The sequence below is a fragment of the Dicentrarchus labrax genome, unplaced genomic scaffold, assembly GCF_905237075.1.
Source record: "Dicentrarchus labrax unplaced genomic scaffold, dlabrax2021, whole genome shotgun sequence".
In the NCBI taxonomy this organism is placed as follows: domain Eukaryota; kingdom Metazoa; phylum Chordata; class Actinopteri; family Moronidae; genus Dicentrarchus; species Dicentrarchus labrax.
In genome coordinates, this window is record NW_026136875.1 from 1,325,001 (window position 1) to 1,376,547 (window position 51,547).

A 51,547-nucleotide genomic window follows, 5' to 3' on the forward strand; every position below is an offset into this window, starting at 1 on the left:
GGAAACCTGCTGCTGTCTGTGAGGCATGAAGAGGAGAAGGACCAGGAGTCCCTCCATGTTATCATCAGGTACTTCTGATATTATTATTATTATTATTATTATTATTAGTTTATGAGCATCAGATCATCGTATTCTTAGCTCCAGGAGTTTGTTTGTTTCCTTAGAATGAGACGTTTTTATCTACAGAGTCCGCCATGTTCAAATGGTTGCAATCTACAACTTCCCCACCAGTTCCTACACACTGCTCCTTTTTGTGGTCCCCCGTCGGGTTCTGGACCAGGTTCAGGACTCTGGTTTTTCTCTTCTGTCCCTTCAGGTCTCGGATGAAAAGCGTCTACCACAGATTGTCTCTGACGGAGCTGCCTGAAATCCCCAGTGTACCAGAGCTCGCCAAGGTGCACACACACACACACACACACACACACACACACACACACACACAAACATAAAAAAACTGGATTGTTTCCAGCTTAAAGAACTGAGGACCTGAGCTTTATGGTGTTTAAGTCTCCGCCCTTAAACCTGCTTAAAACGGAGAAATGGACCCAAAATAAACGTGTCAATAAACGGATCAACAGGATGCTGAAATAACTCATCATGATGTTGATGTGTAAAAAGTCTGAATTCAAACTTTGTCGGTTTGTCTGCAAGAACTCAAAGTCGATATTTAATCTATCAAATCTATTGTTTCTTTATGAGTGCAAAGATTATAACTGTGTGTTTATTGTTTATAATGTGTGTTTATTGTTTATAACTGAGTGTTTCTGTTTATAACTGTGTGTTTATTGTTTATAACTGAGTGTTTATTGTTTATAACTGAGTGTTTATTGTTTATAACTTTGTGTTTATTGTTTATAATGTGTGTTTATTGTTTATAACTGAGTGTTTCTGTTTATAACTGTGTGTTTATTGTTTATTCCTCCTGAAGCTGCTGTGTGAGGAAGCCACAGGTCTACGTTTCAGTCCCGTCCTCTACCCGAAGGTGAGCTCAGAGAACTTCAACAACAGCTCGACAGGTTTCTGCTGAGAGAAGTGGCGTATCCAGGACATTTTTACTGGGGTGGCCAAGATGGGACACAAAGCTAGTGTGGGGTGGCCATGGCATAGCGAAGTTTAATGTGTATACGTACGCAGCCGACCGCGGTTCGAATCCCGGTCCTTTGCTGCATGTCACATCCCCTCTCTCTCTTATGATTTCCTGTCTCGTAACTGTCAAATAAAGGTGTCTATGCTGGTAAAAAAATATATATTTTTTAAAAAGTCATATTTTTATTCCATTTCCACCTATCACAGTCCTCAAGTATCTCTGGTTATTTTAACATGTCTATTTTTAATCAGTAATTATGTTCAGGATAGGGTACACATTTTCAAAGAGCCATTTCCTTGTAGTGGATTAAAGTCCTCGTCTCTTCACAAGTTAGATTAGAGTAGCAAAATTCAACTGCTCTTAACTCATCCTATAGAATAACATTCATCAGTCATCAGCTCATCATCTGTGTCACCTGTATTGTTACCTGTGTTTGCTTTACTAATTGAGGCGCCATCTTGTGGTTACATAAAAACACAGGAAACCAGGCAACAGAACAAACCCAAATGCTTAAAGATAGGACCTTATTAAAAAGTGTATCTGTAAGCAAAAGATAAACTAAAGCATGACTTACCATCCTGTGCAGGAGGAGCTGACTCCTCTTCATCACTACTGCTGCACCTAGGCTGCTGACTTGACTGAACCTTTTCTGACTCTTTTCTTTTTTTTTTTGAAGAAGCTCTGAATATCTCTGCTTCTCTTCGTAACTATTCTCTTAATATCCCTGGGGGAAATGTAATTCAATCATTCAATCAATCAATCAGTCAGTCAATTCACTTTGAAGCAATAGCTATAACTACAAACGTCAAGCAGGATCATTGTCAAATTGGGTTAGAATCAGTGTGCAAAATACAGGTGTATGTGGGGCTGTGGACCCCCTTAAATAACAGCTTTGACTCCATTAAAATGTCAAAAAGAAAGGAGGTGTCAACAATGTGCCTAATTATGTCTATTTATAGGATCTACAAAGGTTTATTTTTACATAACTACCACTCTTACCACTCACTTTTAATAACACAATTAACACATATTGCATCTCAAGCATTTGTGGCATTTGAATGCAATTTGCTCACAGTATGTGACCTGTGAAGATGAGCTCATTGATACAAACAAAAAGTCCTTTATCTCCAAGAGAAAAAAGTCTTTAAACAGCCCTTAAATCACAGAGCAAATAAATAAGTCACAGCTTGTTCTTGTGTTATAGCTACTTAAATCTAGACTGTCACTCTATATTTCACATACTGGTTGGCCAAAAATAAAACATTAGCTCTATTGAACACACACATCTGCAAAAAACACCCTCAGTCTTCAGTCCAGAAAATAGCGTTTAATATTTCATGGTGGTATCCAAATAACAATTAAAAAAACTAAATGCTAACGTTCAATGCTTAACTGGCCCTAAATCAGTTGATCAGCTGTCATCATTGATTGACAGCATTTCTCTTGTTTCTTGTGTTGACGAACTTTACCAACTACCTATCAGATCTGGGGTGGCCACAGGGGTCAGAATCGCCATTGGCAGAGAGACATCCTGTTGACCCAACCCATCTGTCTCTCTCTCTGTCTATCTGTCTGTCTGTCTGTCCTCAGGCGTCTCAGCTGATAGTAAACTACGACGAGCACGAGGTCAACAACACCTTCAAGTTTGGAGTCATTTACCAGAGATTTGGACAGGTACGTTCTGAACATAAATCAGCTCTGAGACAGACGGACTGTGTGTTACTTCATGTAGTTCAGGTTGTCGTCCCGCGTAGATCGTGTTGTATCGTGTGTCTGACGGTGCTGTCACCTGTCCATCAGGTGTCTGAGGAGGAGCTGTTCAGGAACAACGAGGAGACGCCGGCCTTCACCGAGTTCCTGCAGCTGCTGGGAGACACCGTGGAGCTACAGGACTTCAAGGGGTGAGCCGCAAATAATCCGCCGCAGTAAACACAGAGCACAGAAAGACACACAGACCGACCGAGACTAAAAGGTAGGTGTCCCCCTCCCTCTGTGCAGGTTCCGGGGCGGTCTGGACGTGTCCCACGGTCAGACGGGTTCTCAGTCCGTCTACACCGTCCACAGACAGCAGGAGATCATGTTCCACGTCTCCACCAAGCTGCCCTTCACCGAGGGAGACACACAGCAGGTAGACGGGTTCAAGCACGACGCAACATGACTCAGCAGCATGACACAGCATGAATGACACGGCCTGACATGACATGATGTGACGGCAGGAGATGTTGGCTGCGTTTCATTAGTCGTTCAACACGCCCTCGTTCACTTGCCCTCGGCACTTGCCCTCGGGGGAATCCCCGCCGCCACCATAAGTGTCGTTCCAATTGTCTGTAAACTGAAGTGAACTTGGTGAGATGGACCCTCGGAGGGCTGAGGGAGCGAGTGAACAACGATGGTCACTCTGAGGATGATATCACCCACAATGCATTGCAGTTTACGTCATTGCCGCTATAACGCCGACCGCTGCCAATGAGTAGACTCCAAGGGCAAGTACGTTTCATTTAAATCCCCCGCTCCTCCCCCGCCCACTTTCCCTCCGCGCTCCAAGTGGCCTCCGTGCGACGTATGCTGTTACGTCATACCAAGGGCTGAGGGGAAGTGAACGAGGGGAAGTGGAACTACTAATGAAACGCAGCCAGTGTGAGAGGATGGGACTTTACGGCCACTAGGTGTCGCACTAGAGCGGCAGCATCTCAGACCAAAACAATGGGCGCTACGGCCCACCAGACTCCATTCATAAAACTAGTCATTTTCCTTATAGATAATCATCAGCAGATAGACATAAAAAACAACTCCAGAGTGAACAGAAATAATATAAAGACAATCTTTTTTAATTTATTTATTATTAAAATAAATCCTCACTCAGTTAATTAAATTAAAATTAAATTAAATACATTTTAATGAAACAGGCTGCAACTGTAATGTAACAACAGCATTATGGAAAGGATCCCTACAGAGATAGACCTTTAGTTTAACCACAAACAGCCGTAATATCACTATCACTCTCCACCAGACTCCAGAGACAAAAACACTCATTTTACCTTCAGATCATCGTAACTTTATTAAAGTGAACAGAAACAGAATCAAACTGATTAAAAGCGTCTCTGTTAGTGTTTCCAACGATCACCAACTCTGGTTTTAATAAAATATAAAAAATAGATTCTCAATAAATAAAGTTCTCCTTCAGCTGCAGAGGAAACGTCACATAGGGAATGACATCGTGGCGGTGGTGTTCCAGGAGGAGGCCACGCCTTTTGTCCCCGACATGATCGCCTCCAACTTCCTGCACGCCTTCATCCTGGTGCAGGTGGAGGCCCCCGGCTCGGGCGGCCCCTCCTACAAGGTACAGCTGAGGACAGACAGTTCCAGATGTTGTCACTGTGCAGTTGTGTGTCTGCCTGTTGTTTATGTCTGATTGTGACTGACAGGTGTCCGTGACGGCGAGAGAGGACGTGCCCCAGTTTGGCCCGCCCCTCCCGAACCCAGCCGTGTTCAGGAAGGTGAGAGGAAGAGGAGGCGTGGCTCAGTCTGTGCGACGTGTTCTCAGCGTACCTTTCAACCTGATGTCCTTTCTGTGTTCAGGGTCCAGAGTTCAGAGAGTTCCTTCTCACCAAGCTCATCAATGGCGAGCTGGCCTGCTACAAGAGCGACCGCTTCGCCCGCCTGGAGGTAAAAACTCCGGAAACACTGCAGCTGATTGGCTGATCGGGACAATACAGGAGGTTTGGGGGTTAATGAAGATGCTGAATCCATTTTTAAAATATTAAATGGACATTTAAAGCAGAAGTGGACACGTTCAGCTCCCAGTGGGCTGATTTAAATTCATTCTGACTCCATTTTTCCATAAGAGACTGATAAAGAAACACTGATCTATAGTAATATATCATAATTTATTATTTGATTTATATTTTTTTTTATCTAAATTTACAATCAAACTAAAGCTCTACTTACAATATAATAAAGTACATTTATAATATATAATATAAACTTACACTGTAAAAAACACTGGAGAAGATTTTATAATAATATATTTACAGGTTTTTTATTGTTTAATTTGCAGTTTTTTCTGTATTTTCTAAATACAAAGAAATATTAATAAAATTATAAAATTAATTTACATGTCTAATGTAAACATTTCATTTTTTCGCTTAAAAATATTAAAACACATTCGCGAGTCTATCATTTTTACTGTTTATTTAATAAATTCAACTGTTAATTTCAAGTTTAATAATGTTAATACATTTATAAAATTATGTAAAATTAGTGATATTAACAGTAAAAAAGTATTTGTTGTGTAATTTTAATGGATTAGTTTGTTAATTGACAGATATCTTGTATAATTATGGAAGTTTTCACAACACAAACTAATAAATGTCGTTTATGTGTGTGTGTGTGTGTGTGTGTGTGTGTGTGTGTGTGTGTGTGTGTGTGTGTGTGTGTGTGTGTGAGAGAGAGTGTGTGTGTGTGTGTGTGTGTGTGTGTGTGTGTGTGTGTGTGTGTGTGTGTGTAGGAGCGGACCCGGGCCGCCCTGTTGGACAGCCTCCATGATGAGCTGCAGAGACGCTCCCAGAGCATGCTGGGATTGACCTCAGGTCTGGAGGAAGAGGGGCGGGCAGAGAACGGACACGCCCACGGAGGTCTGCTGGAGTCCATCAAGGTCTGTGTTCTGTTAGTAATCAGATTACTTTGCTAAATACTCACATTACTCTAACACTTCCTCTCTCTTTGGGTCAGAGGGCGATGCGAGGGCGGAGCGTCTCCATGGAGACCATGTCGCGGGGCGGGGCAGGGCTGCCCACCAGTCTGAGCGGGGGGGGTCTGGCACACATCAGCCCTGAGGTGAGCAGAGGTCAGAGGTCACTGGGTTGTGATGTAAGCATGTTTGTGTGCTGACTGTCTGCTGTGTGTCCGCCGTCAGTACAACGTGAAATCTCCAGTGAAGAGGAGGTCGGGACTGTTTCCTCGTCTGCTGAGCGTCGACAGCCAAACAGAGAAACACAACCAGAGGAGGTGACCTTTTATTTCTCTGTTTCTGCACCTCCAATAAACTACAGTCTCACTCCCAACCCGTCAAAGTCTGCAGGTGTGATCTCAGAGAGACTCTCGGAGACTCTGTTTCCTGACGGTGACTTTTAAAGAATGAAAAAACTAAATAATAATAAATGAATCCTAAACGAGCATTCATTCATACATTCATTCATTCATTCATTTTCAACCCCTCAGAGAGTCAGCGTACCTCACTGCCCTCTGAGCAGGACGAGGTGTCAGGAAACCACATTTGGTGCAGCTGTGTTGTTGTCCAGGTGGAAACAGTAAACCTTTAGAGTCGGGTCCCATGTATGTGGCTGCAGTTCCTCTAAGGGCCACTAGAGGCTCCAGCAGTGAGTCGGTCTCCATAGGTCTTAAACCTGCATTCTATGTAATGACCAGCAGGGGGCAGATTAAAAAAGCAGGACTTTGAGTCCCGTGTGAAACCAAAATTAAACAATTTCTAGTAACATATGTAAGTTAAACTACGTACGACATTTTTCTTTACCCAAACTGTCACTCTGTTCAATGCGTAACCTTTATTTTGAAAGTCTAACAGGACGTAGAATATGTATTCTTGCTAATGTTGCGATATGAGTCGTACGTTGAGACAGAGGACCACTGACCGAGCTGCAGTATTTAACGAGTTGGCAGTGAGACCGTGTTTCATCCTCCTCTGATGGCGCTAGGCTAACAGTTTCCCTCCACTGCCAGTGTTTGTGCTAAGCTAGGCTTCACTGCATCTTTCTTCCTCCTCAGTCTCCTCAGCGAGCAGAGGAGCTTCGACAGCTGCCACCCGACACTGGAGGTGAGGCCAGAGCTGCCGTCCAATCCCAGCTCTCCAGAGGCGGGACAACGGGTGGACAGGTGTGTGTGTGTGACTGCACCAGTGGCCACTGGTGGCGCTGTGGAGCCTTGTTTTTATCACTGGGTCCTCACATTGACTGTGTCCACATTCCTGCCGCTGTCTGTTCTGTAGGTGGTTTCCGAGTAAATACAAAAATCTGACCTTGTTCACAGCAGCCATTTTCACATGAAATAGGGTAAACACAGGCGTTACCAATAGGGATGCTCGATATTGGCTTTTCTGCCAATATCCGATATTCTGATATTGTCCAACTCTCAATTTCCGATACCGATATCACCCGATACCGATATATGCAGACTTTTTACACCAAAACTGTAACAACATAACATATCTCCTGTTGTGGAATTAACACATGATGCCCCACTGGTAGGGTGGCCATTTCCTTCACATCAAACAGGAGGACACTTTACATACACGGGGACACGCAAGCAGATATTTGTTTGGTATGATCCGGTTTTAAATGTTCATGTTTTTCCAGCAGATTACATAAAGGTGCATACACATTCCACATAGCTAATAATAAATATACAAGATACAGCTCATGACAACGTGCCCTTCAGATTACATAGGTCTAATAAACATCATACAGAAACTGTTCTTAATGTTTTTATCTGGATAGATAAAGGGTAAACAAATGCAGCACCTTCTGTTTCAGATGTATAGACTTTACCTATCTACATATGAGTGTGAGCATTTTCAGAGTTTCAGTCCAACAACCGACGTTAGCTCACGTTACGTTCTCTGTGGCTGAGAGTTTGATTGACAGCCTGGTGTCTAATGTAAACTCTGAGCCAATTGTTAGTTTGGTTAAGGAACAGCTCATAGCAGGGTCAAATATTTAAGGTGCATTGAACTTATTTTGTGTTAATATTAAAATCATTCAGCTTTAAATTGTTTGTTTGTTAGCCACGTTAGCAACCAACCAGTCTAGTTGTTGTTGTTGTTGTTGTTATACATCATCTAGCGCGCGCCGGTAAACGTCCCATGCTGCGTTCATGTCGGCTCGGAAATGCTGAAGCCTACAGAACAAACATCGGTTATAAAAACCCGATACCGATAATTCCCGATATTACATTTTTGAGTGAATATCAGCCGATAATATCGGAGGGCCGATGTTATCGGACATCCCTAGTTACCAACGATACTAATCGAGGCTTTGTTCCATTTAGTGTAGCAGAGCCTCTCCAGTGAGCCAACATGTCCGGAATGGAACTGAACAACAACCCAACTATTTCATGTCAAAACGGCTGCTGTGAAAATCGTCTATTGACCACCGAACTGTAACATTTGGCCACAGCGCAAGATAAAATATAATTACATTTCCAGGACAACAGAAATTATTTCTAGTTTCTACTCTCTTATAGTTGGACACTCTTAGTTATTACTAGTCTCTAAATCTCCAGGTTTTCCAGGTTTCCAGGTAAACGCGGGAACCCAATGTTTTCTGAGGAAGGAAAAAGGCCGGATGTGTAAATATAAATGTGTCAGTGAAAACAGACTGAAGTAAACACAACTCCTTGTTTGTGATGTGCAGGACTCACGTGAAGAAGGAGAGCAGTAAGATCTCCAGATCCACGTCCAGCACCTGCAGCTTCAGCATCCCTGCAGACGACACTCACCTGGTGACACACACACACACACACACACATCGACACACACACACGCACACACACACACACACACACACACACACACACACACACACACACACACACACACACACACACACACACACACACACACACACACACATCGACACACACACTACACACACACACACACACATCGACACACATACACACACACACACACACACACACACACACACACACACACACACACACACACACTCGACACACATACACACACACACACACACACACACACACACACACACACACTCACACACGCACGCACACACACACACACACACACAAACACACACACACACATCGACACACGCACACACACACACTCACACACACACACACACACACCTCACACACACACACACACACACACACACACTCGACACACACACACACACACACACACACACACACACACATCGACACACACACACACACACACACACACACACACACACACACACACACACACACACACACACACGCACACGCACACCCACACACACACACACATCGACACACACACACACACACACACACACACACACACACACACACACACTAATACAGTTAATATTAGTAACCTGTCTCTCTCTCTGTGTCTGTAGCTCGCCCAGGCTGCACCGGTAGAAGGTCAAAGTTCAAGCCCGATCATCGTCTGTCGCAGCCCCACAGGTTCATACACACACACACGTCATTATAAAGTACCACCGACAGCTTTAGAATCTGACCTCTGCAGGTTTCACTCCACGGACCTTTACGCTGTTTGTTGCTTCCTGTTGTCAGAGTTAGCAGTTTATTTGTTTGTTTGTTTGTTTGTTTGTGTTTTCTCTCTCAGAGACGAAGAATAAAAACTCTCCCAGATCCAACCTCAAGTTTCGCTTTGACAAGTTGAGTCACTCCGCTGCAGTAAGTCCGTCTTTAGGTGCGTCTGTCTGTTGATGGCGAAAGCCAATCAGCAGGCAGGACGTCACCTCATCTGTGTATCTGTGTCTTTGTACTGGATATATAAATATATACTGTGTCTATGTATGTGTATATGTATATTTTAAAGGTCCAGTGTGTAACATTGAGGAGGATTTATTGTCAGAACGGAACCAAACACTGGCTTTAGATGTGGACTTTCACTGTAGTTTCTCCTATGTGCTTGAAAGGCTGAGCTGTATTCAGTTAGCTGCAATCAGCTAATTCACCACTAGATGCCACCAAATCCTGCACACTGGACTTTATACTGTTGATGTTTGTGTCCAGTTGAGACTCATTAATCTTCAGGACTGATGTTTCTTCCTCTGTCTGCAGCAGGGTCACTGAACTGAGGACAGCAGTGGGAGGTGTGTACGTCCACATTTACTTACTGTACTTCATCATGTTTGTATGTAAAAATATAAAAACCAACGCTGTTGCAGTTAGTTTGGAGCGAGAACAACACCGGACCCGGTTTGGTCTCCTTTTAGAGCCTGAAAATGTAAACCTCTGAAACCGGGTTCCAGAGTGCAATGTTTACGATGGCGGACTGTGGAACTGTGATCAGCAGAGACGCATTAATTACATCAAACACTCTCTCCACCTCTGTGTCGACGGAGGACAAAACAATAATCAATAATAAAGTTTCACCACCACCTACTGGCCTGACATGCATACTACAACATTTTCAATCGTTTTTAAAAAGCAAAGGACAGTACTCAGGGCTGTAGTAATACCTGCAGACAGTACTCAGGGCTGTAGGAATACCTGCAGACGGTACTCAGGGCTGTAATAATACCTGCAGACAGTACTCAGGGCTGTAGGAATACCTGCAGACAGTACTCAGGGCTGTAGTAATACCTTCAGACGGTACTCAGGGCTGTAGGAATACCTGCAGACGGTACTCAGGGCTGTAGGAATACCTGCAGACGGTACTCAGGGCTGTAGGAATACCTGCAGACGGTACTCAGGGCTGTAGGAATACCTGCAGACGGTACTCAGGGCTGTAATAATACCTGCAGACAGTACTCAGGGCTGTAGGAATACCTGCAGACAGTACTCAGGGCTGTAGTAATACCTTCAGACAGTACTCAGGGCTGTAGTAATACCTGCAGACAGTACTCAGGGCTGTAGGAATACCTGCAGACAGTACTCAGGGCTGTAGGAATACCTGCAGACAGTACTCAGGGCTGTAGTAATACCTGCAGACAGTACTCAGGGCTGTAGGAATACCTGCAGACAGTACTCAGGGCTGTAGGAATACCTGCAGACAGTACTCAGGGCTGTAGTGAAACCTGCAGACAGTACTCAGGGCTGTAGTAATACCTTGAGACAGTACTCAGGGCTGTAGGAATACCTGCAGACAGTACTCAGGGCTGTAGGAATACCTGCAGACAGTACTCAGGGCTGTAGTAATACCTGCAGACAGTACTCAGGGCTGACAGTTAACCTTAGTAAGGTGTAAGTATAATAATTGAAGTGCATTAACAATAGAAAGATTACCAGAGCACAAAGTATTTGTGTTTCTTTTATTAATATTACAGAAAACAGTTTGAACCCATGAATGAATATCAGACATAAACACAAACATAAACACAAACATAAACATAAACACAAACACAAACACAAACATAAACATAAACACAAACACAAACACAAACATAAACATAAACACAAACACAAACATAAACACAAACACAAACACAAACATAAACAAACACTGAACCGAATGCAGGTCTTCAGCAGATTTACATTCAGAGTTCAGACGGCCTCCTTCAGACCTGTTTCATCTTTCTCTTTTCCATTTTGTAGAATAACAACGAGGAGGCTCCCACACACATCAGGAGGAGGAAGAGGAGGAGGAGGAGGAGGAGGAGGAAGAGGAGGAGGAGGAGGAAGAGGAGGAGGAGGAGGACTTTAATGTTAAGACACTGCTGAGGATAAAAAAGGGAAAAACACTTCAACATTCGTCCTTCACTGCTGCAGAAACCTCAGAGAGAATGAGACCTGCAGGACTGTGTGCATGTTAACACACACTCACACACACACACACACACACACACACACACACACACACACACACACACACACACACACACACACACACAGACACACACACAGACACAGACACACACAGACACAAACAGACACAAACAGACACAAACTCACACACACACACACACACACACACACACACACACACACACACACACACACACACACACACACACACACACACACACACACACACACACACACACAGACACACACACACAGACACACACACACACAGACACACACACACACACACACACACACACACACACACACACACACACATTTATGTTTTGCCTCCGCTTGTGAAAACAGTACTTCCTGTTTTCTGATGATGTCATTGTGATGTCACCATTTCATCATCACTTCCAGCTGTTAAACACTGATGATGTCACATTAATCAGGGACACTGAAGACCGGTTGGACGTCCTCCACCAGTAAACTTTTATCATTTATTTATTTCATTATAAAGATTCAGAATGTCACCGTATCATTTCCTGTTTCGATGCAGCTCAGAGTCACATGACTGCTGACGGTTTGTTACACGGAACCATGTGGGGAAGGTCAGCTGACCGTCCGTTTCATACTGACAGTGTGTGGCTAGAAATTAAACTACAGTCTGTTCCTGTATATCAGAGGTTTAATACACAGTACTGGAGACTGGAGTGATCCCACACATAGCAATAACAGGACACAACAACTGAACTGAGAACTGCAAGAGACCACCATTATCTGTATTACAGATTTTATTTAGGATTTATTGATCTTGTTGTTCTGTTAGCTCTTCTGTTGTTTGAGGGTTCTGTGAATAGAGTTCAGGTCTTCACAGTTTATATCTTAAATAATAATCTAAACTTTAAAAATGACAATTTCATTTTCTTTTCCTCACAGAAATACTGAGATAAAGTTTTCTTACACCCTTTAAAATGACTCTCATGACGACCGCTAGTTAACTTAAAGATTGAAAGAGAAACAAAGAATGAAACTAAATAAATACAGTTAAAGTTTTCTTCTTCATTATTATTATTATTATTATTATATTATTTCATTATTATTAGTTAAATACAGGATAAACTGTAAAACAGTTTACATACTGTAAATATTCAGACTAAACTGACCAGTACTGTGTTGTAAACTTAGAAGAATACAGACATGAACTGTAATTTTATTTCTACTAATTAAAGGCACACTATGCAAGATTTTTACTTTAATATAACAGCTTCAAAGTCATTTTGATGGTAAACAAACTCGTAGTATAGCGAATCATCCCGATAGCAAAGCAGGAGAGGGACGCCGTTGGCAGAACCAGCAATGCAAGTCTGAAGGTGGCGTCCCGCCAAATCTCGCGAGAGTCACAAATTGCTTTACGGCACGACGTCACATACATCAGCGACATAAGAAGCAGCCTCAATGGAAGACACTAGAGGCATTCACTCAGACGTTACCTGGTCAGTAGACATCTTGAGTGGTATTTACGACAGTTAACGTTAAATACAAGTACTCCGCAGCGACTCTAGGGAGAGCTGTTTGACAAAACCGGAAAACTGCATAGTATGCCTTTAATAGTAAATTTCAGTAAGAAACTTAATTAATGTTAATTACTGTGAATTTACAGTGTGTCAGCGTCTCTCACAGATGAACTTAAATCAATAGAATAAATCCTAAAAGCTGCTGCTTAGCTCTACCTTTTACTACCACAGAAGAAGAAAACAGGAGGGTTTATCTCCACTTCCTGTTACTTTCTGCTGTTTCCAAGGTTCATTATTAGAAGGTCGGTCAACTCAGTTTATGGGAATTATTAAGGTTCAAATCCCCTCTGCTCCACACTGTCACACCAAACTCCATTCAAAAAACGGCTGTTTTAAGGAAGTAAAACCTTTATTTCCACCATCAGTGAGACTCTGATTCTCTTCAGTCTACAGACACAATCTGCTCACATTGACTCAGTAACATCATTAACTAACCTGTGAGGAAGAGTTGGACACAGACACACTCACTGACTGTCTGTCATTAACTAACCTGTGAGGAAGAGTTGGACACAGACACACTCACTGACTGTCTGTCATTAACTAACCTGTGAGGTTGCACCTGACTGTCTGTCATTAACTAACCTGTGAGGAAGAGTTGGACACAGACACACTCACTGACTGTCTGTCATTAACTAACCTGTGAGGAAGAGTTGGACACAGACACACTCACTGACTGTCTGTCATTAACTAACCTGTGAGGAAGAGTTGGACACAGACACACTGAACTGGGTTTTTATTGTTTGCTGTGTAAAATGTGACGCAGCAGCTTTTCTACACTCTCTCGTTCTGCTGTAACTGATGCTAGCAGCGGTGTGCTAACCTCTTTAACAGCCGCCATTGTTGTTTCTGTGCAGTCACTTCTGACAGACGTCTGTGACGGCGCCAAACCAGTTTGATCGGAAACATAATCTGACTTTAATTAAAAACACTGAATTCAAAATGATCATTTAATAAAATGCTGCTGCGGGAGACGTTACACACCCTGAGCTAACAGTGGATCCTTCTGCATCAATGAATGAGCTCATTATTATACCAGGAATTATTAGTATGATTATTTACTGCTGGGAAGTTCTGAAAAATGTGATATAACAATCAATAATTCTGGGCTGTACCGTCCCCACTGGTTTTCCATCATCCTTTTGTTCTTTGTGGAATGAAAAGTCTCAGATTTAATTTGGTGAACTTGCAGAAACACTTGCAATAATCATTTTTACTCAGACAGACAAATAAAGAACTTTATACACTGAAGATGTTTGCAGGGTGAGTATTGATCAGTCCCTCCAGGACGTCACAGGCTTTATTAGGATTGTTGCGACCTCAAATATCAGATTTCACTGCAGCTTTTCTAAAAAAATCTTGTTGCTGCAGTGAGAATACAAGCTGTCGTAGTTTGGTGACGTGTGGCTCAATATTTTGTGCAGGAAACCAACGATGGTCAAATTTACATAGAAGTTGCAGCGATTGGACCAAAAGGTTGCACAGAATGCACATGATTGGTTGGATTTAACCGTCGAGACTTCCTGGAGGAACTGCTTGTACAATTATTTTATTTTCTATCTGCTCCTGATTAAATGATGTCTGTACGTTTACATCAGTCACATCTTAATTCATCACAACTGAGTTTGTCCTTTTCATCACAGCTCTGCATCAAACCTGCAAACACTTTAATGTTAGAAGATATTTACATTATTATTATTATTAATAACAGGTTGGACCCAGAGCTGTGGTGAAAGCGACCGACTGTAAACCTGCAAAAAGTAGAAGCTTCACTGCCGTTTGATGCCAAAACCGATAAGAAACAGAAGTTTATTTTGAACTGACAGGAAGTGGATCTTCCTCTGTGGATGTTATGAATATGAAATATGTCTGAGACAGATTAATAACTCGGTAATGATCTGCTGTCATTGTCTCGATTGCACTGAAAGCACAAAATCTGTTCCTCCTCTTCTCGCTCTGATTTCAGGTGTAAATCTTTTTCTGTGTTCAGATTTTTTTTGCAAATTAAGAGTAATAATTTATTTTGAAAGGGGACGTTAAAGAGGAGGAGGAGGAAGTAGCATAAATACAAAGATGTCTGTGTTTTCAATGTTCTGCATCCTTTCTGTGATTCTGACACGAAAATCTGATGAAATAAAGTTTCTGCAGGACGAAACATTTGTTTCTTATTCCTGATCAAATCTTCCAGTTTATTTCTCCACTCATGAATTCAAAATATACAATTTTACTTTTTAAACATTTTAAATAAGATTAATGAAGTGAATTTCTTAAAGCTTCATTGAATGTTTTTTATCAGCGCCACCTGTGAATCAACACCGTTTGTCAGAATACATAAGTTAGTTTATTGGATCAAGTTAGCTGGGGAAGTTAACTTAGCCAACTGACAGTATTTCTCTTTGGAACTCATTTTTATTTTCTTTATTTCATTTTTTAAAGTTCTGATGGCGGGGGAACCGCAGCACCCAAACAAACACAGCGAAAACATTTTCTTAAATGGGGAGCAGGGACTGAGTCTGCCACGCCGTCGGTTCATACCCCCAAAAACTAGTCAGTATCCCGTCAGAAAGAGTCAGGAGGAAGTCCAGAATGCTCCTCTTCCTAAGGTCAGAGACGTCCACATCGCCCTCCTCATCCTCAGCGTCCTCAGACCTGGCGGCGGTCTCGTCCTCGCCATCCACTGGCAGACTGAAGTACACGTCCTCCTTGTTTGTTGCTTCCCTCCATTTGTTTATGATCTTATTCGGAAGCTTCTGGAAGAAATGGACAATGTTCTTCTTCTGTGTTGAGATGTCAGCGTTCTCCAGCTGGTCCAGAATCCTCTGCACTTCCAGCTGCAGCCTGAAGGCGGCAGACAAGCCGCTTAGGCTGCTCATCACCTGCTCGCACATCACCTGAGTGTACAGGCTGATGATGCCATCGTACAGCGGGGTCGTCTCTGCAAATCTGGCGGCGGATGACGGGCAGCTCTGAACCCGTATGGCCTGACCCATCCCCCAGGAAGGAGGAGGGAGGAGGAGCGACCTGAGCAGATGTTTCACAACGGCTTCAGAGAACCAGAGAACCTGCTCAGAAGGACTGACGGGACCAGAGGATCTCATCAGGGAAAAGTTGGACAGTTTGCCCTCACTGATCAGATCCTCCAGTCTGATCCGAGTTGAGTTGTTGCAGACCTGGATCTGATCCAGTAGACTCCTTACAGTCTGGACTCTCTGGACCACTTTGGAGTCCTCAAACTCTACCGTCTTGTCTCTCAGGTTGGACAGAAGTACAGACACAGTCTTCTGGACCTTTTCCAGTTCCTGTTTCTTTGCCTCGTCTTTGTAGCGGCAGAGAAACTCTCGCAGTTTCTCCTGCAGGGCGACTTTCGTCTCCGCCGCCACCGCATCCACTCGCTCCTCGCTGACATTGGCCTTTTTGTGTCGCCACAGTGGAAACTTTGATTTCTTGTTCCAACATATTTCCTTCACGGCGTCGACTACGATGTCCAACATGTCTGAGGAGACAGATTCCAACGTTGGCAGGGATGATCTGTGCAGATCGCTCATCAGACTGAAGCTCCGCGGAGAAAACAAGACCAAGAACTTGGCAAGAAGACTCTTTAGTACCTGAAGACAAGAGCCCCAAGACTCGGACAGGTCCCTGCTGACCTTCTCAGAGGACACGAGTAATGGGTTAGTCTTCTCAAGAGCATCAGACTCGCTGACAGTCTCCACCTCCGTCACGTCCACCGTCTGCAGCTCTGCAGTCTCTGAGTGCTGGGACAATATTTTGGCAGCGAGGTCTCGCAGGATCCTTCTGGACTTCCTGTCTGTCTCCTGACGGCTGCTCACGCTGTCGGCAATGGCGGACATCAGCTCCTCGGTTGCTGTTTCCAGGAAGGTGTCTTCGTCCTGCACCTCAACTTCCTCCTCAGTTACGTAAGTCAGAGCCTCGCCTGCCAACCCCAAAACCTCCATGGCTGCAGACATGACCTCTGACCCTTCAGGCACCGTGTGGTCCAGGCTCTGGGCAGCGAGCACACACAGACCCAGGTTCAGCTGCTCCACCACGACTGCCAGCATGCTCCTGGCTGACGGCTGGGATTCGGCCAGAGTTTCTTCTGTGATCTCCAAATAGTTGTGGAGGTGATCTCCAAGCAGAGCCGAGGGTCTACGGACAAATACTGATTAGATTACATCAATCTTTAGCTAGCTAGTTCCATCTGACAGCTAATGTCTCCAAAAAACAGTTAAGAGTCACAGTTTGGGAAAATGCTGCATTGTTAACTAGGGGCTGCGCAGACGTATAGCGGTGGCAAACAGCCAGTCAGCTAGCTTTAATTAACATCAGCTTTCAGATGGAACTCTAGCTAGCTAGTTAGCTATCATTTTAGCTAGCTATATTTGTGTCGGAGTGTTTTTATGTAAAAACATTTAATGGTTCAAATGTGAAGATTTGCTGCTTTTTCTTTGATTGTAATAATTTTGAGGTTTGGACTGTTGGTTGGACTAAACAAACACTGTGATGGTGTCGCTGTGAACTCTGGGTAATTGTGACGACATTTCTAACTATTTTCAGAATATTAACAAAGCAATCAATCAATAGATTACTGGATCAATGATCAGCAGATGAATCCATAATGAAAATAATAATCATCATCAAAATGAGCTCCAACCAACGCCAACAGTAAAATCCTGCTTTTACATGGATGCATGAGTCAGAACGATATCAGATATAATTCTACATTTTACTCATTATACTCGTACTTTTACTCACGTTCAATACTTGTAACAGAGTATTTTTTTTAGTATTTTTACTGCAGTAAAGGATTTGAGTAGAGCAGGTGTGTATAATGTGTTACAGCCAATCACAGGCCTGATCCCAGAGTCATGTGATGAGGTGTGTCCTCTCACCTGCTGCCAGCTCTTTGGGGCTCCTCCTGGTTCAGAGTGCGAGCCAGCAGCCGGAGGACCAGCTGAGACACGACCCTGATGATCCTCCGGGACACCTGAGCCAGGTGAGTCTGAGACACCTGCAGGACAAGAGACACCGGAGAACCTTAAAGGAACAGTTCCACATACAGTGATACCGGATCGATAATCGGATCGATAATCGGATCGATAATCGGTCTATCAGTGGAAATATCAAGAGTAATCAATAAAATAAAGAGATAAAATAAAACTACAAAAACGACACAAACGTATAAAATATAGGCATAAAAAATAATAAAAATAAGTTTTGAATTGTTCTTTTCTATTTTGTTATAATAAGAAGATTAATTATTCATTATTTGATTTATACCTCTTAAATTTGCACATTCATTTGATTTGATCGATTCTTTATGGCGCTCAGATCAAAGCTAATGTTCATGTATCGAATATTTTATACAAATCTATAAATGATAACAAATCAGATCCACAAAGTTACCATTAATCCACAGCTGGAAAGTAACTAACTACCCGAGTACTTTGAGTATTTCTGCTGCTTTATATAAGTGAGAAGATAATAAAGTTATAGAATGTATTGTTACAGCAGCATTCATTAGGATCAATAATATCAGATCGATGACTTTAGTTGCTTTATGTTGATATTGGGAGACTCACCGGCTCCACCATCCGGTCCTGGACGCTCTGCCACTCCCCGTCCTCCAGGCTGCGGAGGAAGGAGGAGAGGACGGCTGAGCTCTGGTCCTCCACCTCCCGCCCCCTCAGCACCTTCTCCTCCAGGAACCGCATCACTGCCACCCGCTGCTGCCTGCGGGGGGAGCGGGTCGACGGGTCGGGGGTCTGATCCGGGAGGTCGGTTCTCTTCTCACCGAAACTTTCCATCATTTCTCTCTACGGATGGTCTCACTGGTCTCACTGGTTTCTATTTGTCTCCTCGCGCTCACTATGAGTTCGCTCGCGCTTCGGTTCCAGTTCGATCGAACCGGAAGTCACTTTGATCGATAGAATCTAGGCTATATATTGATTATATATATATAGCCTATATAATCAATATATAGCTACTGTATATTACTAGATTCTATATTATATATATTCTATACTTTATATGTAATGCATTTATACTATATATACATTATATATAATAATAACAATAATATAAATGATATATAATAAATTCAGAGAATAAATCAATTACAGTTTCAGCTGTATATGTATATGTGAACTACTTGTACTTTTAGTATTTCCATTTTCCAGTATTTCCCTCTGAGGTGGAGGAGAGTAGAAGTAGAAAGTATACACTGTAAAAACTAATACTTTCATTTGCATCCATTTTATTAATTTGTATTTTATCTTTTTTTATTAAAGTTAATTTCAATTATATATTTGAATGTATTACTGTTGTACACTGAATTTAAGTATGTTTTATTTCAATGTCATAATACATTTGAGTCACTTCAACTTAATGAATCCAGTAAATCCACTTAATTTAACTTTACATATCCAATATAGATATAATTTATCTATATTGTTTGAATGAAGTTCATGTTATCAATAGATTTATTATTATTCATATATAATTTAATGTCAAGTAATGAATAGCAGAAAATAATTCTAATTTGCACTACTTTTATTACGACTGCATTACTATGCACTTTTTACATTTGTGTGTTGTGTACTGAGAATAAAGATAATACAAAAATACTGTCAAAAGATTTATTCAAAAAGATAAATCATCTAAAAACAGAAGTGTAGCTGTAATAGAAAAAGCTGTTTAAAGAAGTAGTACGTAGGCTGTATGCTGAATGTTAGCTAGCTAGCATACATTCTGTGTATTTATAGCAAATGTACCATCTGAGCATAATGCAAAGAAATAAATGAAAAGTTAATCCAATGTGTTATTGACCTTGTTAGTATTTTAAAACTGCAGGAAATGAGTTTTCAACATTTTAATTATTATTTTAGTAATTTAATGACCACATGATGTTTCCTGAAGAGTCGCCTATACCACAGGAAGCCAATGTTTAAGTATTTTCAGGTATTCGTAATAATCATCATCAATTTTCCTCTGTTGTTGTTGTTTTGACGTGAGAGACCCCCTAGTGGGTAGTAGTGAAATTACATATTGTAGGTTCAAGTAAAGGATAAAGCCCCACAAGGTGTTCATGTTCAGGAATTAATGGACAACCAAGTAAAGACAGTATTTTAATATGTAGATGAATAACTGTACATTCAGCATTCATTTTAATTCATATTCATAACATAACAGATGAAGATTTTAATTCATTCATTCAATGATTTCAGTCATTTTGTCAAATAATTTTACACGTGAATAGGTTCGATAGTAGAAACAAAAAGCAGATTTTCAAAAGAAATAACAACAAAAAATTAAATAAAAAGACTAAGTAAAAGAGCAATAAACACTTGTGAGGAGCAGGTTCAGTTTAAGAGCTTCAATTCAGAGACTTTTCCCTTTAAGAAATAAACATGGTGAATATAATCATCCTCTTTATCTCTAACTGCTCTGTTCCACTGTCACACTGACCTTCACTGGTAATATCTTCACTTTATTCACAGTGTTAATGTATGGAAACATCCTCTCAGTGAAAGTGTGTGTGATGGTGTGTATGTCTGTGTTAGTATCAGGATCAGAGAAAAACAGCTTGCCGCTGTTCCAGTCCAGATTCACTCTGATCCTCTGGACCTTCTTCTGAACTACGAGACCAGTGAGTGGAGCTGATGGTGACCATGCTGAGTATTTACCTCCATAGAACCGTATTCCCAATAATCGAGACAGTATGCGTCCCTTCCTCTGGACTGACTCTGCTGACACACCCAGTCCCCAGACTGTACTGTATCCAACCTCGACATCCCAGCTGTGAGTCCCTGAGTTAAAGCCCTCAGAGCCCAGAACATGGCGGTAATAATCAAACCTCTCTGGATTATCAGGAAGCTGCTGTTCCTGTCCTCCTCTCACACTGGTCAGATCTTCAGACAGGACGAGTCCTGGATGAGCAGTGTTTGGATCCAGAATCACAGGAGTGTAGGAGACCATGTCCTTCATCTTGTTCCAGACGTTGAAGGTCAGGTTGCCCAGGTGTTTGGCCTCGTCTATCAGAGCTCCTGAGGGCAGCTGTGGATCCTCCAGCAGGGGGCGCTGCTGGACTTTTTCCACTTTCTTGTAGTTGTTCAGGAATGAGACGTCTTCAGCTCTCAGCTCCTCCTCTGTGGCTCTGACTGTGTCTGAAAGAGCTGCTATCTCTCTGCTCAGGGCCTCCATCTTCTCCTTCATCATCTGACTCTTCTGCTCCTCTTCCTCCCTCAGTGCAGCCAGCCTGGCCTCCTCTTCCACTTCTAGAAACTGGTGAAGCTTCTTAAACTGCTCCTTAATCAGCCTCTCTGTGCGTCGGGCCTGGACCTTCATGTGTTCTGCTGTTTGATCAAACTTCACTTTAACTTCTTCACAAACCTTTAACTTCTCCTTTAAGGGCTCTAGAGATTTCTGGAGCTCCTCTTTGTGATCCTGTGCAGCTTCATCGATGGGTCTGAATCTGTGGTTGGTGTGTTTTTTTGAATCTCTGCAGACGAGACACACTGGTTGCTGATGGTCCAGACAGAAGAGTTTGAGTTTCTCAGAGTGCAGACTGCAGAGAGCCTCTGAAGATCTCTGATCTCTCTCCTGTAAGAAACTCTCACACAGGTTCTTTAAAGCCAGGTTTAAAGGAGGTTCCCTCAAAGATCTTCTCTTACAAACTGGACACTCACGTGTTGGTTTCTCCTTCCACCAGCTCTTCAGACAGTCTTTACAGAAGCTGTGGCTGCATGACAGAACAACAGGATCTCTAAAGACCTCATGACAGATCGTACAGCAGAAATCCTCCTCTAATCTGGAAGCCATTTTGTCTCTGAGTGCAGCTGGAAACAGCAGACAGCTCGTTAAACATTAACTAATTTATGGTTGCCGCCCTGCTGTAAAAAGTAGCCTCAGTTACTTTCTCATTGAAATCTTTCGCGTCTTAAGTCTGTAAATGTTTTCTCATTCAGCAGCAGGTTGAAGTACTTCAGAGTACTTCAGTCCTCCGTCCTGTAACTGTTGTCCCTCAGTTGAAGTCACAGCTTTGTAATGAAGGTTAATCTTACCGTCTGTCTGTCTGTCCGTCTGTGCGTCTCTCCTCAGTGAGAACTGAACAGGAACAACCTGTTTCCTGGTTGGTCTCAGGTGATGTCATTAAGGGGCGGAGCTTTGTCAGCTCACTACTGTGTCTCATTTTAAAGGGAAATATGATCCATCACACTGCTTTGAGATCACATCACAAAGAAAATAACCAAAGCATATTCACTTTCACTCATATTTCTCTGACTTTTTTTACTTTTAATTTTTGTACACTGATAAAGTTGTGAAGTTAAGTGGGGGTTCAAGCAGGAAGACTTTCTAATCAAGCCTCATCCATTCACAATTAGCTCATTCATCTTTCTAATCAGCTTTGGCTCTTACTCTTTCAGTTAATTCAATTAGATGTAGCAGCAATCTCCTTCCGCCAATCATGTTGGGGCAATCAAACTTTAAATCTGTTCTCCTTTCTGCTGATTTTAGCTGCAATTTCAGTACAAAATCGTTGAGAATGTGATCTTGGTTCCTCATCTCAGAGGAGTAACAGGTGTTGATGTCGTTTGACCATCAGAAACTCCTCATATTCACTCTCTAACTAAGAAAGGAGAGATGCTAATCAAAAGGTTTACATTTCTTTTTTATAGTATGATAATACTTATAAAGGGGAGTTACTTACACAAACTTTGTTTCAACTATTCATTTTGTTAGGGTTTTCTTCTTGGTCTGATGAACCCTTTCCACTATACCTCCACTAGATGGAGGTTGGTATAATGCATATTTTTAGATTCATCTGAAGAAGTTCTGACAAGCTTTGAATTACACTTTTAAACCAATCCAAACCAGGAATGTTATTCATCTTCAGCTGTAAGTAGCACATTTGATAGATTAAGGACAGTACAACACTTCAGGGTGACATGAGATGTGGTAAGTAGAATAGTTTGCCAATGTCTTAGGCTTGCTGAAAGATTAGGAAATGAAAAGCATGCAGGACATAGAAATTAGAGGACACAGTAGAGTCTAAGATCTCTAACCATGGGGGGCTAAATAAAACTTGTTTTAAATCATTAAAGGCTGTTGTTGCCTCAGGACTCCAAGTCAAAACGTCATTCATGGTCAAAAGTTTTCACCATGTGTGATGTCATACAGGGGTCAGGAGGTTATGATATCATTTAACAAATAAATTATATAAATTATGTTGTAAGTTTGTGTTTTAGGAACATCCAAAATTGTCTGGATTCGGTACAGACTTAATTATCAATCCTCCGGAGTGGTTATATGGCCAAGTGCACTGATTACAAAACAAGTTGCTTCTTTTCAAAAAAACATTATGATCATTTTCTTTCATAAAACAAACACAAAGACACTGGGCTCTATCTTGCACTCAAGCACAACTTACTTTATACACTGGCGCTTGTATAATTCCTATTTTGCATTTGACGCACATTGGAATTTTTCCCTCCACAGACGCACGTAAATTAGGGAATGAATTTGTGCTCCCGGGGGCGGTACAGCCAAAAGAGGAGGCGTGTTCCGGCGCAAACGTTCCCTGGTGTTATTTTGCTGTTTCAGAAAACAATTCCGCAACAGACCAGGAAAAACCTAGTCTAAAGTCAGTGGCACTTATTCATAAGCTATTTTAAGGGCGCATGCTTGGCCATAATGTAGTGTTTGCACATTAATTAGCCGATTAAAATAATTGTTTAAAGTCAAACTATACGTACATCCAGCCTCTCAGGTGTGAGGATTTGCTGCTTTTCATATAATTTGTGATTTGGAAAGAAAAACTGATTTTAAAAACGTCACCTCGGGTTCTGGGAACTTGAGCTGCACTTTCTGACATTTTATAAATTAAATGATCAATCAATAAATGATCCTTAAATTCAGCCATATGTATCCTTCCTTAGATTAACATAAAAGCATCTTTTGATGATAAATAAAGCCCTCTAAGTGGAAAAGAAAATATTTACAGTGTGTCTACTTTCTGTCTATAAGTGCCAGTTCTCTGTCGGTCTCCTTGACCGTGAACCGCTCCTGGCGTGCGCCTGGCAAATCCGCCATTATAATAGCAATCCACCATGGAACAAGCGCGCCTGCTTTTAAAGGGAATGTGAGATGACGCTCTGATTGGTTTATTGCATGTTATGCCCAAACCACACCTATGACTAATGTAGCTACTTCAGACCAACCCATTTTAGATTTGCGTCGGGCACAAGAGTCATTTATCCTGCCGGCATAATAGCAACAGCGACTGAGATCCGCCCATAAAGCTACTTGCGTTTCGCGTTTGATACTTGCGTTTCAAATCGTTAAGATAGAGGCCACTGTGTCAGTTTGACAATCCCTTAATTGTAGGTGAGCACACTAAAAGATCGTCAACGTATTGAACAAGGGTTTACAGCTACAGCTACAGACGGTGCTTGCCATACAAGGCTTACTTGTAGGTGTGTTCAGGAAGACAGTCTTATCATATACTGTATGTATATTTTGGTGCAAATTGTACAAAAAAAGAACAACTTCCTGTTTCTTGGCAATACATTGATTTTAGAGACCACGCCACGGACATGCCCTTTGACAAAAACTCCCAAATAGCACAACTTTTAATCAAGCTGGCCATTAGGTTACACTGATAAAATCTAGAGTCGATTCAATCAATTCCCTGGAGGGGTTTGTTAAAATACAACACGCGCAAATCTATATTCTAAATCCAAAATGGCCAATTTCCTGTTGGGTTTGGGGGATGTGTCCAAGAAACTTTATTGAACATCTGGCCATGATCTAAGTCTGAACTGATTTTAATACATATCGTTGTAACACGCTGATAAAACCTTTATTGGGGGCGCTGACGAGTTTTTTTGCCACACCCATGTGCGAGACCCATAGAACACAAACATTTTCACCGTGACTAAAATAATAATAATAATCTGATACGTTTCTGACTTTTGATGCTGACCAACCGAGAGAGAACCTCACGTTCTGTCAGAAAGGACCAGCTCCAATTATTTCTCGTGAGGAATCTGATGACTTCCCTCAAGCTGAAGAGGTTGTCAAAGAATTGTGGCCCGACTGCTACTCACCACTGCAGAGATCTTAACATCTCCAGTGTTCAATAAAACAGAATCACTGTTTGAATGTAACTAAGTACATTTACTCAAGTACTGTACCTAAGTACAATTTTGAAGCACTTGTACTAGAATATTAAAACAAAATATAATCAATAATAAATGATAATATATTATATGTATTATTACATAATAAACTACCCAGTTTATGAAATTGAAGTCTATTCATTGGAAATGTAATTTCTGGAGAGTAACAGTTCCTGCGTGCAGAAAGATTTACATGCATGAATCTTCAAAGTCCAACATTAGGAGCAGATATAGCAAGGCAGTTCACATTAGATAACAGCAGGAGCTCCTCATGTTTGAAAGTGTACAGATAGACTTACAAGAAAATAAAAATGTCAAAGTTGGGTCAAAGTTGCACTGAGCATCAAAAAACAATTGTATATAACAACAACTGTTAATGAACATACAGACAAATCAAAGATACAATGATTAACAGAAGCCTGAGGGTCTGACCTATATCAGTAAAATTGTCATCATCCAATGAATACACTGTACTAAAATGTTTCTTTTATGCCTACCAGTTCATAAGTTATTAGCAAAAATGTAAAATGCTTAATAACTGAACACATAGTGGCGCTATTCATCTGAAGAAAATCACACATCATTCTGCTGGTGTTGGGTGTGTAGTCAAAAATGTTTGATCAAACATTTTGTACGTACAGTAATAATTACAATACAATGTTTAGAGTCACTGCAGACTCATTTGACCAATCTGAATGCTGTTTAAAACATGTGATATATCAATACAGATTACAGGTTTAAGTAATGGGTAACGGCTGATGAGGTGATCATTATCAGGAATGAATAGATGAAGAAACACAACAACTGAGTAAAGATGATATTTTTGGTGACATTTTACACATGAAAAGGTTGATAATGGAAACAAAAAGCAGATTTTAAAACTCAATAGCGACAAATAATAACAACTACCTGCTCTGCCTCACTGTCACACTGACCTTCACTGATGATATCTTCACTGGGACTTTATCCACAGTGTTAATGTATGGAAACATCCTCTCAGTAAAAGTGTGTGTGAAGGTGTGTATGTGTGTGTTAGTATCAGGATCAGAGAACGACAACTTTCCTCTGTTCCAGTCCAGATTCACTCTGATCCTCTGGACCTTCTTCTGAACTATAAGATCAGTGGGTGGAGCTGATGGTGACCGTGCATAGTATTTACCTCCATAGAACCCTATTCTCCATAATCCAGACCGTATGGGTCCCTTCCTCTGGACAGACTCTGCTAACACACCTAGTATCCAGTCTGTACTGTCTCCAACCTCGACATCCCAGCTGTGAGTCCCTGAGTTAAAGCCCTTAGAGCCCAGAACAGAGCCGTAATAATCAAACCTCTCTGGATTATCAGGAAGCTGCTGTTTCTGTCCTAGTCTCACACTGGTCAGATCTTCAGACAGGATGAGTTCTGGATCAGCAGTGTTTGGATCCAGAATCACAGGAGTGTAGGAGACCATGTCCTTCATCTTGTTCCAGATGTTGAAGGTCAGGTTGCCCAGGTGTTTGGCCTCGTCTATCAGAGCTCCTGAGGGCAGCTGTGGATCCTCCAGCAGGGGGCGCTGCTGGACTCTTTCCACTGCAGCCTTGTAGTTGTTCAGGAATGAGACGTCTTCAGCTCTCAGCTCCTCCTCTGTGGCTCTGACTGTGTCTGAAAGAGCTGCTATCTCACTGCTCAGGGCCTCCATCTTCTCCTTCATCATCTGACTCTTCTGTTCCTCTTCCTCACTCAGAGCAGCCAGCCTGGCCTCCTCTTCCTCTTCTAGAAACTGGTGAAGCTTCTTAAACTGCTCCTTAATCAGCCTCTCTGTGCGTCGGGCCTGGACCTTCATGTGTTCTGCTATTTGATCAAACTTCACTTTAACTCCTTCACAAACCTTTAACTTCTCCTTTAAGGGCTGCAAAGTTTCCTGAAGTTTCTTCTTGTGTTGTCGTGCAGCTTCATCGATGGGTCTGAATTTGTGGTTGGTATGTTTTTTTGAATCTCTGCAGACGAGACACACTGGCTGCTGATGGTCCAGACAGAAGAGTTTGAGTTTCTCAGAGTGCAGACTGCAGAGAGCCTCTGAAGATCTCTGATCTCTCTCCTGTAAGAAACTCTCACACAGGTTCTTTAAAGCCAGGTTTAAAGGAGGTTCCCTCAAAGATCTTCTCTTACAAACTGGACACTCACATGTTGGTTTCTCTGTCCACCAGCTCTTTAGACAGTCTTTACAGAAGCTGTGGCTGCATGACAGAACAAGAGGATCTCTAAAGATTTCATTACAGACAGGACAGCAGAGATCCTCCTCTAATCTGGAAGCCATTTTTTCTCTGGAAACAGCAAGCAGCACGTTATGACAGGAAGTCAGTGTTTCCCCGCTGTGTTGTAAAAAGTCCCCTCAGTTACTTTCACTTTGAGTCTTTGAGAGTTTACATTCAGCAGCAGGTTAAAGTACTTCAGAGTTCTTCAGAGTACTTCTGTCCTCCGTCCTGTAACTTTCCTCCCTCAGTTGAGAGTTGAGTTGTAATGAAGTTAAATCTTATCGTCTGTGTCTCTACTCAGAGACAACTGAACCGGAACAGCCTGTTTCCTGGTTGGTTTCGGGAGAGGTCATGTAAGGGGTGGAGCTTTGTCAGCTCACTGCTGTGTTTCATTTTGAAAGGAAATATAATTCAATTCAATTAAATTTTATTTGTATAGCGCCAATTCATAACAGACGTTATCTCAGGACACTTTTCAATTATAAAACGATTTACAGAGACCCAACAATTCCCGCTATGAGCAAGCACTTGGCGACAGCGGCAAGGAAAAACTTCCCTTTAAGAGGCAGAAACCTCAGACAGACCCCGGCTCTAGGTGGGAGAGAGAGAGAGAGACAGAGAAAGATAGAGAGAGACGGAGAGAACAGATGTGACGACAGAAGGACAGAGACAGAGACAAAGGTGCACAGCAACAACAGTAGCAACAACAACTAGTGACTGATGGTGATGATGATGGTGAATCAAAAATCATCAAAAAGATGATGACCACGACCACAACAGCCACATCGATGGGGGACAATGAGCAATGATAATAGTACTAATAGTAATTGTAGTAATAATAATCATTATAATCATAATCATAATAATAATATTAATAACAATAATATCAATAATATTAGCAATGGCAGTCAAGCAGGACCATGGCAGGAGGCTCCACCAGGATCCAACCTGTGAGACAGACGAGAAAGCACAAGAACTCCGGGGAAGAAGTGAAGTTAGTAACATGCATTAATGGGACATGAATGAGTGCAGAAAGAGAGAGGAAGGGAGGAGCTCAGTGCACCATGGGAAATCCCCCAATAGTCTAGGCCTATAGCAGCATAACTAAGGGATGGTTCAGGACTCACCTGATCCAGCCCTAACTATAAGCTTTATCAAAGAGGAATGTTTTAAGCCTACTCTTAAATGTGGTGAGGGTGTCGGCCTCCCGAACCACAACTGGAAGCTGGTTCCACAGGAGAGGAGCTTGGTAACTGAAGGCTCTGGCTCCTGTTCTACTTTTTGAGACTATAGGAACCACAAGTAGCCCAGCATTCAGAGAATGTAGTGATCTAGAGGGGTAATAGGGTACTATGAGCTCTTTAAGATATGAAGGGGCCTGACCATGAAGAGCTTTGTAGGTGAGGAGGAGGATTTTAATTATATTCTAAATTTTACATGAAGCCAGTGCAGAGAAGCTAGTACAGGAGAGATGTGATCTCTTTTTCTAGTTCCTGTCAGTACTCGTGCTGCAGTGTTCTGAATTAATTGGAGCGTCTTAATGGACTTATTGGGACAACCTGATAATAAGGAGTTGCAGTAATCCAGCCTAGAAGTAACAAATGCATGGATTAGTTTTTCTGCATCCGTCTGTGACAGGATGTGTCTAATTTTTGTAATATTACGTAAATGAAAGAAGGCAGTCTTAGAGGTTTGCTTTATATTGGAATTAAATGACATGTCCTGATCAAAGATAACTCCAAGATTCCTGACAGTGGTGCTTGAGGCCAAGGTAATACCATCTAGAGTAACTATATCTTTAGACAGTGAGTCTCTGAGGTTTTTGGGGCCATGTACAAGAATTTCATTTTTTTCTGAGTTTACCATCAGAAAATTGCAGCTCATCCAGGATTTTATGTCCTTAAGACATGTTTGTAATTAAGATAATTGATTAATTTCATCGGGCTTGATCAATAAATATATCTGTGTATCATCTGCATAGCATTGAAAGTTAATGGAGTGATTCCTAATAATATTGCCGAAGGATAGCGTATATAAAGTGAATAAAATTGGTCCAAGTACAGAACCTTGTGGAACTCCATGACTAACTGTAGTATTTATGGAGAATTCATCGTTAACATGTACAAACTGAGAATGATCTGATAAGTATGACTTAAACCAGCTTAGTGCGGTTCCTTTAATGCTAATTTGATGCTCAAGTCTCTGTAAAAGAATATTATGGTTAATGGTGTCAAATGCAGCACTAAGATCCAATAATACAAGTACAGAGACAAGTCCATTGTCAGAAGCAATCAAAAGGTCGTTATTAACTTTAACCAGTGCTGTCTCTGTGCTGTGATGAACTCTAAATCCTGTGTGAAAATCCTTAAATAAGCTGTTGCTGTCTAACTAGAATGACATTAATAGACAGACAAAACATTTTTTGTACAAGAGCACATGTCCAAAAAGTGCTGAACATATTGGCTTTGACCCTTTCTCCTGTTCTTTGCCTTCCTTGGACCACTTTTAATAGGAACTGACCTCTGCAGACCAGGAACATCGTCTAGCCATTACAATGTGGCCCTTGTCAAAGTGGCTCAGATCCTCACGCTGGCAATTTTTCCTGCTTCTAACACATCAGCTCTGATGACAAAATGTTCACTTGCTGCTTGATATATGCCCCCCACTGACAGGAGCCCTGATAACCAGATAATCAGTGTTATTCACAGTCAGTGCTCATAATGTTATGGTTGATTGGTGTATATATGAATACAAATATATAAAAGAATATTCTTTGACAGGGGGGATGGATCTAATTTGAGAGAGGAGTTTAATTTAGTATATAAGTGTGTGTTTGTACAACTTTGAAGAGTATGTGTTGGGCTTGATCGATAGATCAAGTACTCGTGCTGCAGCGTTCTGAATTAATTGGAGCGTCTTAATGGACTTATTGGGGCAACCTGATAATAAGGAGTTGCAGTAATCCAGCCTAGAAGTAACAAATGCATGGATTAGGTTTTCTGCATCCGTCTGTGACAGGATGTGTCTTACTTTTGTAAAATTATGTAAATTAAAGAATATGTGGGGTGAAACTGTGGAACTGAAGCAAGTTAAAAAAATAATATATATGTATATATATTCCAGAGGTATAAGAATAAGCAACTGCTGTGATGATAATGTGATATATATTACACTACATGTTGTACATTGAATTTGGATAATTGTTTATGAATAACATATTTGTAAGGTGTGTGCACATATGTGTATGTAAATTTGTGTATGTGTATATATAAATATATTTAGTAGTAAAATGTATAATTTAATTTCTAAGAAATGGAGAAGTATCCTTTGTAACATGCACACCCAAGTATTGGAGCAGAGTGTTAATGGGGATACCATGTGCTGCCACTAGATGACACTCGTGTGAAACTAATAATTCACTTTTTCAGCTTCAGTTTGGAAAATAAATCAATAATCTGAACAGCTTTTGGAATTTTTCAGAAACAACGTTGTGTCATCTGCCAGCTGACTATTTGCTTCTCAAAAACACTCAATTGCTCAATATCAGATTTATTTTTCCATTTCATAATTCTCTCTTTATTGTTTGAATTTGACAGTCATTAAAACATTGACACAATCCATTGGCCCATCCCTCCAGCACAACAAACACACACATATTCAGCTTCCTCTCAGACTCTCATTAAAATCAACAATCAATCACAGCCTCACTTCATACACAAATGTATATATCTATAGCAATAACTGCCCCTCTATTGTTTGTATATTGGGAACAAGTTTGCCCCACATCCTGTCACATTTCATTGGTTTCCCTTTAACATTGTACAGGATTGTTTCTGGGGGGCTATATGACAATAGTTAATTTACATTTTGTTGCTGCTGTCATTATTAATCATATTAGTTTCTTCTCCTCATTATTAATCTCTTTGAGCATTTCTGCTTCACCCAGAATAGATATTGGGGGGTCCAGTGTAATTATATATATATTATATTATATATATATATTATGTTTATAAAGGTTGTTCCAAAAAACCTTCAATCTGTACATTTCCAAAACATGAGCACAAGGTCTGCATTATCTGAGTTACAACACATCTGGTTACTCATCTGGTTACAATATGTGAACTTTTGATAAGAACTGAGAGCATTTATTTATTTATTTATTTATAATCACTGTATTCAAGCAGGTCTAGGACTCGGCGCCCCTTGTTATGTATTGATCTACCTCTCATAAATCCTGACTGGGTGTCACTGAGGGTTTGGGAGAGTCTTTCTTTGAGACAATTTGAAGATATGAGAGTCAGTATTTAGTAATCATTGTTGAGGAGCTTCGGCTATATACATGTGTACATTGGACACTGTTTCTGCTGCTGTCAGTGTCTCTGTACTCGTCCCTCACACATAAACTCAGGAATGAGACATCTTCAGCTCTCAGCTCCTCCTCTGTGGCTCTGACTGTGTCTGAAAGAGCTGCTATCTCTCTGCTCAGGGCCTCCATCTTCTCCTTCATCATCTGACTCTTCTCCTCCTCTTCCTCCCTCAGTGAAGCCAGCCTGGCCTCCTCTTCCTCTTCTAGAAACTGGCGAAGCTTCTTAAACTGCTCCTTAATCAGCCTCTCTGTGCGTCGGGCCTGGACCTTCATGTGTTCTGCTGTTTGATCAAACTTCACTTTAACTCCTTCACAAACCTTTAACTTCTCCTTTAAGGGCTCTAGAGATTTCTGGAGCTCCTCTTTGTGATCCTGTGCAGCTTCATCGATGGGTCTGAATCTGTGGTTGGTGTGTTTTTTTGAATCTCTGCAGACGAGACACACTGGATGCTGATGGTCCAGACAGAAGAGTTTGAGTTTCTCAGAGTGCAGACTGCAGAGAGCCTCTGAAGATCTCTGATCTCTCTCCTGTAAGAAACTCTCACACAGGTTCTTTAAAGCCAGATTTAAAGGTGGATCCTTCGAAGATCTTCTTTTACAAACTGGACACTCACGTGTTGGTTTCTCCTTCCACCAGCTCTTCAGACAGTCTTTACAGAAGCTGTGGCTGCATGACAGAACAACAGGATCTCTAAAGACCTCATGACAGACCGGACAGCAGAGACCCTGCTTGAACTCGCACTTAACTTTATAACTTTTTTTTCTAACTACAAAAATTAAAAGTAAAAACAGTCACAGAAATATGAGTGAAAGTGAATTTGCTCTGGTTGTTTTCTTTGTGACGTGATCTCAGAGCAGTGTGATGGATCATATTTCCCTTTAAAATGAGACACAGCAGTCAGCTGACAAAGCTCCGCCCCTTAATGACATCACCTGAGACCAACCAGGAGTGCAGCTGGAAACAGCAGACAGCATGTTAAGACAGGAAGTCAGTTATGGTTCCCGCCCTGCTGTAAAAAGTTGGCACAGTTACTTTCACTTTGAGTCTTTGAGAGTTTTTACAGTCAGCAGCAGGTTGAAGAACTTCAGAGTACTTCAGAGTACTTCAGAGTACTGGTTTAAATCCTGTTCAAAACAAATTAAGGAGAAAGTCAAAAACAATCAGTGAGCTTAATAAAGTCAAAGTTAGATTTCACTCCACAAGTCTTTTGAATCTTCTAGTTAGATGTTTTTTTTACAGCGATAAAAAAGTTGTTTTACAGGAAGAGAAAATAATTGGATTTTATATAAAAATACAAAGAAATGTTATTTGTGAATGTTTTTGTCAGATATTGTTAAATATGGGAACAATGTGACTGAGGATCTTAAAAGGTTAAAGATCATTTTTCATCTCACCTGAACTTTAATATTCCTGATATTAATGTCAGTGTTGTGTGTCTTTAATACTGCTAGCTGTTAGCACTGATAGCTTTTAGTATTGTTAGCTGTTAGCACTGTTAGCTTTTAGTATTATTAGCTGTTAATATTGTTAGCCTTTAGCATTATTAGCTGTTAGTACTGTGACCTTTTAGCACTGTTAGCTGTTAGAACTGTTAGCACTGTTAGCCTTTAGCACAGTAAGCTGTTAGCACTGTAGGCACAAGATGGCTGGCGTTGGCAGAAATTCAGCTTGTGATGCTATAACTGAATTAAAGTATTTTAATTAAAGTCTTTAATGAAAATGAATATAGATTCTGTGACGGCGGTTAAAGTAAAACTCAAGTTTCCTCCAGCAGAGACACAACTCGTGTTACTTTTGACATGTTTCACAACGTGTCCAATTTCGACAACAGCAGGAACACTTTATTTTACAGGTCTGTCATTTTTCCGTCATTGCTCACAAGGTTCCTGAACACAACTTGATCTGGTTCCAACAACAGGGACAATCTAAAGTTCAACTGAAGCCGCAACCGCTAATCCATGAATATAAAATTAATCTACAACTATTCGAGATCAGTGATTCATTGTTTGAGTTTCAGTTTTAATGAGTTTTATTCTGTTTCTGTCCACTTTGAATAAAGTTACGATGATCTGAAGGTAAAATGAGTGTTTTTGTCTCTGGAGTCTGGTGGAGAGTGATAGTGATATTACGGCTGTTTGTGGTTAAACTAAAGGTCTATCTCTGTAGGGATCCTTTCCATAATGCTGTCAGACACTGACAATAACAACCTGAGTCTGTCAGTGGAACAAACAACAACTACTGTTAGTGGAACAAACAACAACTACTGTTAGTGGAACAAACAACAATTACTGTTAGTGGAACAAACAACAACAACTACTGTTAGTAGAACAAACAACAACTACTGTTAGTGGAACAAACAACGACTACTGTTAGTGGGACAAACAACAACAACTACTGTTAGTGGGACTAAAAACAACTACTGTTAGTGGAACAAACGACGACTACTGTTAGTGGGACAAACAACAAAAACTACTGTTAGTGGGACAAACAACAACAACTACTGTTAGTGGGACAAACAACTACTGTTAGTGGAACAAACAACAACTACTGTTAGTGGAACAAACAACGACTACTGTTAGTGGGACAAACAACAACAACTATTGTTAGTGGAACAAACAACAACAACTACTGTTAGTGGGACAAACAACAACAACTACTGTTAGTGGAACAAACAACTACTTGTTAGTGGAACAAACAACTACTGTTAGTGGGACAAACAACAACTACTAGTGTTAGTGGGACAAACAACAACTACTGTTAGTGGGACAAACAACAACTACTACTGTTAGTGGAACAAACAACAACTGCTGTTAGTGGAACAAACAACTACTTGTTAGTGGAACAAACAACTGCTGTTAGTGGGACAAACAACGACTACTGTTAGTGGAACAAACAACAACTACTGTAAGTGGGACAAACAACAACAACTGCTGTTAGTGGAACAAACAACAACTACTGTTAGTGGAACAAAAAACAACTACTGTTAGTGGAACAAACAACGACTACTGTTAGTGGGACAAACAACAACAACTACTGTTAGTGGAACAAACAACGACTACTGTTAGTGGGACAAACAACAACAACTACTGTTAGTGGAACAAACAACAACTACTGTTAGTGGGACAAACAACAACAACTACTGTTAGTGGGACAAACAACAACAACTACTGTTAGTGGTACAAACAACAACTACTGTTAGTGGAACAAACGACGACTACTGTTAGTGGGACAAACAACAACAACTACTGTTAGTGGGACAAACAACTACTGTTAGTGGAACAAACAACAACTACTGTTAGTGGAACAAACAACGACTACTGTTAGTGGGACAAACAACAACTACTGTTAGTGGAACAAACAACAACTACTGTTAGTGGGACAAACAACAACAACTACTGTTAGTGGAACAAACAACAACTACTGTTAGTGGAACAAACAACGACTACTGTTAGTGGGACAAACAACAACAACTAGTGTTAGTGGAACAAACAACCACTACTGTTAGTGGACGAAGTGTTAGCTAACGCCATGATGTCGCTATAGCAACTCATTTCACTACATGTAACTCATTGAATTAAAGATTTATTTTGACCAAACAAGAGTTGGTGATTGTTGTAAAGACTAACAACATACGGTTTTGGTGAGGGTTAGGGTTAGGGTTTTTTTGTTTGTTTGTTTTACTGTCAGATTCTGGTGCTGGTTATGTGATGGATAAATGTAAACTGATGTGGTGTCCTGCAGGAGGAATTAATGGATCGGGAAAGGATGGATGGAAGGAAGGTGGGTTTGTTGACGGATGGGTTGACTGAATGGATGGAGGGGTTTGGTGAGATGGTAAGAGGGAACCGAGTGGGTTGTGAGACTCCGAGTGGGGGAGCCGTCTCTTGATCCAGGAGGAAGTTCAAAATCAGTGCATTAAGTGTTTTTTTTGTAGAATGACCCTAATACTAAGTGTGACATTTTACATAACTTACTGGTTAATTACACACACACACACACACACACACACACACACACACATATATAATATCTTGTAATTAGAACAGCACTAATTATACTGCTTGTATTTCCAGCTGCTGGAAGCGAGGAGGGCTGTTTTAGCCAAGGAAGAGATGGACTTCAGGAGGGGCATCACAGTGGACATGATGTCTGATGAGGAGGATGGCACAGCTGATGGGGAAGCTGGGTGGATAGTTCGGCCCCCATCCTTCAGGAGCCAGGAGCTGTCTGCTCTGTGTTCAACTTTACAGAAGAGACTGGAAAATGACCCGAAATACCAGGCAACCCACCACAAAAGGCTGCATTATGGGCCACCCTCCGCAAGACCTGCTCCATCTTTTTATGACCCTGAAGCAGCCAAGAGACACTTGAGTTAAATAGTTTTAGTGTGTGACCCAGACAAGGGGAACACAGTGTAAAGCATGTTTGTTTTTTATTTTTATTTTTTTAAATAAAGCTCCTTTCAATATGTTCCTTCCTATGTCTCTTCTCTTCTCAATGAACTGCTATTGTGACATGTAGTTCTCACTAAATAATAATAGCAATAATAATAATTAGTATTAGTATTCTTATTCTTATTATCATTAATATTATCATTATTATTAATATTTGTGTTGTTATTCTTCTCTCTTCTTCTTCTTCTTCTTCTTATTATAAAAATGGGAGGGGCAAATGACCATATGTCCCAAAGGTGACCAATAAGTGAGGGATTTGCTGTCCAATCACAGGTCATTTTACTTCTGAACTGTCTATGGTTTCATCCAATGGTTGTTAGTTTCAGTCAGGCAGGCCAGACGATTGCGACATTGAAATGCTAATTAGAGCCATTCACACCTAGCAGGGGTGCTGCGTATGTGTGCTGGTTCCTCTATCCCGCCTTAACAACGTAACATTAAGGTGTGCTGCAGTCCGAGGATTAATAAATGTTAAATGTTGTAAAAGTTATACTGTATTGTACACAGTTCTTCTCTAAATACAAACAGCTGAATAATCATCACCAGTGCTCACACAATGAATGATGAAACACCTCTAGGGTGGGGTTTATGTAAAACTTTATGTAAATCTTTATGTAAATCTTCCTGTTGAGATCAGATATCACTTCTCTCTAAAGCAGAGGAAGTGAAGACGGTTAACTTATTCCACTCTTTTTAATCTACAGATTCATTGCTTTGAAATCATTCCTCATCCTACAATGGAGACACAGGTCAACAGGAGAGGTTTTACAGAACAAGTGTTTAGAGGTCAGCACTTGAAGCTGACTGATTTGAAGATGCAACAAGGTTTGAACAACCGGTACCTCTTCAAAGACAACATCCCAGCGTACCCCCGACCAGAGTTTTATGTGTCTCATCTGAAACACGACACCGACCAAGCTGGATTACGCGGGATCAGGAAGGATGATGGCTTCAGGAACCAGGCTGAAGACAAGGGTCCTCGTCTGCTGTGGTGGAGTCTGGTTGTGGGGCCTGATGAGATAAGGTCCGCTGAGAGGAGGCTCCTGGAGACCACCTACCCAGACCGGACAGAGGAGCAGGCCCAGAAGCAGCAGAGCTTCCTGGAGAAGTTTGCAACCTCCCCGGTCTTCATGGAGTCCTCCAGGCTGGGCTCGTACCGCTTCACCTTCCCCCTGGAGGAGGTTCTGACGGCCTACAGAGACCAGGTACTGAGGGTCAGATTGGGGTTTATCAGAACCACAGGTTGTATAGACGACCTAAACTAAACTAAAATTAAATTAAAATAAAACTGGAGTTTAGGAAGAAACTAACTGAAACATATTGTGTCCTTACAAAACCAACTAAAGTCAAAGAAACACAAACAGGAAATGTCTTTAGTTTTAGTTTCTGTCAGTTTGGTGGAGGAGGCGTTGATTCTGAAAATACAGAGAATACCGTGATGTGCACCCTATGTAAGTGTATTTTGTTTAAATAATAACAGTCTTTAAATTTTTTTTACTCTTGTAATAATAGTTGTTGACAGCGAGGGAAGGGCCGCCCCTACTCACTGGGGCTGCGGGGGTACTTTAGTGTCCGGTACTGAATTTGTAATTAAAACCTCTGTTACTGTCTCCAGTTTTGTTCCGGTGCTCAACCCGTCATGAGGGTGTTCAGGACCGTCCTGTACAAACAGGAAGTGATGTACGCGGTGCTGGTCCACAGCCCGGCCAATCAGCAGCTGTTCTCAGACCTTCCTCTGCTGACTGACGACCCAAACTCTGTGTGCACTTACAGAGACGGACACTTCATCTGGAGGTCTGAGGCCATGTGTGAGACACACAGGTAGGAACTGAGCCCAGTCACTGCACTGTCCCACTGTTATTACAGACAGTGAACTCACCACAGACACTGTCCCACTGTTATTACAGACAGTGAACTAACCACAGACACTGTCCCACTGTTATTACAGACAGTGAACTAACCACAGACATTGTCCCACTGTTATTACAGACAGTGAACTAACCACAGACACTGTCCCACTGTTATTACAGACAGTGAACTAACCACAGACACTGTCCCACTGTTATTACAGACAGTGAACTAACCACATGTTATTAAGACAGGAACTAACCACAGTCATTGTCCCACTGTTATTACCGACAGTGAACTAACCACAGACATTGTCCCACTGTTATCACAGACAGTGAACTAACCACAGACACTGTCCCACTGTTATTACAGACAGTGAACTAACCACAGACACTGTGTTTTTGTCAGATATGAGTGGCTGAAGAGAGATGATGAAATGATGATGGAAGCGAGCCCGGTTTGTACTCGTTCTGAGTTCTACGTTTGGGATAATGTGGCTGTTGCTCTGCATGTGGACGAAGAGGTACCTTCATACTCACTGCTCTCACTGTTTACACACTGTCTCATTCACTTCTTTGTCTTTGTTGAAAACTGAATCCATGTTGGAGTTTTCTGTTGATTCTAAATATAAATGAGTTGGGACGTCCCAGCAGATCTGCAGGTTCTGGGCAGAAACAAGACAGGAGCAATATACCGAGAAAGCTTGGTTCTTCTTTAGTTTAGCACATTGGCTATCTATGGCCTCCTCTGTAAGCATCTTTCATTAACTGCTCACCCTAACCCTAACCCTAACCCTAACCCTGTCTCAGGTTCTGCAGTTTGATGCTGACCGACTGAGAGAGAACCTCACGTTCTGCCAGGAAGGACCAGCTCCAATTAGTCGTCCTTCGAAATTTGATGACTTCCCTCAAGCTGAAGAGGTTGTCAAAGAATTGTGGCCCGACTGCCCCTCACCACTGCAGAGATCTGAACAGCTCCACTGAGTGTTCAATAAAACAGAATCACTGTTTGAATGTAACTAAGTACATTTACTCAAGTACTGTACCTAGGTACAATTTTAAAGCACTTATCAAAATAAAATATTATCAACAATAAAAGAACTGTATAAATCATTAAGTCTGTTTATTGGAAATGTGATCTCTGGAGAGTAACAGTTACTGTGTGCAGTCAGAATACACTGTATCTTTATTGATTATTGATCAGAATACACTGTATCTTTATTGATTATTGATCAGAATACACTGTATCTTTATTGATTATTGATCAGAATACACTGTATCTTTATTGATTATTGATCAGAATACACTGTATCTTTATTGATTATTGATCAGAATACACTGTATCTGTATGGATGATATTGATCAGTATACACTGTATCTTTATGGATGATATTGATCCTGTATTGACAGTCAGACTGTGGACATATGACGGCCTTTAGCTCGTGTTTCTAGAGTTACGTGTTGTTACGAACACGTTAGGAATTGTTCAAATGTGATATTTCTTAAAGGGAGTTTGGCATTATATTTTCTCCAGGTGCAGTGAGCTTCATTTAATTCAGACAGCTTTGTGCATTTCAACATTTTGTTGATTTTACAAAACTGCCATCATCAGGAAACTGTTTTGTCTAAAAGGTTGACTTCTCTACAACCAAAGCTCAACTTTTTATATTAGGCAAATTCACTCTGTTAATAATAACTGGAGACAGACGCATTAAGGGTTTTGTTCCATTTTATTTAGAAACAATCTCAGTCAGCCAGGACCCACTTTAGTTTTAGTATTCTTGTTTAGCCTACACTGTAGTGCTAATAATAATAACTATAGTACAATTAGAGGTAGGCACATACTGAAATGTAGTAATGATGACTGAGCTTTATTTCATCATCTCACCATCTGACGTTCTGAGTGAAAGCGTGTGTAGAAATGTGCACATCATTCCTCTATGAATCCAGACTTGTGGGGAAATATGCATACGCACATTTCATCACCATTCAGGCCGCTTTTATTGTGTGCAGCAGCCTTTATACACGAGGCCCAGGTGTATGGTCAGTGAGAGGAGGGGGGGAGTTTAGGAGACTGTGAATAAATAGCAGCCCCCCTATCCATCGGTACGTACAGGGAGCAGCTACACAAACTCAAAGCAAAGATCAACAGCACTCAACCAGCACCCCGAGCTCCACATGGTCCATTAACCACGGGTTAAAGCTGGAAGCTGCACAATCAGAGGGGCCAATTACACACAGACAAACCTGCAACTTTACAGGATTTTACAGTTTATTTTACAGATTTCTGTATTTTCTAAATACATCGAAATGTAAAATATCATGAAATAACTGGAAACCATAAACAATTACAGTTTAATTGAATGGATTAAACTGTTGAATTCAAGTTTAATACTGTTAATATATTTCTAAAATTATGTAAAATGAGTTACATTTACAGTAAATAAAGTAGTTGTGTAATTTTAATGGATTAGTTACAATCACATACTGATGTTAATTGATATATTTAGAGGAACGGAAAGAGAAGGAATATAACAAAATTCTGATTAAATAAATTAAACAATTGGTTTAATTTGTGCTGGTCTGAGTAATCCCATGGTACCTGAATGCCTCAATAGTCTGTAGGATTTAATGACAAATGCAATGACTTTACATAACCCACTTAATGCTTTAATACACACGTTCATTTGATTCAGATTAGGGCTGTAACGGTTCTGAAACCGAGACCAAAATCGCGACATTGTCCACGGTCTCGTGTCCAGATCCCAGAGACAGAACCGTGACACACTCGCTCCCTGGACCGTTGAGCTCTCGTTCAGACAGTGTAACTGCGGCGGTGGCGGCGGCCCGTGGGGTGGTAGCGGTGTACGACTATATCGTATTTGTATTGACAGTTGGTTATTCTAGGTTACTGTTTATTTACTACTTTAATCTGCTCCCTTTCTCCTCTCCCCACACACACACACTCACACACACCTAGCCTGGACCTGGACCTCCTCCTGTCTGTCTCTCCCTGTGTGTCTCTGCTGACTTTCTCCATCAGCAGTACGTTTCATAAACTCAAACTGATTCAGTTTTCAGGTTCACCACATGTGGGTCCAAACTGGAACTAATGTTAGTGACACCTGCAGTGGTGCGTTCACTGACACTCCGTAATGTAAGATTTCTGATTTGGTGAATCGTTACACCCCTAATTCAGATGTGTCTGATTCTTTTAACATCTTACCCTTTAAGTGCATCACAAATGTCGGCTGCAACTCTACAGCGCTGCTAGCAGAGTAAGCTAACTTCCACGAAAATCCAAAGAAAATAATTTCTAACAAAGATATTTTATTGAAACCAGTGAGGTAGAAAGTACAATGTTAGTGTGTTCATTACAGGAATCCATATGTCCTTAATCTGGTTCTACCATTCAGTGATTGAGTAATCGGGTTCAGGGTTTCTTCAGGTCGGACTGTCGACCCGTGTGGTCGCCTCCCATTGGTCCAAAGGTCTTTTGGCTTTTATCTTTACAGTTGTATGCAAAATATTTACAGCAAACATTAATGAATAGTTACGCTTTATATTGTAAATTCAACAGAAATAAAATATGAAAAACATTATTGTGGCATATTGATAGGGATTAGAAAGCTAGTTAGTTAGCTAGCAAGCTAACTTTATTACTAATATATGTCTCTTATTTTTAAACCATCTTTAAAATGTGGTTGTCTTTCCAACATAAATTAGCTTGGCATATAGCATATCTAAGTACAGGAAAGGAGGAAGCTGGCCGAGGTTATGATCAAGGATTGCTGAACTGTGATTGGAGCACGGAGGGGAAAAGGGGCGGGACTTAAAAGGATCAACTTCTTCTGGAGTGCTGCAATCAACACTGAATAAAAAACACTATTTTTAGAACTACAGATTATAAAATGAGCACTGAGGAGAATCAACACCTCTACGAAAATGTAATTTAACCTTCCATCAACGTTTCTCCATCAGCTGATCAATCCATCAATCGATCAGCTCCCACTGGGTGTCACTGATCAGTCTGTAGTTGAGTCTCCGGTAGTTTTCGGGGTGAACTCGTCGCTGTTGCCACACCTCCTCGTACAGACTGCGTACGACCGGCGGCAGCGGCGGGAAGCCGGCGGTACGAGCCAGCGTCTGACAGTACTCCCACTGATCCCGGTCCATTATCAGCAGGTGGTGCTGCTGGACTCCTCTCTCCATCTTCTCCTGCAGCTCTCGCTGGACCTCCTCCTCCATCTGGGCTAGAGACGGCAAAGTGACGGAGCGGTCCAACACTGCCAACGCAAACTGGACCTGAGGACACAAGACTGGATCTAAGAAAAACCAAACGTTGTTCATCTGCCTGTAAAACTTCTGCAAATTCCTTTAAGAAACATCTTGAATCTGATCTTCTGGACCTGGAGTTCCCTCCCCCCCACCTGCAGACTCACCTGGCAGTTGAAGTTGGGGAAGGGGCAGATGATCTTGCAGATACCGATGAAGAAGAGCGTGGGGAAGGCCGGGGGCATCATGAAGCGGTACAGCGGAGAAACCAAGTGGTCCTGGATCTCCAGACCCAGCTGAGCCGCGTCCAGGAACGGGTAACTGAAGTTGTACCCGGTGCAGAACATCAGGACGTCAGCCGCGCCCACAGAGCCGTCCTGGAAGGGGTAGTTCTCATTTTAACACCTAACACACGTCAGGCTTCAGGCTGACTGACCGCCGGTGATGTGAACCTTAAAAGTGAATTAGTAACCTGGAAGAGAATGCTGCCGTCCTCCTCAACCGCCACGACTGAACTGGACTGCTGAATCCCAGGAGGGAGAGGAAAGGTTAAACGAGGGCGACTGTGACTCAGAGTCACCTGGAGAGAGAGAGAGAGAGAGAGAGAGAGAGAGAGAGAGAGAGAGACAGAGAGAGAGAGGGAGAGAGAGAGAGGGAGAGAGAGAGAGAGAGAGACGGAGAGAGAGAGAGGGAGAGAGAGAGAGGATGACTCCCGCAAGGAAATTGGATTTCCAGCAGCTTACAAAACACTTGTATAGAAAATAAAGGAGGTATAAAAATATACAGTATAAGATAGACAATAAACTCTAAATATATAAAGTAGAGATAAGAATAAAACCTAAGATCAATGTAGAGAACAGTATGTGGCATTGTGTTATTAAACAGTGGATCACTGACATTAGCAGAAATTAGCAGTTAAATGAAATTATTGCACTTAAGTGGTGGATTAAGTTCTTGCACAATAAAGAAGAAGAAGAGTGTCCAGGTATGTATGAGTAGAGACTGGAGAGCTACTGGAGACGCAGCCGTCTCCTACAGCGCCAGTAGTGTAATCCAGCAGCATTCCAGCTAGCTTAGATTAGCTGAGAATAGTAGCCACCGCTAATAAAGTTCGGCAATGGTTCGTAACCTATGACACATTTCAGAGGGAGAAATCTTAACGGCTACACATCTTCAGACGCAGCAGTGAAGCAACGTCCGGTAGAGCGACGGTGGGTTGTTTGTTACCTGGGCTCCAGCTTTGGCCAGCTCGATGGAAATGTCCAACCCGGAAGCTTTGGCTCCCAGAACCACCACAGACTGACCCGAGAACGGCTCCGCACACCTGTACGAATGACTGTGGAGCAGCTTTCCTACGTGGAGAGGGGACGGACATCAGTTTGACCTCGAGGACAGAGGTACGCCTTCCAACACCTCCCGTCCAATACACACGTTGTATCTTAGCTAAGCTAGGATAAACCTGATGGTTGAAATGTTACCGTTACTTTATTTGGACCATTAGCACCATGCTGCTAACTATCATCAGCCAACAGCACCAAGCACCACTCTCTGCTCACACTGATTATTAGAGAGACATTAAAGGATTCAGTATCTCTCATATGGAACCTTTCAGTTTATGTCAATGTCAGTTCAATAAAATCATACATGTTAATGTGGACTGTACCTTTAAAGTTCTCTATCCCTGGAACATCTGGGATGTGTGGGTCGGAGTAGTGTCTTAAAAACAACCAAAAATAAAACGACAGGATCATTTAACCTGGTATATCTGTGTATCTAAAGGCAGCACGTTGCAGCGACTCGAATAACAACAAATAATTTCATTTTATTGTGAAAATCCAGAGAGTAAACAAATAAACTGTTACCCCGAGCAGACAAAGACCGAGTCGAAGGTCTCTGTTTTCTGACAACCTGACGAATCGGATGATGTCACTTCCCACGTTGTCCTCCCCTCCTCGCCATCCGTTGTCACGACAACGGGCTTCACGTTCTCCACCACTGTGTTGAACTGACACACAGACACAAAAAACAGTTTCAGCTCCAACGCACACACACCCAGAAACCACCTTCAATATCCAGCCAGATGTTCCACACGCAGCAGGACCACTCACCCTGATGTGAGGCCGGATGTCGTGGCTCTGGCAGTACCCCTCCAGGTACCTCTGAACCTCCTGATGGGGCAGGAAGCTGCTCAGCTGGGGGTCAAAGGGGAAATCAGGGAACATCATCACCTCCTTGGGCAGGTTGGTCCTGTGGGGAGGAGGTCAGGAGGAGGTCACGAGGAGGTCAAGAGGAGGTCACGAGGAGGTCAGGAGGAGGTCAGGAGGAGTCAGGAGGTTTATATAGCATTTTATTTGTATGTTTTAATCACTGTTTATCAGCAGAGAGTGAACGGGTTGTAGTGTAGCTTTGTTCCTCTGCTGCCTGTGGACTGATCTCTATGTGTCTCTCTGTGTCTATGTGTGTCTCTGTGTGTCTCTGTGTGTCTCTGTGTCTCTGTGTCTCTGTGTCTCTGTGTGTCTCTCTGTGTCTCTGTGTGTCTCTGTGTGTCTCTGTGTGTCTCTATGTGTCTGTGTGTCTCTTGTGTCTCTGTGTTTGTGTTCTGTGTGTTGTGTGTTGTGTGTTCTGTGTGTCTGTGTGTTTTGTGTGTCTCTATGTGTTCTGTGTGTCTTATGTTTCTGTGTGTCTCTGTGTGTCTCTGTGTGTCTCTGTGTGTTCTCTATGTGTGTCTCTGTGTGTCTCTGTGTGTTCTATGTGTCTCTATGTGTCTCTGTGTGTCTCTCTGTGTGTCTCTCTATGTTTCTGTGTGTCTCTGTGTGTCTCTGTGTGTCTCTATGTGTCTCTGTGTGTCTCTCTGTGTGTCTCTCTATGTGTGTCTCTGTGTGTCTCTCTATGTGTGTCTCTATGTGTCTCTGTGTGTCTCTATGTGTCTGTGTCTCTCTATGTGTGTCTCTGTGTGTCTCTATGTGTCTCTGTGTGTCTCTGTGTGTCTCTGTGTCTCTCTATGTGTCTCTGTGTGTCTCTATGTCTCTCTATGTGTCTCTATGTGTCTCTATGTGTCTGTGTGTCTCTGTGTGTCTCTGTGTGTCTGTGTGTCTCTTTGTGTCTGTGTGTCTCTGTGTGTCTCTGTGTGTCTCTATGTGTCTCTGTGTGTCTCTATGTCTCTCTATGTGTCTCTATGTGTCTCTATGTGTCTTGTGTCTCTATGTGTCTCTGTGTGTCTCTGTGTGTCTCTATGTGTCTCTGTGTGTCTCTATGTGTCTCTGTGTGTCTCTGTGTGTCTCTATGTGTCTCTGTGTGTCTCTGTGTGTCTCTCTGTGTCTCTCTGTGTCTCTATGTGTCTCTGTGTCTCTCTGTGTCTCTGTGTGTCTCTATGTGTGTCTCTGTGTGTCTCTGTGTGTCTCTCTGTGTCTCTCTGTGTCTCTGTGTCTCTGTGTGTCTCTGTGTCTCTCTGTGTCTCTCTGTGTCTCTCTGTGTGTCTCTGTGTGTCTCTGTGTGTCTCTGTGTCTCTATGTGTCTCTGTGTCTCTATGTAGGGATGAGGGTCAAAGGTTGTGACTGTGACCTACAGTTTAATGAAGGTTACATACAGGATCTGTAAGAAGGGTTCTGTTTGTACCGGCGGTTCTTACATGAGGTCCAACAGCACCGATCAACCATAAAGAACCTTTAAGTACAACAGTCCCACCTGAGGTCTCGGTACATGCTGCTGTGAATCGGCCGCCCGTTGTCGTTCGTCCCCACGCGTTCATCGTAACACCAGGTGCCACCGACGTTCTCCGTCAGCTCGAACACCACCGGGGGGGCGAAGCTGTTCCGGCGGGACAGGATGTGTCTGGCTGCGCAGAGTCCCGCCGCCCCGGCACCGACCACCGCCACCCGAGGCAGCATCATCCACATCCTGAGAGAGAGAGAGAGAGACAGAGAGAGAGAGAGAGAGAGGAGAGGCAGAGAGAGAGAGAGAGAGAGAGTGAGTCTGCGGCCTTTACTGTTTTCCCTCTCTCTCTCTCTCTCTCTCTCTCTGTCTCTCTCTCTCTCTCTCTCTCTCTCTCTCTCTCTCTCTCTCTGTCTCTGTCTCTCTCTCTCTCTCTCTCTCTCTCTCTCTCTCTCTCTCTGTATGATGTAACACTGTACATATTGCCAAAGCAAGCGTTTGGAATTAAAAATAATAATAATAACAATAAAGGAAAACAATATTTACAATAAATATATATATACTGTTGGTAACACTGTAACTATGATTGACTCAATCACAATCAATCAATCTCACTTCTTCACATTCATGTGTGTTTTTATTTATTATACACAATTCAACAGGCACAATAACTTGTTTTATTATTAATTGTAAAAACAAACATTTTAACAGGAGAAAGCCTTAAAGTGCTCGTAGGAAGAGAACATGAACAGCTGTGTTTATGGAATATACACAGAACCTGTTTATGGACTTATTGAGAGCTGTCTGACTTTATTCAGGGTTTGTGACCTCATACAACTGATGTATACAACATTTTAAATCATCTGTTTTGGTCTAAACACAATCATCATGAACCTTATGATAGACTAAATCACTTTCAGAGTGAAACATGTTTTTTAGAGATAAATATCTAACCACTTTACCCTTCCTCCTAAATGTTTGGTCACATGATCAATGTTTTAAGGGCTGACTCCCCCAGTCTCCCCTACAGTGCACTGAAGGTTCAATACACAATGTACTATATATATATATATATATATATAACATCTATAACTTTATGTTTCGGTCAGTGGGGACAAGGTCTGGACTTTGACTTCTGTCAATCAGTGTTTGAAAGAACAATAAATAAGAAATAAAGGAAGTTAACCGGGTTGTGCTGAGCGTTAATTCAGGTGTTCATCCTGTAAAAAGAAAATAAAACTTCATATAAAAAGTTGAATTCATCAGCTAACAGGCTAACTACGCTTCCACCCTCACTGCGCATGTGCACAGACAACACCTAGCTACAACCTTTTTAAGCTAGCTACAGCTTGCTACGTAACTGGAATAAAAAGACACTTTTATAGAAAGTGATCACATTAATTGGCAATAATCAATAAGATGAGTGTTACCGTAGTCGCCTTCAGTCTTTATCCGTTCCGGTGTGTCGACAGTTCGCTTCGGAAATCAACGACACATCGCCGGTGGGACGACTGACGCTGTAACACCGACACGTCGTCACACGGTCACAGAGGTGTAACCATAGAAACACATTGTATGTGTGGGTGTAACGGGCAGAATGGTTCCAACGTCCAGACTGTTCCGGTAAATGTCAAACACAACTTCCGACCCGAATCCTTCACAATAAGAGCATCAAACTGTGGCTTTATAATGTATCCTAACACTGATATTTAAAGTGTTCTAGTTTAAGAGAGAATACACTATGAGGTCATTATTTCAGAATATAGTGAACATATAACTGATTAGTCAATAAATGAATGGTGAAAAAAATATATCATGACTAAATAAATAATAATAAAGTACATAAATAAGTGCGTTATGAAGTGCACACATAAATGTCTATTTTATTTCTACAAATCTACATTTGTTCTGCATGTTGAGATACAGACGGCCGTGTTTTCTCAACTCATTCCTCAGAATGTTTTTTATACATAAACAGAAATAACTTGTGTTGAATAAAGAGGACGCTGGTGTTTAAGGCAGTTTCTGTTTAACTTGTTGCGAACATTAAAGTGTCGTCACATCAATGAAAATATAAAAAGCTTCAAGTTCAAAACCTTTATTAGAAAAGAAAAGGAGAGTAGCAGACGTAGGCAGGAGGAAGAACTGTAAATAAAACTGTTGTGTAACTCAAATATTCTCTGTGTTATTGTTGAATTGTTCTCAACCAGCGACTCCAAGCGGTCCCATAATGTTTGGTTTTCACCATCATCACCTTCATCAGTGTGCAGCTGCTGACCTTTTCAGACAGATGTGACTGACTTTACAATGTGGCACCGTAAACTGCTGCCACATTTCAGTCACACATCCGCTCAGGAAACGTGGAACAGGAACAAAGGTCGAACATACAAACTCGCCGGATGGAAGGAAACGTTGTTAGCGGCCTAAAAGCTTAAAGCGGTGAATCTTCCAATAATCAGAGAGCGAGGAAGCCGTTCTCTGCCATCTTTGATCTGATTTTCAAGCCAGCTCATTGGCAGGAAACAATGGCGGTTCCTCGGTCACACACGATCTCGTATTCCAGTAACAGACTCTGGATCAGCTGCTTTATGGTCTGTGTTACTCTCAATGGGACCATCAGTTACTAAATGAACATCATGCTGTATGGAAGAAGACTGAAACTAGAGACTGAGACCAGAAACTCATCAGGAAACTTCTCCATAAGACTCCATACTATCAGAGTGGAGCTGCCCCCTGCTGGCTGTTAGAGACACTGCAGACCAACAGATCTGTCCACTGATTACATCCTGTTCATGTTTATACGTCACTCACAAGATTTCCTTCCATCCGGCGAGTTTAGATTTTGAAACTTTCTTCTCGTAGTACGTTTTTTGAGGAGATCTGTGAGCGTGAGTGCTTTTAAACTGAAATTCCCAACAGGAAGTTGCTTTCACTCTCAGCTGCTGTGTGTCATTATTAACTCTGCCACTCAGTACACATACACACAATCCTTTAACCACCTTTAACCATCTTCATCAAAATGTATTAAACACAAAAACAACATGTCCGACGTGTCCGTGTCAACTTTCCTGAATCTTCCGCGTTGAACTCAAAAATCCACAATCAGAGCTACAATCCGCGCTCCGACTATCCCACGCTCCTCCTCCCGCCTCCAGCGTGGTCCTCACTTGGCGGCGGCGTTCCCGTGCGGCGGCGCCTGCTGCTGCGGCTGCTGCTGCTCGGCCAGCGCCTGCTGCAGCCGGGTGCGTTTGCGGGAGTAGTGCTGCCAGTGCAGCAGCTGCTGCTCGTCGATGAACTTGGCGCACTGAGCGTTGACCAGCTCCTTCCTGAAGTGTTCGTACTGCAGCAGCTCCAGCATGTGCAGGCAGTGAGGATACCTGGGGGGGGGGAACGTTATTCCACAAACAGGAAATAGTGGATTTATTGGGGACTATTTTCAGCGGCGGAGGTATTTGGGGGGTCTTACTTGAGGAACTTGGCGTATTCGGGCTCCTTCCAGTACAGCAGGTACTTCAGGTAGTTAATGAAGGGTCTCTCCCTCAGGACGCCTCTCTGGGCCAGAACTGGAGACACACACACACACACACACACACACACACACACACACACACACACACACACACACACACACACACACACACACACTTCACTTCTGAACCAGAGTTCCCCACACCCTCTCTAACATCAAAATCAAAGACCCAACACATCATAATGAGATATGTACGATCGACACTTCAACCATTCAGAACCTCACAGCCTGAGAATGAACTGAACTGTCTCGCAGAGGACGTCAGATATAAAGAATCTAAATCTAATGTAAAGAATCTAAATCTAATATAAAGAATCTAAATCTAATGTAAAGAATCTAAATCTAATGTAGATCTAAATCTAATGTAGATCTAATCTAATGTGATCTAGCGGTGTGATGTAAGATGTGTACTACTATTAATCTATCTTATAAGAATCTAAATCTTATAAATTAATAAGAATCTAAATCTAATGTAAAGAATCTAAATCTAATGTAAAGAATCTAAAGAATCTAATGTAAAGAATGTAAAGATGATGTAAAGAATGTAAAGATGGAGGTGGGGGGGTCCGAGCCGCTGCCACTCACAGTTCAGGTAGTTGGGGTTGGCCAGACACTGGACGAACTCCAGCTCCGACTGGAAGCGGTTCCGGGCCTGTTCCTCTGCACCAGAGAACAAACAGTGAGACTCTATTCAGCAACAACACCAGTGTCAGAGAGATATATTTATAGATTTATATATTTAGATAATATCCACACAGCACTTTTAGTTTTCATTTTTTATTTATTTTCAGTAAATCTGCTTCCTGTTGTTCATTCACTTAAATTAATATTAGAATAAATGTTTGTGTTAATGTGTGTAAATATATTGTTTGGGTGGATTTGATACAACATGAACCTTTATTGTTCTATAGAATTGAGTCATACAGAAAAGTGTCTTTTAAAGTAGCTGTTGCACCAGACTCCATTCAGAAATCTGGCCGTTTAAGGCTGTGTTGACTCTGCTGAGGCTCAAACACACAGATTAATAAAGATTTCTTTAATAATCATTATTTCAGATGTAGTTGTTGTTTCCGGCTAATAAAGTCACATAAATAAATATCACTGTAACAACGTATGTAAACAAACAAACAAACAAACAAACATAATCCGTTTACTAACAGCTCCACACTGACCGCACCAGACTCCATTCAAATATCGGACCATTTAAGGCTGATAGATCATTCCCTAAAGGAAACTTTATTTCACTCATTAAAAGTTGAATCTTTACAGCTGCAGATGTTGTGACGTAGCTTACAGTTATTATATATGATATATAATATATAATATATATAAAATATAATATATAATATATATAATTAGTGGAGTTTCATTCTCTCCATCTCAGCTTATGCTAGCAGGCTAATGTTAGCCAAACCAGTAGCGACAACATCGGCTACAAACCTGTTTCCATGGCGACGGCAGCGGGCAGGCTCGATCCCGGTATCAGCAGTCAGTCACTGTCCGAGGTCAGAGTTCACCGTTTCAGTCAAACACCAACAAATAACCGACGAATGTTTCTTTTTGTGCTTCTTTTAATCGCCGCCATCAAAAGTGCGAAGACGTTATTTGCCGGAAATCAGAACTCTCTTCGCCACAATTGACGTCGCTTTACGGCAGCTGCTGTTCATGTTCCGGCCGCCAGAGGGAGACATTTGACAGCAAACAGTGAAGCATACCTAACAATGGATCCGTGAGAGCAGCATAAAAACAAAGAAACACAAAGAAATGATCAACAGAAAATAAACAAACAAAGAAAAAACATCTGAAATACGAGTTAAATTAACATAACCCTGTAGAG

The 51,547-nt window shown here is 41.7% G+C and overlaps 6 protein-coding genes, 2 long non-coding RNA genes and 1 pseudogene across 19 annotated transcripts; 3 read left to right on the forward strand and 6 right to left on the reverse strand.

The window, feature by feature from the left end:
• The window catches only part of LOC127360352 (rap1 GTPase-activating protein 2-like), a 40,741-nt pseudogene extending 29,097 nt beyond the window's left edge, over nucleotides 1–11,644 (forward strand).
• Nucleotides 9,968–11,231, reverse strand: LOC127360369 (uncharacterized). Of its 11 annotated transcripts, none has more exons than XR_007883614.1 (4): nucleotides 11,012–11,231; nucleotides 10,609–10,980; nucleotides 10,392–10,453; nucleotides 9,968–10,360 (listed from the first exon to the last, which is right to left on the reverse strand). It is a non-coding gene; the product is annotated as an uncharacterized LOC127360369 (long non-coding RNA). The 11 variants fall into 11 exon arrangements; XR_007883609.1 differs by having other exon boundaries at nucleotides 10,609–10,918; nucleotides 10,950–11,231; XR_007883611.1 differs by having other exon boundaries at nucleotides 10,609–10,794; nucleotides 10,826–11,231.
• A 1,860-nt stretch (nucleotides 11,645–13,504) lies between the features above and the next one.
• On the reverse strand, nucleotides 13,505–13,891 carry LOC127360367 (uncharacterized). The gene is made up of 2 exons (XR_007883604.1): nucleotides 13,736–13,891; nucleotides 13,505–13,698 (listed from the first exon to the last, which is right to left on the reverse strand). It is a non-coding gene; the product is annotated as an uncharacterized LOC127360367 (long non-coding RNA).
• A 6,396-nt stretch (nucleotides 13,892–20,287) lies between these two features.
• Nucleotides 20,288–25,189, reverse strand: LOC127360481 (nuclear factor 7, ovary-like). The gene is made up of 2 exons (XM_051394917.1): nucleotides 22,236–25,189; nucleotides 20,288–22,010 (listed from the first exon to the last, which is right to left on the reverse strand). The coding sequence occupies exon 2, from the start codon at nucleotides 21,991–21,993 to the stop codon at nucleotides 20,611–20,613; it is 1,383 nt and encodes a 460-aa protein (XP_051250877.1). The 5' UTR covers nucleotides 21,994–22,010; nucleotides 22,236–25,189; the 3' UTR covers nucleotides 20,288–20,610.
• Nucleotides 25,190–25,329: 140 nt separating this feature from the next.
• LOC127360480 (nuclear factor 7, brain-like) lies at nucleotides 25,330–27,900 on the reverse strand. Its single transcript, XM_051394916.1, has one exon. It carries the CDS (start codon nucleotides 27,647–27,649, stop codon nucleotides 26,258–26,260), a length of 1,392 nt encoding a protein of 463 aa, XP_051250876.1. The 5' UTR covers nucleotides 27,650–27,900; the 3' UTR covers nucleotides 25,330–26,257.
• A 7,749-nt stretch (nucleotides 27,901–35,649) lies between these two features.
• On the forward strand, nucleotides 35,650–36,415 carry LOC127360474 (uncharacterized protein C14orf93-like). Its single transcript, XM_051394910.1, has 2 exons — nucleotides 35,650–35,734; nucleotides 36,028–36,415. The coding sequence occupies exons 1-2, from the start codon at nucleotides 35,705–35,707 to the stop codon at nucleotides 36,328–36,330; spliced, it is 333 nt and encodes a 110-aa protein (XP_051250870.1). The 5' UTR covers nucleotides 35,650–35,704; the 3' UTR covers nucleotides 36,331–36,415.
• A 614-nt stretch (nucleotides 36,416–37,029) lies between these two features.
• Nucleotides 37,030–39,368, forward strand: LOC127360476 (uncharacterized). Its single transcript, XM_051394913.1, has 4 exons — nucleotides 37,030–37,613; nucleotides 38,024–38,229; nucleotides 38,665–38,779; nucleotides 39,066–39,368. The coding sequence occupies exons 1-4, from the start codon at nucleotides 37,146–37,148 to the stop codon at nucleotides 39,237–39,239; spliced, it is 963 nt and encodes a 320-aa protein (XP_051250873.1). The 5' UTR covers nucleotides 37,030–37,145; the 3' UTR covers nucleotides 39,240–39,368.
• Nucleotides 39,369–41,565: 2,197 nt separating this feature from the next.
• LOC127360475 (uncharacterized) lies at nucleotides 41,566–47,742 on the reverse strand. 2 transcript variants are annotated; one of them, XM_051394911.1, is made up of 9 exons: nucleotides 47,612–47,742; nucleotides 46,215–46,427; nucleotides 44,639–44,777; nucleotides 44,393–44,535; nucleotides 44,194–44,246; nucleotides 43,758–43,882; nucleotides 43,003–43,110; nucleotides 42,698–42,907; nucleotides 41,566–42,560 (listed from the first exon to the last, which is right to left on the reverse strand). In XM_051394911.1, the coding sequence occupies exons 2-9, from the start codon at nucleotides 46,424–46,426 to the stop codon at nucleotides 42,249–42,251; spliced, it is 1,302 nt and encodes a 433-aa protein (XP_051250871.1). In that variant the 5' UTR covers nucleotide 46,427; nucleotides 47,612–47,742; the 3' UTR covers nucleotides 41,566–42,248. The 2 variants fall into 2 exon arrangements, with proteins under 2 accessions (XP_051250871.1, XP_051250872.1); XM_051394912.1 differs by having other exon boundaries at nucleotides 42,368–42,580.
• Nucleotides 47,743–48,263: 521 nt separating this feature from the next.
• On the reverse strand, nucleotides 48,264–51,340 carry med31 (mediator complex subunit 31). The gene is made up of 4 exons (XM_051394914.1): nucleotides 51,151–51,340; nucleotides 50,296–50,370; nucleotides 49,648–49,744; nucleotides 48,264–49,558 (listed from the first exon to the last, which is right to left on the reverse strand). Exons 1-4 carry the CDS (start codon nucleotides 51,158–51,160, stop codon nucleotides 49,345–49,347), a joined length of 396 nt encoding a protein of 131 aa, XP_051250874.1. The 5' UTR covers nucleotides 51,161–51,340; the 3' UTR covers nucleotides 48,264–49,344.
• Nucleotides 51,341–51,547: the final 207 nt, after the last annotated feature.

Bases quoted from the DNA above. Each gene is read 5' to 3' on its own strand.
- LOC127360474 (XM_051394910.1), top strand. From the start codon at position 35,705: ATGGATCGGGAAAGGATGGATGGAAGGAAG. The intron at 35,735-36,027 runs GTGGGTTTGTTG...TTGTATTTCCAG, and splicing joins AAAGGATGGATGGAAGGAAG to CTGCTGGAAGCGAGGAGGGC.
- med31 (XM_051394914.1), bottom strand. The intron at 49,745-50,295 runs GTGAGTGGCAGC...GTGTGTCTCCAG, and splicing joins CAACCCCAACTACCTGAACT to TTCTGGCCCAGAGAGGCGTC. The intron at 49,559-49,647 runs GTAAGACCCCCC...CCCCCCCCCCAG, and splicing joins GAATACGCCAAGTTCCTCAA to GTATCCTCACTGCCTGCACA.
- LOC127360476 (XM_051394913.1), top strand. From the start codon at position 37,146: ATGGAGACACAGGTCAACAGGAGAGGTTTTACAGAACAAGTGTTTAGA. The intron at 37,614-38,023 runs GTACTGAGGGTC...TACTGTCTCCAG, and splicing joins TGACGGCCTACAGAGACCAG to TTTTGTTCCGGTGCTCAACC. The intron at 38,780-39,065 runs GTACCTTCATAC...ACCCTGTCTCAG, and splicing joins CTCTGCATGTGGACGAAGAG to GTTCTGCAGTTTGATGCTGA.
- LOC127360480 (XM_051394916.1), bottom strand. From the start codon at position 27,649: ATGGCTTCCAGATTAGAGGAGGATCTCTGCTGTCCTGTCTGTAATGAA.
- LOC127360481 (XM_051394917.1), bottom strand. From the start codon at position 21,993: ATGGCTTCCAGATTAGAGGAGGATTTCTGCTGTACGATCTGTCATGAG.
- LOC127360475 (XM_051394911.1), bottom strand. From the start codon at position 46,426: ATGTGGATGATGCTGCCTCGGGTGGCGGTGGTCGGTGCCGGGGCGGCG. The intron at 44,536-44,638 runs GTGAGTGGTCCT...TCTGTGTGTCAG, and splicing joins ACATCCGGCCTCACATCAGG to TTCAACACAGTGGTGGAGAA. The intron at 43,883-44,193 runs GTACAGTCCACA...CTCTCCACGTAG, and splicing joins AGGGATAGAGAACTTTAAAG to GAAAGCTGCTCCACAGTCAT.